Here is a 72,089-nt window from a genome sequence, read left to right as displayed (position 1 = left end):
CCTTTTAATTTAGAGAATTGGGTTAGTTTCTTGTCTGACACAAGCTCTGTTAAACCACGATGAGTAATAAAGCCTTTTTAATACATTCTGGATGAGACGCTCTCTTTCTCGGTAACTGATGGCTTTAAAGCGCAGTGAGAATTATTCTTTAAATTAGGCCCCGAAGCAAAAAATTGTATTCTGCAAGTAAGGGAGACATATTATTCCCACATGTTCATTGGTTCAAATGCATTTAATCTAGAAAGTTAACATAGAATTGTTGATCGTTGAATTGTCCATGTTGAAGATGGACTTTCAAATGATCTAGGTTCTATTAAAGTTCATTTTAAGCATTCAACATACAATCAAGAAATTTACACTGAGTTGTAGATTTAACCCCTTAAGGAACATAATATATAACTTTTTCTTTTCAGGAGATGACAAACCAAATGTCTACAAGAACAAAGGTTAAACGTCAAAATGTTATTGCTCTCTTTCTGAATCATTTAATATCTGTACTTAAGCAAAATGACACATCATTGCTATTTAGCTATTTATATAAAAGAGCTTTGTCTATCCTTTCAGAAGAAGATATGTATAAATGTGATAAATTAATAAACTTTTTTTTTTTTTTCTTTTTTTTTTTTTTACACCGAGTACCAATTAGTGGAATTTTTAGCATAAATGTTCTCACTTTTGCATTTTAAGTAGCTAGTAATTGCTTCAAGCTACAGAATATGGTATGGGGTTTATTAGCGTGTTTTGACATATCTGAACTACAACTGGTGTTGCAATCAGAGAAATAATGGCTCAATTTGAAGTGTAAAAATTCTGACTGAGGACACATCTATAGCTTTGATTGTGTTTATACTGCTTGAGTAGAGACAAGAATAGTTGTTTGTATATCACAGCAGAAAGATTGGACTGAGCAGAGAGCTCTGTGGTTTTTTATTAAATGTTTACACTGTATTATATGTATTATCAGCAAAAATGAACTATCTTTGATGAGGTTGTGTGTTCTGTAGACAGTGAAGTGCTGATACGGAATATTGGCCTGGGAATTCTCACTGTAGACCCAAGTCCCCCGTGTGTTTCTGACTGTGTGTGTGTGTGTGCATGATGGTCTTGGAATTATATAATGGAATAATTTCCAGTCTGAACCTGGAACATTCAATTGATGTATTTGATGGCTTGTCTGGACCTGTTTGTAGATATATGATAGGCAAGATAAAAAGGTTTATGGAGCTACAAAAAAAATGGAAGGTCAGACCACCTGAAATAACTATGTGCGGTCAGAGAAGATGGCCTTTGTGTTTTGTTCATGAATTATATATTATTTTCTCATTTAAAACACTAAACTGCTAATTTAAATATTTCAATAGGGTAAATATGTAGTAATCCTGTGCATGATAAGTTTAGAACCTAGCGCTTCTGTAGCGGAATGGGCTTCGCTACAATACCTTCCTATTGCTAAGAGCTGTCCACCCACCCTATTTGTTACTGTATTTCAGTTACTTGCCCTGTTCGTTACATGAGGAAACAAGTAACAATGTAATATTAACTCTCGTTCGTCTGGTTGTTCGGTAAGAATCCTATTTCAACAATTTTACACCATTTTGTTCAACAAATGAAAAAACTACCTAACAACCAGGCCGCCCATGAGAGTAGTGTGGCATCAATTGACCTCCCTAACTTTATTCACACTGCTTTTATTGCCAACCACACAAACTAACTAGGTGTTCCCTGGGTGGCCGCCGTTCGGCATATGAACACGTGGCGGTGGCCATCTTAACTTACGAATTGCACCAGCAGTGTTAGGTCATAGAGTGTCTGGAACCCAAATCGAACACGCGATAGCACGAGCACCGCAGAGACTTCCATCTTCGCATAAGTTCGTGGAGCGGCTTTCAGTAAAAAGAACCATACGAATGGAGGAAATTAAACAAAAACACAAAACATTCTGTTGTATATTTTCATGTATTTCAACTTCCCGAACAGTAAAACTGAGACATCCATAAAACGTTCGAACCCCTGAACCAATCTGGATGATTTTTCATCCGGGGCTATCAGAGAATGTTGGAATTGTGAATATAGGATATGTTTTTGGGGTGTTTCCAGAAAAGTATTCAAATTGTGATTTTTCTGTTTTGGGATAATTGAGTTGATACAATAATTAACTCAATTATCCCCTGAGCAGAGAGGAGGGATTGTATGCAGTGTATGGGAGTGTCTTGTGACTTAACTCTGTTTTTACTGGTTGATGTATATTTTTATCGGTGCCCCACAAGGTCCACCTGGGTGGTAACCTTTGGGACAAAACCTGCATAAAAGGCCAGCCTGGCCCACATTGCTAGTTAGGATCTGGTAGACTTAGAGTTGTGAATGAAAGGCATATTTCACAGTCTGTTGCTCTACATAATTCATTTTCAGCATTGGTATAAAATGACTGGGACATAGCAATACCAGGGTACTCTTCATATAGAAAAGACAGGGAAGGCAAGAAAGGGGAGGGTGGCACTGTATGTGAAGGGTAGCATAAAATCTAGCCTAATAAAAGTTAGTGAGGCAAACATAGAGTCCGTTTGGGTTACCTTAGAATTTGTTAATCACACAGTAAATCCTGTAGGTGTGATTTATAGGCCCCCAGGACAAATAGAAGAGATAGATAATCTACTAGTTGAGGAAATAGCTAAAATGACAATGAAGGGGGAAGTTATAATCATGGGTGACTTTAATCTTCCTGATGTGAACTGGAAAACCAAAATAGCTGCTTGTGCCAGGAGCACACATATTCTAAACTCCTTACTGGGACTATCTCTAAAACAAGTAGTTTAGGAGCCAACTCGTAAAGAGGCCATACTAGATTCAGTATTAACAAATGGAGATTTGTTATCAGATATTACTGTAGATAAAAGTTTAGGATCCAGTGATCATCAGTCAGTGTGGTTTAATATAAGAACAGAGACTAGATATAAGATAAAGCCAGGGACTAATGAAAGTATTTAGAAAATTCGGCAGACTAGATGGGCCAAATGGTTATTATCTGCCGTCACATTTTGTGTTTCTATGTTTCTAGCCAGCATTTTTATTTATCTTTTTAAACAATTGAACAAAGTTTTGAGAATACACAAAAACAGCCATGTATACTTCTTTAATAAATATCTTTGATCTCAAGACACAAGCACAATTTGTTTTGTCTCGTCATGGACAAGTGCAAATGGGATATCAGTGGAAGTTATGTACTAAACCATCAACATCACCCATTCTCATCTCCACTCTTCACACGCTTGATTTCCATAAATAGGACACATCTGCTCAAGGACAACACTTTTGAAACAGCCCAAACATTAGCTGAAGACAACATATGGCCAATACTATTTAGCAAAAACTAATATTTTGACCTGGAAAGAAAAAATTCAATCTGTCAAATGTTTCAGGTAAGTGAAGTGACCCCATGCCCCAATCAAATAATATTCTATTGTACTGACTTCTATAATCATATTCGGATGTGTGTAGCAGAGTGCACATTTTTCTCTCACTGTTTTGTTCCAAAATGGGTTTTTATTATACATGTATTTTGAATTAGTAACATCTTTTACTATTCAACACGCAGCTTCTGACCAAAAGTAATCTGTCATTTTTCTACATTTTCTATTCACCACCTCTTGTTAATGGATGCATTACTATAAGCCCCATTTTCGTCTACTTTATTTATTTTTTTCTTTTCTATCAAATGAGTGGAAAATGTACTCTAATTTTGTGACTGTAGGCTGTCTAACCTTCAGATGACTTTCTTACTTTTTATACTTTGTCTTTATGGCCTGGGTGGCAGGAGGCCAACTAATAAAGAAAAGCTAAAATCACGAGCCATTCTGTTCCTCAGAGGATTGAGTTTTTGTGGCTATACTGTACTATTCTCAATAACCCATTTTTTTCTGATTCAAATGGTGTATTCTTTTTACCTTTTTGCATGATCAGCTCTTCTCGTCTTTTTTATTTTGCTATAAGCTGCTTGACTTGCTTTGTGTAATTGAATTACACAAGTATTCATACTGTAGATGAGTATGTTTGTAGATATGCTCAGAGAAAATGTGATCAAGCTAACGTCACTAATATCTTTTCATGCTCAGATTATACTGAAGGGCTTTTAGTTTAGTTACATTTTCTAAGTATGCCAAACTCCCGGGACCGTTCCTGATTACACATCCCAAGTCCAAGATACTTAAAGCACACCTAGGGGATCATATACATTTAGATGCTAGACACAGTTACTGTGACATTAATGTGAAAACCATAGCTTTTGGAATTAAGTTAATGAGATTAACCAAATCATTGTAATTCAACTGGAAAATATTTTGCAAGAGAATGCGGTAAAAAAAAAGCACTCAAAAAAATATAGACTGAAAAACGTGAAAATGTTTTATCAGCAATAAACATCGTAAAGGACTGTGAACACACAATGTAATAAAAAATGTATAGCAGTTAGAATTAGAGAATTGCTTTGGCCCAACTGCAGTTCATTCAGAATTGGGCCAATTAGGTGATTAGTCGAATTCCGAAAGTCTGGGCAGATTGTACCCAAGTCATGAAGCGAACAAGCCCTGCAATGGTCGAACATGTCTGTTTTGATTGGTCAGTTTGAATTCTGCCTGTGGCTCCAAAATAAAGGTAATTGATGGGAATATAATTGATGGCTAGGGGACAGTCACTAAATGTTGGTTTTATTCAGAGATCAAGTTAGAAATGAGCAATAGAGGGGATAAAAAGGATGAGCAGTAAACAAATTCTATATTTATATGTTATATATTTGCTAAATATATAAATAATCTTTTTCTCACGTGATCTGTGAACCAAAGGGCAGGAACATGCTTTTGTCAATGTCCTGCAAAATATATGCTTAATATATCACTGAAAAATATATACATAATACTAAAACATGTATAAATTTGCAATACACTGATTGGCCCATTTTTCACCATTTTGGTTCTTCTGAATCATTTTTGGTAACAAAATTTTGCCAAGAAAAACCACTGTATGGTCAAACTTTAGGTTGCCCTGAAAATTTTTCTGTTTTAACAAATACGTGGTTCACCTGAACCAAGTTTTCTCATCACAAACAAGTTAAGTGCCTTTTTTATTTATTATGTCTTTATTATGTCTTCTAATAATTTTTATGATTTATAATGGTTACTTTTGTCATATAGAAAAGTTAAAAACAAAAGTTTTTCTATCAGCCCTTGAATAAAATTATACTGTTTCACAAACATGATTTTGCTAACTGTATAACTAATTTTGTTAAGTTTGATAAGCGTTTTACAAAATTAGCGATAACATGTTTATGTCAAAAAAGACACAGGTCAATCAGGTTAATTCAACAGGAGGAGAAAGGTTTTTTTGTGCCTTGAGTGAACTAGGAATATTTTCTTTCTCCAGAATCATTCATTAATGTATTATTTTTGTCATTGCTGGACTTGATTTCTGCCCTTTAGGTTTATATCATTGACAGTCACCCATGAACCAAGTGCTTTCCATTTTTGCTTCAAAAAAGAAAAACAATTACTTTTAATCTAGAATATGTCAATTATATTTCTCCCTGGATCAGATACTTATTGTGTCTCCAGGACATGCTTGAAAGCACGAGAAATCTCAGTTTATATCCTTTCTGGCTTATTCACGTCATTCCAAACCGTAGTGAATTAAAATCCGACTGGCAAGACTGAGTCTAAAATAGCCAAGCTGTAACTATAGCCAAGTTGGATTTTTTTCCAAAACAGTTACCCTAACCTAGATTTTGCTACTCAGGTGTTAAATTTGTTGCAATTGTACACAGGAGTAAAATTTTGCAATTCTCTCCTTACTGTAACCTCCAATAGCAACAAAAAAAGAAAAACCGTAAAGGAAATCAACCAATCTAAAGGAGAGGCAATAAAGGGCAGGAACTCTCTGGCACCTTCCTCTCTTGTTGATAATGTAACAACAAGTTAAAAATGAACAGAGTTTAAATAACAACGTTATACACCACGGGAACCAGCAGAATAAAACCAAACAAGTTTCGGCAACTAATCCTCTTCACAGTAGGAGAAAAACAGAAAAATATGTGATAGAAAAAGAAGCAAAATCTCAAATGTCAAAACACAAATGAAACAACAGTAATGTAAAACACAACCAAATTAGATAAGCATTCAAACAGAAAAATAAAATTAATCATTGCAATAAAATATTCAAAGCAAAGGGAGCCGCTCTTGAAGAACCAACGGTTGGGGGTTCTCTAAAGGAATGACTTGGATCGAGAACAATAGTAAACCCATCATCCTTGCTAGAGACCTGAGAGGCACTGACTGTTTCTTGAGCAATTGCCTAATTTCCCATCTACTTTTTCCTGTTTTTTTCTCAAAATGATCACAAAACAGGATACCCTGGGCTGCCAGACCAAGTCCCTCATTACCTAAGTACTCGAGCTTGGCATCCAGTCTCAGAAAGGCAGCATTCCTTCATTCTGAGGATAGGGCCACATTTGAATTGCCCAGCAGTCACGCAGACCTCTGAGCCGACTCACTGATACTCTGTGCCTAGCCCTTGACCTGGCAGGTTCAAAGGAATGTTCCTCTGGTTTAACAAAATCAGCTAGAATCATAATCTGGCTGATTATTGTGGCCACAACATATCCAGCATTTTATCCTGCATGGATGTCAGCTACTTCTCTATCCCCTTGAGGGGATCTCAGCCATTTTTGACCATGATATTGACCGAAATCTGGTCAAATTCCACCATTTGGAATGCTTTATACTGAATTATCGTCTGAGGACACTCAGAACACAGCTTGTGATGTATGTTTTTATCCAAAGGTTTCCTTATCCAGAAATGGACAATTCTGTGATATGCAGCAGAGGAGTTCACTCTGCAGAGCGTGGATGACAGGGCATCCTGGGATCAAACATGGGCTGGCCACTATGGTCCAGAATAGATTTTACTGGAGAAAAAACAGGGTCGACCATCACAGAAGCTAGTTTGTCAGACTGGGGCTCACCCAGTACAGATTCATGCACATAATGTGACTTAACAATGGGAGAATACACATCTCAGCCAGAAGTGTCTGCCTGCAACTTATTCATGACCTGCATGTTAGATGTCAGATTGTCACCAATCTCCTCATGAAATTCTGGGCATCGTACCAGCATTAAACCAGTAGAACTGACCCTTGCAGTGCAGTTTCTGTGATTACTGAGTCTTCTCTCTCTGATGCAAAAGACACCTGAGAACCTTCAGAATCATAACTTTGAGGCCAGCAGGGCACTGAGGTCAATGGGAAATGAATGCAATCCAGCGACTGCCGCATTAATTAACACCTGTATATCAGCTGTGGGATGGATTGTTATACAATTTTGCAAACTAAGATACATATAATGTAAACCAGGGAGATAAGCTGGGAAACATGGGGTCACTCTTAATAAATATGGGGCAGAAACCCCAAGAAAACAGCAGAATGAAGGAAATAGAGCAACATAAACTCCAGCAGGGCACAATGAAGGTATAAGACTATAAGGGAACAGGAGCTGGAAATCAACCCTTCTGAGGCCATAAAAAGAGCCAGGCAACACTTGCAACAGGGGCACAGATGGGCTCACCTGACACACACAGATGCTAGGGAAAATGAAACCACAATATGAAACACTACAAGGAATTATAAAACTGACAGACAGGTGATGTAACTTAAAATGGCCACCCGCAACCTCATAATCACGTTTGGGAATGAAATCACTGTCTGCACAAGCCGAAAGGTATACTAAAATGGTCAGCGGAGGTCTATGAGGATCCCCACACAGCCAAACTATCAGCTCAGCTAATGAAACAACAATAGCAACGCAAGAAATAGACAGAATAAATAAATAAATGCAAACCAAAGTAATCACAGTCACCATCAAAGGTTTTCTCCAACCCAAAAAGGTCAATAAAACCCCAGATGGTTGAGAGGCAAATAATCTGACCTTGTCAGAGGTTCAGCAGAAAATAAAGAGGAAGGTGTCAGAGAGGTCCTGTCATTTATTGCCTCTCTTCTGTTTTCTGATTGGTTGATTTCCTTTAGTATTTTATTTGCTGCTACTGGAGGTTGCCTAAAGACTAAAGCAAAAAAGTCTTTAAAAAGTCTTGCCTAAAGGTTGCCTAAAGACTAAAGCAAAAAAGTATTTTGCCTAAAGACTAAAGCAAAATATGAAGCCTCCTAATTTGTCTTAAAATGTTAAGTTTAGAAAATAGGCTGTTTTGTTTGTGGGAGACTATATGTTTTTGTGAATAGTTATTGTTAGAGCTAAGGTAGCATACTCTTGTTCTCTTGTCAAGGGATTTTTTTTTATATTATGACAGCTTATGTAGTTTGCATTTTAGAGAAAAATGTACATAAAATGTTAGTGTAGATTGCCACCAAACAGCAAGCATACTTGAAGAAGAAAAATATTTTTTTTGTTTTGCTTATGGAAAAGTTCAGTAATTTGTTTTTTTTGTCTGAATTTATTCAAGAAGTGAAATCTGTTTATAATTTACATAGCTAGCTTAAGGTTGCCCAGGGTGATTTCCTTGAGCTCTGGGCTCTGTTTCTGTGAGTTGTGTGTTGACTAAGTGTTATGTGTGTGTAGAAGGCTATGTGCTGTATGGGGGGGTTGAGTGTCTCTGTGTGTGTTGGTTAAAAGTTGCATATGTGGATGCTAAATTTGGTTTGTGTTAGCAGGTGACTCTGAGTGAGGCTGATTGTTGTGTGCATGTGCATATTATGCTCCCCCATTTGTTTACCTTTCCTGGTGGTCAAGAGGGGGGTAGATCCCTGGATCCCTCGTGGTCCAGTGTGAAGGAGCTCTTTTGTCTCAATGCCATCATGGTTCCTTTAAGAATGTCATTGCAATACTGGTGCTCAGTCAATGACTGAGATTACCAGCTGTAGTGCTCTGTGTTATCAACAATCTCGAGGGAAGTGGTCTGTACCTGATATGGGTACAGACCACAATGCTCCATCAACAGAGTGAGGGAGTACAGGACTGTACAGGGAGATCATTTGATCTCAAGTAGGACCCGCTCAGAGCCAGAGCTTCAGGCACAGATAAGTGTCCAAGTGTCCATTGGGCCCCTGTCTGAACCCAAGCCTTAGGCGGCTACCTTAGTCACCTAATGGGTAGTCTGTCTCTGTATATACATATATATATAGTCTTGGGAAACTAAAGTATTGTCAGGGTACCTGTAGTCTCTACCTCAGAGGAGGTGAGAGACTTAGACGTTTATCCTCCCAGAGGGGTTGTTTCTTCCGTTCCTCGCGGTTCTCTCGGCCATTTACAAGCCGACCGCGAGGGATCCACTTCCTTATATGACGCGACGCTCAGTAGTCGACGTCATGACGCCAACCCGGGTCGACCTGTCAGTCAAGTCCTGAGCACTAATCAGGACTCGTCGGGGGCGTGATTACCCTCTAGAATCAAGGTATAAAGTAAGGCTTTCGGCATCTGCTCATTGCCCTGTCGTGGTTCTAGCCTGTCTAGTCACTCAGTGCTCTTGTATTCTAGTTGTCTCTTTGGTTCTGACCCGGCTTGTTTGTTCTACCCTGTTTATCTCTGTTACCCTTTGACTCGGCTTGTCTCTCGCTTACCTGTCCTCTCGTTCCCTCGACCTCGGCTTGTTCCTAGACCATTCTCTACTTACTCCTTACGTTAAGTCCGGCCATTCTAAGGTCCGGTATACGTACCTTCCACCTGTTTGTACTCTGCGTGTTGGATCCCTGTCCCGATCCTGACATTACGACAGGGCCAATGGATCCTGCAGGTACAAACACTCAGGTTGGTCCTTCTGACTCTAGGTTCGACGCCATGGATCACAGAATGGACCAGATGGCTCTAGCACTACAGGCGTTACTATCTCGTTCTGGTAATCAACCAGAGGAGATGCGTAATACTTCTATCTCTCCTGTGAGTTCAGGTCTAGAGGTAGCCACTGTAGGTGCTTCTTCCCGTATCACTCCACCTGTACGTTATGGTGGTTCTCCAGAGAAGTGTCGTGGTTTCTTAAACCAAATAGGTATCCATTTCGAATTACAACCCCGCTCCTATCCTACAGATAGGGCGAAGGTTGGATTTATTATCACATTACTTGTTGAGAAAGCTTTGAGATGGGCCAATCCATTGTGGGAAAATGATAATCCGTTAGTATATAATTATAATGCCTTTGTAGCTGCTTTCAGAAGAACTTTTGACCCTCCAGGTAGAAAGGTCAATGCAGCTAGATTACTGTTGCGCCTTAGACAAGAAAACTGAACACTTGTGGATTATGCACTAGAGTTCAGGTCCTTGGCGGCAGAGGTTAAGTGGAATGAACAGGCTTATATAGATGTATTTTGAAACGGGTTATCAGACATAATCCTTGACAAGGTTGCTACTAGAGAGCTTCCTGAAAATTTGGAGGATTTAATTTCTTTTATTTCTCGCATTGACGAACGTTTAAGAGAGAGGCAGAACACTCGAGAGAGAAACCGTAGACCTCCCTTTAAACTAGCTCCTTCATTTCAAAGTTCTGAATCCACAACCTCACTTTTTCCAGAACCTATGCAGATAGGCAATACTCGCCTCTCAGAAGAGGAGAGACAGTACAGGAGAAGGGAGGGGTTGTGTATGTACTGTGGAGTCAGAGGTCATTTACGCCTAAATTGTCCTAATCGCTCGGGAAACGCTCGCACCTAAGTTTCTCTAGAGGACAGGCCTTGGGTGTTTCTATTTTGTCCTCTAATCTTAATTATAAAGATCACAGGTTTCTGCTACCCGTTTCTTTAACTTGGGAGAAGGGAGTACTAGAAACTATGGCATTGATAGATTCCGGAGCTACTGAGAGCTTTATCGACCAAGTTTTTGTTACCAAACACGCTATCCCATCCCAGTTAAGGGAGACACCCTTGGCCGTTGAGGCCATAGATGGTAGACCTTTAGTTGAGCCTGTTATTTTCCGTGAAACCATACCCGTTAAATTAACTGTTGGTATCTTACACGAGGAAGACATATCTTTATTGCTTATTTCTTCTCCTTCTGTTCCCATAGTCCTGGGGTACCCTTGGTTAAAAAAACATAACCCTATTATTGATTGGGAATTAGGGGAGATAATCTCATGGGGTCAGGGTTGTCAGGACAGGTGCTTACGGACAGTGTCACCGCTTTGCGCAGTTAACACACCGATTAATTCTACCTACTCTACAGAGGTACAAATACCGCCCCTGTACCTGGATTTAAAGGCAGTATTTGACAAAAAGAATGCTGATACTTTACCTCCACACAGGTCTTTTGATTGTAAGAGTAATCTACTACCTGGTACTATGCCCCCCAGGGGTGATGTATATCCTTTGTCCACTAAAGAGAACTTAGTCTTAGAGGAGTATATTCGTGAGAACCTTGAAAAAGGATTCATTAGGAGATCCTCCTCTCCTGCCGGGGCTGGGTTTTTTTTTGTTAAAAAGAAGGATGGTACACTAAGACCTTGCATTGATTATCGAGGTTTGAACAAAATAACCATTAGAAATGCCTACCCAATTCCTTTGATTACCGAGCTCTTTGATCGTCTAAAAGGCTCCAAGATTTTCACCAAGTTAGATCTCAGAGGGGCGTATAACTTGGTGAGAATTCAGCAGGGACACGAGTGGATGACGGCGTTCAATACCCGTTATGGGCACTATGAATACACAGTAATGCCTTTTGGCCTCTGTAATGCACCGGCAGTATTTCAGGACCTGATCAATGAAGTTCTTAGGGAATTTCAACATGACTGCGTTATTGTATATCTGGATGATATACTTATACACTCTAGAGAGATTGAGACTCACCACAGACAAGTCAGAAGGGTATTGCGCAAGCTTCTTCAACATGGCCTGTACTGCAAATTGGAGAAATGCAGCTTTGACCAATCCCAGATAAACTTTCTTGGTTATGTGATTTCTGGGGAAGGGTTTAAGATGGACCCGGATAAGCTCCAGTCCATTTTGGATTGGCCTTTACCCAGGGGCCTCAAGGCCATTCAGAGGTTTATTGGATTATAGGCGCTTCATTAAGGGTTACTATTATAGGCGCTTCATTAAGGGTTACTCTTCAATTATAGCTCCTATTACCAATATGACCAGACAGGGGGCTGACACTAAGAACTGGTCTACTGAAGCCCTTCTTGCCTTCAAAACACTCAAGGAACTGTTTGCTTCTGCACCAATTTTAGTTCACCCTGATACGACTCTACCTTTCCTACTCGAGGTAGACGCCTCAGAGACAGGTATAGGTGCTATCCTGTCCCAAAGGTTAGGTGTGGATAAGCCCTTACATCCATGTGTTTTTTTTTCCAAGAAACTATCAGGCCCTGAGAGCAGATATGACATTGGTGACAGGGAACTACTAGCAGTTATCATGGCTTTAAAGGAGTGGAGACATTTATTGGAGGGCACCTTACATCCTGTTACTATTTTGACAGACCACAAGAACCTGTCCTATATTGGGGAGGCCAAGCGCTTGTCCTCCAGGCAAGCTCGTTGGTCTTTATTCCTCACGCATTTCAATTACGTGCTCACTTATAGACCTGGTTCTAAGAATTCTAAAGCCGATGCTTTGTCTCGACAATATGAACCTTCTGCGATATCTGAGCCGGTTTTGTCTTCTATAGTACCCAGGTGCAATATTATCGCCAACACGAGTCTTAAGATTCACTCTCCGTTGCTTGGTCAGATCATGAAGTTGCAGCATCTGGCGCCTAGACAGACTCCTGGGGCAAGGCATTTCGTTCCTCCTGAACTCCAACTGGAACTCTTACAGTGTTTTCACAACAGTAAGGCGGCTGGGCATCCGGGTATTCGCAAGACATGTTCCTTGATCTCTAAAGATTTCTGGTGGCCTTCTTTACGGAAGGATATTAGGGATTTCATCGGAGCATGTGAGGTCTGTATGAAGACTAAGCAACCTCATACGCTTCCATGTGGGTTGTTACATCCCTTGAACATTCCAGAGAGACCATGGTCCTGTTTGGCTATGGACTTCATTGTAGATTTGCCTGTTTCTAAAAAACAGACTGTGATCCTCACGGTGGTTGATAGGTTTACTAAGATGGCTCATTTCGTGCCCTTAACTAAACTCCCGACTTCTCCTGAATTGGCGGAGATATTCGCGAGAGAGATTTTTCGCTTACATGGGATACCTTCCGAAATTGTTTCCGATAGAGGTTCCCAATTTGTTTCACGTTTTTGGAGATCCTTCTGTTCTCAACTAGGCATCAAATTGAATTTTTCTTCTGCCTATCACCCTCAGTCTAACGGAGCTGCTGAACGTACCAATCAAAAGATTGAACAACATTTGCGTTGTTTTGTTTCTGAACACCAGGACGATTGGGTCGGTTTGATTCCTTGGGCGGAGTTTGCACACAATAATCTCGTTTGTGATTCTACTCGTTCCAGTCCCTTCTTCATGAATTATGGCTTTCATCCTTCCATTCTTCCCTCGGTTTCTCCTTCCCAAGGGGTACCGTCGGTTGATGTTCATGTTGCCAATTTGAGGAAGTTGTGGAATCAGACTCGACAAATTCTCCTACATAATTCCATGTTGTTCAAGAAACACGCTGATAAGCACAGAAGGGCGGCTCCGGTTTTTGTTCTAGGTGATAGGGTATGGTTGAGTACTAGAAACATTCGTTTGAAGGTTCCTTCTATGAAATTTGCTCCTCGTTACATTGGCCCTTACAGGGTTCTGACTCGAATTAACCCAGTTGCGTATCGCCTAGCTCTTCCAGCTGCCTTACGCATTCCTAACTCCTTTCATGTTTCTTTACTGAAACCGCTAGTCTGTAACAGATTTTCGTCCACTATATCCTCTCCTCGCTCTGTTCAGGTTGAGGGTCAGGAGGAGTATGAAATCAACTCCATCATCGATTCTCGAATCTCCCGGGGGAAGTTACAATATCTTATTGACTGGAAGGGATATGGTCCTGAGGAGAGGACTTGGGTACCTCAGGAGGATGTACATGCTCCTCGCCTCCGCAGGGCTTTTCACTCCCGTTTTCCATCTCGTCCCGGTTCCTTCCGCCCGGTGGGCGTTTCTGAGAGGGGGGGTACTGTCAGGGTACCTGTAGTCTCTACCTCAGAGGAGGTGAGAGACTTAGACGTTTATCCTCCCAGAGGGGTTGTTTCTTCCGTTCCTCGCGGTTCTCTCGGCCATTTACAAGCCGACCGCGAGGGATCCACTTCCTTATATGACGCGACGCTCATTAGTTGACGTCATGACGCCAACCCGGGTCGACCTGTCAGTCAAGTCCCGAGCACTAATCAGGACTCGTCGGGGGCGTGATTACCCTCTAGAATCAAGGTATAAAGTAAGGCTTTCGGCATCTGCTCATTGCCCTATCGTGGTTCTAGCCTGTCTAGTCACTCAGTGCTCTTGTATTCTAGTTGTCTCTTTGGTTCTGACCCGGCTTGTTTGTTCTACCCTGTTTATCTCTGTTACCCTTTGACTCGGCTTGTCTCTCGCTTACCTGTCCTCTCGTTCCCTCGACCTCGGCTTGTTCCTAGACCATTCTCTACTTACTCCTTACGTTAAGTCCGGCCATTCTAAGGTCCGGTATACGTACCTACCACCTGTTTGTACTCTGCGTGTTGGATCCCTGTCCCGATCCTGACAAGTATACCCTCTTTGAATTTAAATTTTTGGTTTTACATATCAGGACATAATAACAATAACCTGTTCCTTAGCAGGTCTTAAAATTAGGTAAATACAACATCAGATGAACAACAATAAGTGACATATTACACCATGTCATAATTTATTTAACAAAAATAAAGCCAAAATGAATAATCCATGTATGAAAAACTGCACATCCTTACCTCTTCAATAGAAATCAAAAGGCTAAGTAGAAGACAGGTGCTGCCAATCAAATCCTTTAGAATGTTAAATGCTACAGTTCATGATAGTACAATTTTAAAATGACCGAACAAATATGGTTTATTTGGAAGGGTTTCCAGGAGAAAGCCTCTTCTCTCTAAAAAGAACATGGCATGACGGCTTGGGTTTTCAAAGGTGCATCAAACCAAACCACAAGATGTCTAGAACAATGTGCTTTGGGCAGATGAGACCAAAGTGGACATGTTTGTCCATAATGCACAATGCCACGTTCTAGAGTCAAATCTAAAGGACATCTGTCCGCCATTCATAACTTGGCTGAAATGGGTCACACAACAGTACAATGATCCCAAGCACACTAAGAAATATACAACAGAATGGCTGAAAAGTAAAGTCCAAACCTCAACCCGATTGAAATGCTGTGGCGGGACCTTAAGTGAGCTGTGCATAACCAAATGCCAGCAAAAATCAATGAACTGAAGCAACATTGAAAAGAAGAGTGGGCCAAAATTCCTCCACAACGATATGAGAGACTGATAAAGTCAAACAGAAAACGATTATTTCAAGTTATTGCTGCTAAAGGTAGTTCTACAAGCTATTGAATCATAAGGTGTACTTAGTTTTTCACACATAGCTTCTCTATGTTGGCTTGATTTGTGTTAAATAAATCATGACACGGTGTAATATGTCATGTGTTATTGTTTATCTGAAGTTGTATTTACTTAATTTTAAGAAATGCTAAGTAACAGATGATTGTTTTATGTCCTGATATGTAAAACCATAGAATTCAAAGAGGGTGTACTTTCTTTTTCCCATGACTGTATAAATATATATCATAATCTGTCCAATTCTTTCAAAGAACATATAATGTTTTTGATTTTTTTTTTATCTGTGATGCACCTTGTGCCTGATACTGTGCAATGTGCAGCTTATAATGTCAAATCATCATCGAATTGCCCAATATTAGTAGGATGTCACAATTAATCCAGTTCATTTCCAGCTTTAATTGCTGATACGTAACCACTGACAATAGATCAGCTAGGTTAAATCTCAGCTTATGTTTTCAACTGAGAGAACCCTTTGGACTCAGTTGCCTTGATTAGATTATAATACAAGGTTAACTCTATTGCGAAACACACTGCTAAAACTAACAGCCTGTTACAGAAGAGAATGGCAGTAAATGGGTTAATGTGATGGCACCAATTATCCTGAGATGCATCGTTTAACAAGAATTTAAACTTATTCACCCACGCTAACTGAAGCTGTTCTCTCTGGATGTAGTATATTAAAGAACTATTTCTGATTGGTCTTCAGTCGACCATCCAGTTAACAGCATCATGGGCTCAATTAGGGTTTGAGGAAAGAGAAAAGGAATGACATAAAACTAGAAAAATATTACATACAATAACTACAGAGGTCAAGCTCAAAATGACATATCTGACATGATGCTGAACAAAAAAAAACCAAACCAGCCCACCATGACCATGAAGGAGGTCACCATGACCATGAAGAAGGTCACCATGACCATGAAGGAGGTCACCATGACGATGAAGGAGGTCACCATGACCATGAAGGAGGTCAAAAACACAAAAAAAATGCAGTCCCCTCTAAAAAATGACTATAGATTCTAAAACAAAATGAAAAGTGAAGGGCACAAAGAAAAAAATAAAAGAAAGTTGTGTATAGTGATGTCGCGAACATAACATTTTCGGTTCGGTTCGCAAATGTTCGCGAACCGGCGAATCGGGCGAACCGCCATAGACTTCAATGGGCAGGCGGAATTTAAAACCCACAGGGACTCTTTCTGGCCACAATAGTGATGGAAAAGTTGTTTCAAGGGGACTAACACCTGGACTGTGGCATGCCGGAGGGGGATCCATGGCAAAACTCCCATGGAAAATTACACAGTTTATGCAGAGTCTGGTTTTAATCCACAAAGTGCATAAATCACCTAACATTCCTAAATCACAATGGATATGGATTGACACCTGACATATAACATATTGACACCTTGACATATGGATTGACACCTGTCCTCAGAGACCCTGATACACACTGACACAGAGCAGAATAGTGACTGTTCCCCCTACATAGGGTCACTTTGCAGTTATGGATTGACACCTGTCCTCAGGGACCATGATACACACTGACACAGAGCAGAATAGGGACTGTTCCCCCTACATAGGGTCACTTGGCAGATATGGATTGACACCTGTCCTCAGGGACCCTGATACACACTGACACAGAGCAGACTAGGGACTGTTCCCCCTACATAGGGTCACTTGGCAGATATGGATTGACACCTGTCCTCAAAACCCCTGATACACACTGACACAGAGCAGAATAGGGACTGTTCCCCCTACATAGGGTCACTTAGCAGATATGGATTGACACCTGTCCTCAGAGACCCTGATACACACTGACACAGAGCAGAATAGGGAATATTCACTAAATGCCAAACATTGTTATACAGGGTAATATTCAGTAAATAAAGATAAGGGGGGGGGGACCTACTGACCTCCCCCCGGCCCCCACCCCTGCGCGGTGGGTGGGGGCCATAAATCACAATGGGGGACCTACTGTCCTCCCGCCCACCCCCACCCGTGAGCAGTGGGTTCGGGGCCAATAAAATTAATGAAGGGGGGACCTACTGTATGATGTTGTATCGATCAGGTAGTGTAAGGGTTACGCCCGCTTCACAGTGACAGTCCAAACTCCCCGTTTAACGCACCGCAAACAATCGCAAACAGTCCATTTGCACAACCGCAAACTCCCCATTTGCACAAGGTTGGATACCAAGCTAGCCATGTCCCGTTCCTTGTCCTCACTGATGCCATTGAAGGTCTCTTCCTCCACCCAGCCACGTACCACACCAAGGGTCCCCGAAAGGTGACAACAAGCCCCCTGGGACGCCTGCTGTGTTTGGTCTTCCACCTCCTCAAAGCCACCTTCCTCCTCTGACTCCTCTTCTTCAGACTCCTCTCTCTGCGTTGCCTCTTTCTGCGTTATTATAAGGTGTGTTAAGTAGTACTATTCTTATCAGTTTAATCCCTGTTACGAGTAGAGGACTATTTCCTTGTTTCGCCAAACCCCTTCAAAGATGGAAAAAGCGGTATGAGTGGAAGAAACGAGGAAATGTGGTCAGGTGGTGGTGCCAGCCCCACCGAGGGCTTGTACCCAGGTATGCTAATAAACTGAAAAAAGAAAAAATCTCCTAAGAAGGAGATCTAAAACTGGCATAGGAAAAGGTTAGACAACTATAATAAAGTGATACCTACAAATCCTAGTGAGCATAGGTGTATAATAGAGGGAGAAAGGGAAAGCAGAGTAATGCTTCCTAATACCGTGGTTAGTACCCTTTGTTAAAGTAAATTGAGTAATGGACTAAAGTCTTTATTGTATCATTTATAAATAACAAAGGGATACTATACTCATTCCCCTATAGTGGCTAATTGTGTAATAATGGTAATACTATTACCTATTATATAATATTGCCAGGGGCAAGGAAATTCCCTCTAAATAGATGGGTATAGGCAGAGAGTATGGAGACCGGAGTGATGCTGTCATAAAAAGTGTCAATAAGGTGATATAAAGTTAAATGTATCACAGACACACAGCCACCCTTTCTCTTAGCTTGTTTCCAGAAATGCTGGATAGGTAGAAGGGCTATAAAGACTAACACCTGGACTAAGAAGAGGTCTAAGAAGAATCCTCTAAACCAGCCCTAATCTCCTTAAACACCTTCAAGGGTGTTCTAAGCTAAAGCTCAATCAAAACGTTTAGATGACTGCCTTATTTCCCATCACAGATGCTGGCTAGGAATAACACTGTGCAAGACAAAGAGTGGGTCTAAGTGCCCATAGTGCAGTAAAGTGTCCCTAGTGAAGTGAAAAAGAGAATAACGAGCTGGCGCCCAAGAGAATAACGAGCTGGCGCCCTATCAGGGGACGTGTATATGGCATCGATTTTAGGAACCGGGAGATGGAAAAACATGCTTGGTCTGTCCGCCTACTTCAAATTTGGGGCACTGCGCGTGCAATGTAATGTGCTACAAGATAGGAGTTGTGTGTTAAGTAGTACTATTCCTATCAGTTTAATCCCTGTTATGTGCCTTTTTTTGGTTTGTTTTTTGAAGCCACAGTGCAGCACCAGAGGCCCGAAAAATTAGGCATGTACACATGCCTGAAAAATTAGGTATTGTTGCAGCCGCTGCTGTAGAAGCGGCCAGAAAAATTGATGTTTGTTTCCCAGGCAGAAAGTGCCCTAAAACATTGCGGCTTGAACCCTAGTTGGTGGTGGATAAGTCACGCAAGTCAACCGGCATTCAGAGCTAAAATACAGCAGCGTGTGGACCATTTTTAGCCCAAGGCAGCTCATCTCATCAGGCCTTTTTTAGTGGAATGTATCGCCCACTGTCAGTCCCTTTGGGATCCATCCCTCATTCATCTTAATAAAGGTGAGGTAATCTAGACTTTTTTGACCTAGGCGACTTCTCTTCTCAGTGACAATACCTCCTGCTGCACTGAAGGTCCTTTCTGACAGGACACTTGAAGCGGGGCAGGCCAGAAGTTCTATTGCAAATTGGGATAGCTCAGGCCACAGGTCAAACCTGCACACCCATTAGTGAAGGGGTTCATCGCTCCTCAGAGTGTCGATATCTGCAGTTAAGGCGAGGTAGTCTGCTACCTGTCGGTCGAGTCGTTCTCTGAGGGTGGATCCCGAAGGGCTGTGGCGATGCGTAGGACTTAAAAAGCTCTGCATGTCCTCCATCAACAACACGTCTGTAAAGCGTCCTGTCCTTGCCGGCGTGGTCGTGGGAGGAGGAAGATTACTTTCACCTCTTCCCCTGTTAGATTCCCGTTGTGCTGTGACATCACCCTTTTGCGCTGTGTAAAGCATACTTTTTAATTTATTTTGCAAATGCTGCATCCTTTCCGAATTGTTGTAATTTGGTAACATTTCAACCACTTTCTGCTTATACCGGGGATCTGGTAGCGTGGACACCCAGTACAGGTCGTTCTCCTTCAGCCTTTTAATACGAGGGTCCCTCAACAGGCACGACAGCATGAAATACCCCATTTGCACAAGGTTGGATGCCGAGCTACTCATTTCCCGTTCCTCCTCCTCAGTGATTTCTCTGAAGGTATGTTCTTCCCCCCAGCCACGTACAACACCATGGGTACCAGATAGGTGACAACGAGCACCCTGGGATGCCTGTTGTGGTTGGTCTTCCTCCTCCTCCTCAAAGCCACATTCCTCCTCTGACTCCTCTTCCTCACAATCCTCTTCTAGTGTTGCCGCAGGTCCAGCAAGCGATGCTGATAAGGCTGTTTCTGGTGGTGATGGTGACCACAACTCTTCCTCTTCCTCTTCATGCTCATCTACGGCCTGATCCAGCACTCTTCGCAGGGCACGCTCCAGGAAGAAAACAAATGGTATGATGTCGCTGATGGTGCCTTCGGTGCGACTGACTAGGTTTGTCACCTCCTCAAAAGGACACATGAGCCTACAGGCATTGCGCATGAGCGTCCAGTAATACTCTTGCGACACGTTTTTTTCTCTCCATAAGTTTAAAGGGTAATCCAGACGTAGACCCCTTGCTCACGGTGCCTAGAGAGATATCAGCTATGCCTCACTGATGATGCCTAACAAGGTTGAAACGATCGTCTGGGGTTGCTGTATCTCTCGTGCAGAGAGAACTTGCTGGCATTTCGGATCTGGACTGCCCGTATGGGTGGGACCAGTCTGATATGCTTCAGATATGTTCTCTTTGTAATGGCACAAGATGAGCTAAAACCAGCTTGAGTTCTGAGCGGGGACCCACCGAACGGCAGGCTATTTCAGCTGCTGTCCGTTCTCAGAATACTCTTGCGACACGTTTTTTTCTCTCCATAAGTTTAAAGGGTAATCCAGACGTGGACCCCTTGCTCACGGTGCCTAGAGAGATATCAGCTATGCCTCACTGATGATGTCTAACAAGGTTGAAACGATCGTCTGGGGTTGCTGTATCTCTCGTGCAGAGAGAACTTGCTGGCATTTCGGATCTGGACTGCCCGTATTGGTGGGACCAGTCTGATATGCTTCAGATATGTTCTTTTTGTAATGGCACAAGATGAGCTAAAACCAGCTTGAGTTCTGAGCGGGGACCCACCGAAGGGCAGGCTATTTCAGCTGCTTTCCGTTCTCAGAATACTCGTGCGACACGTTTTTTTCTCTCCATAAGTTTAAAGGGTAATCCAGACGTAGACCCCTTACTCACGGTGCCTAGAGAGATATCAGCTATGCCTCACTGATGATGCCTAACAAGGTTGAAACGATCGTCTGGGGTTTCTGTATCTCTCGTGCAGAGAGAACTTGCTGGCATGTCGGATCTGGACTGCCCGTATGGGTGGGACCAGTCTGATATGCTTCAGATATGTTCTCTATGTAATGGCACAAGATGAGCTAAAACCAGCTTGAGTTCTGAGCGGGGACCCACCGAACGGCAGGCTATTTCAGCTGCTGTCCGTTCTCAGAATACTCTTGCGACACGTTTTTTTCTCTCCATAAGTTTAAAGGGTAATCCAGACGTGGACCCCTTGCTCACGGTGCCTAGAGAGATATCAGCTATGCCTCACTGATGATGCCTAACAAGGTTGAAACGATTGTCTGGGGTTGCTGTATCTCTCGTGCAGAGAAAACTTGCTGGCATTTCGGATCTGGACTGCCCGTATGGGTGGGACCAGTCTGATATGCTTCAGATATGTTCTCTTTGTAATGGCACAAGATGAGCTAAAACCAGCTTGAGTTCTGAGCGGGGACCCACCGAAGGGCAGGTTATTTCAGCTGCTGTCCGTTCTCAGAATACTCTTGCAACACGTTTTTTTCTCTCCATAAGTTTAAAGGGTAATCCAGACGTGGACCCCTTGCTCACGGTGCCTAGAGAGATATCAGCTATGCCTCACTGATGATGCCTAACAAGGTTGAAACGATCGTCTGGGGTTGCTGTATCTCTCGTGCAGAGAGAACTTGCTGGCATTTCGGATCTGGATTGCCCGTATGGGTGGGACCAGTCTGATATGCTTCAGATATGTTCTCTTTGTAATGGCACAAGATGAGCTAAAACCAGCTTGAGTTCTGAGTGGGGACCCACCGAAGGGCAGGCTATTTCAGCTGCTGTCCGTTCTCAGAATACTCTTGCGACACGTTTTTTTCTCTTCAGTAACGTGACAAAAAAATCCCCAGCTCCCCAGAGGCTAGCCTAGCACCCCGGTCATACAAATATTCATTAACGGCTTTTTCTTGTTGGAGCAGGCGGTCGAACATTAGGAGTGTTGAATTCCAACGTGTCGGGCTGTCGCAAATCAAGCACCTCAATGGCATGTTGTTTTGCCGCTGGATATCTGCAAAGTGCGCCATGGCCGTGTAGGAACGCCTGAAATGGCCACACACCTTCCTGGCCTGCTTCAGGACGTCCTGTAAGCCTGTGTACTTATTCACAAAGCGTTGTACGATCAGATTACACACATGTGCCATGCACGGCACATGTGTCAACTTGCCCAACTTCAATGCCGCCAACAAATTTGTTCCGTTGTCACAAACCACTTTGCCGATCTCCAGTTGCTGCGGAGTCAACCACTTTTCCACCTGTGCGTTCAGGGCGGACAGGAGTGCTTGTCCGGTGTGACTCTCTGCTTTCAAGCAAGTCAAACCCAAGACGGCGTGACACTGCTGTATCCGGGATGTGAAATAGTACCTGGGGAGCTAGGGGGGTGCCGTTGATGTGGAGCAAGACACAGCAGCAGCACAGGACTCAGCCGAGGAGGTTATGGAAGAGGATGGAGTAGGAGGAGTAGAGGAGGTGGCAGCAGGCCTGCCTGCAAGTCATGGCGGTGTCACCAACTCCTCTGCAGAGCCACGCATTCCATGCTTGGCAGCCGTCAGCAGGTTTACCCAATGCGCAGTGTAGGTGATATACCTGCCCTGACCATGCTTTGCAGACCAGGTATCAGTGGTCAGATGGACCCTTGCCCCAACACTGTGCCATTACTTCCTTTTGCACAATCGAGTACAGGTTGGGGATTGCCGTTTGTGAAAAGAAATTTCGTCCGGGTACCTTCCACTGCGGTGTAACAATAGCTACAAATTTTTTGAACGCCTCAGACTCCACCAGCTTGTATGGTAAAAACTGGCAGGCTAATAGTTCAGAGAAGCCAGCTGTCAGACGCCGGGCAAGGGGGTGACTTTCTGACATTGGCTTCTTATGCTCAAACATGTCCTTGACAGACACCTGACTATGGGCAGATGAGCGGGAACTGCTCAAGGCCAGAGACGGAGTGGCGGATGGTTGAGAGGGGGCAAGGAGGACAACAGTGGTTGATGTGGCTAAAGATGCTGGAGCAGGAGGAGGATGGCAGCTTTGAGCTTGTGTGCTGCTTGTACTCATGTGTTGATCCCATAGGTGTTTGGGATGTGCGATCATGTGCCTACGCAAAGCAGTTGTACCTAGGTGGATGTTGGACTTCCCACGACTCAGTTTCTTTTGGCACAGGTTGCAAATGGCATCGCTGTTGTCAGAGGCAGACACACAAAAAAAAGCCACACTGCTGAGCTCTGCAATGACGGCATTCTGGTGGTGGACACTGCATGCGTTGATTGGCGTGCTGTTGGGCTGACCCCGAGTGCCGATGCATGCTGTCTGACTGTGCCACTAGCTCCTTGCGACGACCTCCCCCTGCTTCCAACTCGTCTCCTCCTCCTCTCTGTCTCCCCATCTCAACTTTCGCCCTGTTCTTCTTCTTGCCGAGCGGGCACCCACGTGACATACATGGACGCATCGTCATCATCAACCGCTTCACTTGTATCTGACAACTCAGCAAAGGAAGCAGCAGCGGGTACAACATCATCATCATCACACCGTACGTCCATGTGTGTAATGCTGCCTGACTGAGACATATCCCAGTTATCTACATCCTCTGGCAATAATGGTTGCGCATCACTCATTTCTTCAAACGGATGTGTAAATAACTCCTCTGACAGATAAAGTGAAGTGGCTGTGGTGCTAGTGTTGGTGGTGGCGGCAGGCGGGTGAGTGGTATTTTGAGAGGTGCCCGAAGCTAAGCTGGAGGAGGATGGTGCGTCAAGGTTCCGAGCGGAAGCTGTAGAAGATTGGGTGTCCTGTGTTAGCCAGTCAACTATGTCCTCAGAACTTTTCAAGTTCAGGGTACGTGTCCTCGGAAAACTGGGCATTATTCTAGGGCAAAAGGGAATCACAGCACCACAACCACGACGGCCCCTGCGGGGTGGCCTGCCTCTGCCTGTCATTTTTTTTTTGGATTAGTGGTACTATGCATGCAAGCTACTGTGAGACCAGATATGAGTGGCAATGTGCACTGGCAGAGGTTGGCAGAGTACACGCTGTAGGCCGGACACACCCGCTTGAAGACAACTAACTGCTATTCAATCTATAACAGTGAAAAAAGTGTTTGGGTTTTTAAATGCACGCTATTGTGACACCAGATATGAGTGGCACTGTGCACTGGCAGAGGTTGGCAGAAAACACGCTGTAGGCCTGACACACCCGCTTTAAGACAACTAACTGCTATTCAATCTATAACAGTGAAAAAAGTTTTGGGGTTTTTAAATGCACGCTATTGTGAGACCAGATATGAGTGGCACTGTGCAGTGGCAGAGGTTGGCAGAGTACACGCTGTAGGCCTGACACACACGCTTGAAGACAGCTAACTGCTATTCAATTTATAACAATGAAAAAAGTTTTTGGGTTTTTAAATGCACGCTATTGTGACACCAGATAGGAGTGGCACTGTGCACTGGCAGAGGTTGGCAGAGTACACGCTGTAGGCCTGACACCCGCTTGCAGACAACTAACTGCTATTCAATCTATAACAGTGAAAAAAGTTTTTGGGTTTTTAAATGCAATCTATTGCGACACCAGATAAGAGTGGCACTGTGCACTGGCAGAGGTTGGCAGAATACACGCTGTAGGCCTGACACACACTTATGAAGGACACTGCTATTATATTACAGTCAAAAACTTTTTTTGTTTTTAAATGCAAGCTATTGTGACACCAGATATGAGTGGCACTGTGCACTGGCAGAGGTTGGCAAATTACATGCTGTAGGCCTGACACACACGCTTGCAGACAACTAACTGCTATTCAATCTATAACAGTGAAAAAAGTTTTTGGGTTCTTAAATGCAATCTATTGCGACACCAGATAAGAGTGGCACTGTGCACTGGCAGAGGTTGGCAGAGTACACGCTGTAGGCCTGACACACACTTATGAAGGACACTGACTGCTATTATATTACAGTCAAAAACTTTTTTTGTTTTTAAATGCAAGCTATATTGACACCAGATATGAGTGGCACTGTGCACTGGCAGAGGTTGGCAGAGTACACGCTGTAGGCTTGACACCCGCTTGAAGGACACTGACTGCTATTATATTACAGTCAAAAAGTTTTTTTTTTATTTTTAAATGCAAGCTATTGTGACACCAGATATGAGTGGCACTGTGCACTGGCAGAGGTTGGCAGAGTACATGCTGTAGGCCTGACACCCGCTTGAAGGACACTGACTGCTATTAGAATACAGTCAAAAACTTTTTTTTAAATGCACGCTATTGTGACACCAGATATGAGTGGCACTGTGCACTGGCAGAGGTTGGCAGAGTACACGCTGTAGGCCTGACACCCGCTTGAAGGACACTGACTGCTATTAGATTACAGTCAAAAACTTTTTTTGTTTTTAAATGCACACTATTGTGACACCAGATATGAGTGGCACTGTGCACTGGCAGAGGTTGGCAGAGTACACGCTGTAGGCCTGACACACCCGCTTGAAGACAACTAACTGCTATTCAATCTATAACAGTGAAAACATTTTTTGTTTTTAAATGCACGCTATTGTGACACCAGATATGAGTGGCACTGTGCACTGGCAGAGGTTGGCAGAGTACACACTGTTGGCCTGACACACAGACGCTTGCAGACAACTAACTGCTATTCAATCTATTACAGTGAAAAAAATTTTTTTTTTAAATGCACGCTATTGTGACACCAGATATGAGTGGCACTGTGCACTGGCAGAGGTTGGCAGAGTAGACGCTGTAGGCCTGACACACACGCTTGAAGACAACTAACTGCTATTCAATCTATAACAGTGAAAAAAAGTTTTTTGTTTTTAAATGCAGGCTATTGTGACACCCGATATGAGTGGCACTGTGCACTGGCAGAGGTTGGCAGAGTACACGCTGTAGGCCTGACACACAGACGCTTGCAGACAACTAACTGCTATTCAATCTATTACAGTGAAAAAACATTTTTTGTTTTTAAATGCAAGCTATTGTGACACCAGATATGAGTGGTGGCACTAGGCAAGTGGGCACAGTATCCACTGTGAGCCTGACACAGAAGCTGGCAGGCAGGCAACTGCAATTAGATTACACAGGAAAAAAAGCAGACTGATGTTCTAGCCCTAAAAAGGGCTTTTTGGGGTGCTGTCCTTACAGCAGAGATCAGATGAGTCCTTCAGGACTGTAGTGGACACTGAAAACACTAGCCTAGCTATCCATTTCCCTATCAAATCAGCAGCAGCTACACTTTCCCTCCTCTCACTAAGAATGCAGCTTCAGAATGAATCTAAAATGGATGCTGTACAGGAGGTAGGAGGGTCTGGAAGGGAGGGTCTGCTGCTGATTGGCTGGAATGTATCTGCTGACTGTGAGGCACAGGGTCAAAGTTTACTCAATGATGACGAATAGGGGGCGGAACAAACCGCGCATGTGATCGCCCGCCGTGGCAAACGCGAACATGCTATGTTCGCCGGGAACAATTCGCCAGCGAACCGTTCGGTACATCACTAGTTGTGTAGTACAGAATAGAAAGCACTTTTACACGTCGTAATACTCGCACTTATAAAATAATTGTTAGATTTGGAAGGTATATTATGTTTGGAAGTGCTGTTTGCATAATTTTTCTTGTGTATTTCTATATTTATTTGGAGTACACCCATTTATTTGTCTTTGTTTGATACAGGTGCAAAGTTTTGCACAAAACATGATATCCCCAAATATTGCTTTCTTCTCTTTCAAATGACTTGCATTTTCAATGACAGGGCAAAAGTAATAAGGAGGCATTTGAATAGAAATATGTGTAGCGCAAAGTATAGCCAGAACTATAAAAAAAAGTACCTTTTAGATATTATGCTTGTGCACGGCAGAAAAATTTGGTTCAAACCGTATTTTCTGAAAATAAAATTGCATTCGCGCCTTTGAAACTCACTCACCTCATCTGAACATTGTCCATGAAAAATTTTCAGAAAGAGATTTGGACAAACCAAAAAAGGCACTAAAATGAGCCAATCAGTGTACTGGTATGGTGCATTTTCCCTCCAATTTATATTCATGTACCACATGTTATATGCTTATCAAATATACAATATATAAATATAGATCTATTTTTTTTTTTTACTGTTCCTTTTTTCCCCTTGACTGGTCGCTACTCACTGAAACGTGAATAAAATCAACATTTAGTACCTGTCTAACAATCAATTACTTTTTCCCATCATTCATCTCTTTTTTTTTTTTGCACCATGGACATGGTGCAAACATGTTTGCTCAGTTATATATCCATATGGTGCTTTGGAGACATGAAATTCAGCCGACATCTGATTAGTCAAAATTTATATGAATTTCTAATTCAGCAGGAACCAAATACATAATCGATCAAATACAAGTGGTGGTGAAATAACAAAAAAAGAAAATATGAGGCCTCTGAGAATGGACAAAAGCTTAGCGTAGTGGTTCTCAACTCAGTCCCCAAGTACCCCTGTACCAGTCCAGGATTTAAGGATTACCCAGTTGTATCAAAAGTGTTTAGAAAAGAAAAAAACACACACCTTAGACAATCCCTAAATCCTGGACTGATAGGGGGTACTTGAGGACTGGGTTGGGAACCCCTGGCTTAGAGGAACTCAGTAGCTTGCACTTCTGTAAGTTCCCACTTAGCTCTCAAAATAGTTTTCTAGTACCTTTACAGAAAAAAGCAGCTCAGACTGATCCCACCCAAAAGGGCAGTCAAGAACCGAAATGCCAGCAAGTTCTCTCTACACAAAATGTACAGCAACTTCAGGCGAAAATGTCAACCTTCTTTGGGCCTTGTAAGGGAGATGGAGCTGATAACCCTCTAGACCCAGTGAGCACGAGGTCCATGTCTGGATTGAACTTGGGGAGAGCCAAATCAATACAATGCAACAAAAACAGAGAATCTGAGAACGGACAAAAACTCAGTAACTTGCCCTTCTTTAAATCCCTGCACAGGTCGCAAAATAGTTTTAGCTCACTTGTACCATTAAAGAGAGAAGCATATCACACTAATCCCACCCATAAAGGTTTGCCAAAATCAAAATGCCGGCAAGTTGTCAATGCACGACAGATACAGCAACCACTTTAAAAAAGACTATGCTAGTTTTTTTTTTTTTTTTGTCTTATTTGCAGACAAAAGATTTTTTTTTTTGCAGTGCATAGAATTGGTACATGGCATTCCTCAAGCATTTCCCTTGCGTAACATGTGGGGCGTTGTATTATCAGGCACAATTTTATAATAACAAAGCAGGTTAAACATTGTAGCTTTGACTATAGGTATTCAATTATGCTATAAACAAGCTTGGTTTGAGCGTAGGTTAAAGTAGTAGTTCACGTTTGATATACGCATACATTGCTAGGCAGGTAGATCATGCACAGTTGTTATGGTTAATGTGCTAGGCTAGTGTCATGTGGTGATGCTCGTGTTTGGCATTGAAGTGTAGTGTCTATGTGTGACAAGCTGAGTAAGCAACAGCATATATGACAAACATAACATAGCTTTGGAAGAGAGGGTTATTTTGCTGGCTATTGTGAGGCTAAGTTGAGTTACTGTTATCAGTGTCCAAGTGGTGTGGTCGGGGCTCAGGCCGGTGTCATGCTTCAGGAGGTGAGCTTATGAATGTGTTGCCCGCCGTCCTAAGCCTATGCCTCTTGCTTGCCTCAGTGTAGAGTCCACGTCAAGGTCTGCTTTATCTGTGACTTTTCCCGATGAGTGTGAGCATGGATTGCCCTGTTCGCTGTGCGAGAGCTGTGTGCAGCATGACAGGTCCCTGTCTCTTTGGCTCCGGGCTTTGTAGGGAGCTAGTGCCCTTTGTCCGTGGATCCTCCTCCATCATGAGGTCAGATCGTGGGTCCCCGGGGTTCCCGGCTTGCGGTTGTCCCCGTGGGTGATCGGACTGCGGCCTGGAGTCTCCTCTAGTTGGGCCCCCAACCCGGAAGGGAGGCAGGTGTCTGCTGCTGTGTGGCAGGTAGGTGCTATGTCAGGGGTTGCTGGCAGGGCCCCACATTTGGCTATGCAGTCCCAGAATGCTTGGCAAACAGCCTCAAAGCGGGTTTCAAAAGCCTCTCTCCAGCTCTGGTGCGGTAAGCTTGGTGGACTGTGCTGGGATTGCACTGCGGCGGCCATCTTGAGGGTGCCTCATGGCTCACCCAGGTTTCCCGATCAGGTGCAGACAAAAGATTTGACTTCTCCTGGAAATGATAACTGGAACAACGTTGGCATGAACCTTTGTTTAGATTATACACCTGTTGTGGACTCTTTTATAATATACTTCTTTTTCGTCAAAGTATATATAGTTATGATTTTAATTTTTCACCAGTATCGAACAAGTGCAAACAGAGAATTCCTCACCATTAATCCAGGATCGGAAGAAGACTAAACTGTCTGCAAATGTCTCCAGAGCATTTATTAACACACCGAAAAAGTAATTGCTTTAGGATAATGAATATAAAATATGTCAAGTTCTCTCTGTCTACAGTATTAATCAAACTGAAAAGCATATCACAAATACAGATTATTTAAAAAAAAATTAGAGAGGTGGAAAGAATGTTACTTTCATTAGAGATAAGCAAATCTGTTCTTGCACATTCAGAATGCTGATTGTTTCTCTCAGGAATACTAAAATTAGTTTTTTTGAAAAGATAATTTTTGGGGAGAGTATATTTATTACACCTTGAATTGGGATGAATTAATGAGGGGGATGAAAGACAATCCTTCCATCTTGACAACAGCATTCATTTTAGTTTTACACTGTTAATAATAAAATCTAAATTTTAATGTGCATATGCAATTTTTTAAAATTGCAAAATCATAATTGTGTGAGCTTGGGGATTGATTAACATCTGTCTTTAGTAACATAAACCTTTTTTACCACTGATTTCCTAGCAACAAAATGTTCTGGATACATTTTGAAAACTTTTTTTATTTTTTTTTTGTCTTTATGGTATTGTTTGAAAGTATAAGTATAAATCTATGCATACACGATTCGATTTACTAAAGTCTGCCTAATGGGCGCCATGGCAAAGTTAAACCAAAAATGGTTACCCCTAACTGATGTAACTTTGCAGCGAAGCCAATTAGTAAAGAGGTTTGAATGGGGCACAAGCCTTCGATAGCAAAACATAAAGACTGTGATGCCATGTATTATTCATTAAATCGCTTTGCAGTTTCATGTTCTTTTTTGGGGCATTAAAGCTTTGCATAGTGAGACCAGGTGTAACATATCACGAGTCTACCAATGTCAGGACAATTCAACTTTTCAGTTCTGCAATGGAGAGCACTAGGGATGGCATGCTTTAAAAAATATATATTAAATTAATAATAAAAAATAATGTTATCATTTAAAATTGAATTATTAATGCCCCTATACCACCATCAATGTACATACACATACACTATACTCCCGTATATACACTACACCACCTATATACACACACTCTATGCCTCCTATGCATGTACTCCAAGCTGCCTATACATGCACTGCACTTTCACACACACACACACACACACACACACACACACACACACACACACACACACCACCTACACACACAGTGTATACCCCTTATATACAGACTACATCCACAACACACACTGCATCTCCTACACAAACTCTACATCACCTTATACACACACATCCACCTGTACACACACGTTACATCCCTATTCACACACTATACCACCAATACACAAATACTTCAGCCCCTAAAAACAAACACACACACTACAGCCCCTATACGCACACACACATAGATGAGGGCACTTGAGAAGGTCGCAGTACATGGGTTGCCCTGCAGTAGCATCAAGCAAACAATACTCATTTTGGGAAGCAATATGCCCCTCAGCCCTTATGTTGGGCTGCCCTCTAATTACATTCCTAGCCTGAATTTGTATCCCAATCTGTCTCTGATTGGCTATTTCTTTTTAAATAAATACATAATCAGACAAATAGAAAAGTTTGGTTTATTTGACCCCAATGTCAGGAATCAAGCCCCCTGAACAAAATTAAATCCATGATGCAGCATACCCAAGCTGTCACTAAAAGGGCATGTCTATGTTTTGTACTCTATGTCTCTATGATAAAAAAAAAATCAATAAAGATAAAAAACATTTTTTTGAATGGACGAATTGCCCTCTCAGCATGGTGCAGTGCAACTGTTATCATCGTGGAATGCCGTTCTATTAACATTTTGTAATGAGTGGAACTGCTGCCAAGTGCTAGCTTAAAGAAAGACTCTCACTTTCTAAGTGTTTTCATATTATGTTCACTTCTTAACAAATATGTAATTGCGAGTCGAAAAAATATTAATTAAAGGTAGAAATCCACAATAAATAAATAAATAAATAAATAAATAAAATAAAGGGGTATGTCTCCTACTTTCTACTGCTGTCAACAAACACACAATGCCACTGCCACTGAGTAATGTAATGCTACTTAGTAGTTACTTGCTGGGATTACATTAATGACGTTCATCTGATGCACCTCCAAGGATCAGAACCCATCATGTGTTAAACCTCTCTATGTAAATGTGGAACTCTGTGTACCAGACCTGTACCAGACCCTTGGACAGCTCTTACAAGAAAAACTCATCTGCTATCTTTCCCTTTCTTGACCTATTCCTAGCTCTTATTATCATTATTATTTATAAAGCACCAATAAATTCCACAACACTGTAAAATTGGTGGACTAAGAGACAAGTATTTGCAACAAGACGAGATGCATACACAGGAACAGTGGTTTTTTAGAGCTTACATTCTCACTTTGCTTAGCTGGATACCATTTACTGGATAATCACCTTATCTGTTTGCCATTTCTGATTCTTGGGTTTTTGCTTGCCTGGATTCTAATTTAACTTAACTACTTTCTATCTGTTTCTATCTTTGTCAGAAAAGAGTCTGATATCAACATGGCCTCATTAATTCCAAACACAGAGGCTCTTACCTGACAGGACAACCCCCTTATCAATTGTGCATGTAAATGCCCAATCTTCTGGCCAATTGCCTTAGACTCCAAAGTCTCCTGGACTGACACACTAGACCCCAAGGGGATTGCCCCAAGGGGATTGCCCACATGACCCCAAGCCACTCCCCCAATAATTAAAGGGACACTATAGGCACCTAGACCACTTTAGCTAATGGAAGTGGTTGGGGTGCAGTGCCCGGTCAGTTTAGCCCTGCAATAGTGATTATTGCAGTTATTGAGAAACTTTTGGTCGTCTAACTGATGCTGGACATCCTCACACTATGCATAAGGACATCCAGCATCACCCAAAACCCTGTCATAATGCGTATAAGATCCCTGAAGTCGGGGAAGGAGGATTCAAGGCGGAGACTCACCGAGTACCGAGGGTGGATTCAGGTAAGTGACAGGAGGGTTCTGTGGGGTGGGGGGGAGGTATTGTGTGAGCGAAGGGGGCACTATAGGGAGCTATAGTGGTAGGAATACAATTTTGTATTCCTAACCTATAGTTTCCCTTTAACCCTACATGACCTCCTCAAGTCAACAATTGATAGTAAAGGGACAATCTGTTAAATAAAGTTTAAATATAAAGTATCCTGTTTAAAATAAAAGTGTTTTATACCTACGTGACACAGTTTTGATTTCTTAAAGTCTTTAATGTCTTATGTCATGAGTCTTCTTTCTTTTTCCACAAGTATGGATAAACAAAATATCATCACAACTAAATAAAAAAATGTAAAAAGACCTAAGTCACAAAAATCTGTTGAAAAAATAAAATTGCAAAAGAAGAAAAAAAATAGTAAATATTGACTGTGCAGCCCAATAGGCTAGAGGTTTTGTGCAGATTAGGCATCATTCAAGTTGGAAGGACCTGTAAGAAGGCCTCTCCTTATCGGTAATGTTCATTATCTCAAATACAGTATATATGGTTGGTTTGGATTTAAACCCTGGTTAGGTAAATCTAACTTCACATGAGAATTGCATGTGTAGCTTATACTTCTACTGAGAAAATAGATCCATTGGCCGAGTTCACTTACACTCAGAAGCCATTCTGTTCCTCATATTATGGACAGTTTAACTGACTTTAGATTGTGTTAATTCAGCAGCAATGTAGAATATTTAGAGTATGAGATAACTTATATTACATTTTCTATCTGTTCTAATAAGCCACTGAAAAATATATCTTTTGCTAAGTTATACTGATTAAACTATACTTATTCTAGTACTTGCTTTATGTGTATGTATCTTTATTGCTAAATAATAATTTGAATTATGGCTAATACATTTTCCTTCTCGATAACATAGATAACATAACTTAACTTAAACAGATCTTTCAGTCATTCCTACATTCATCCAGAAATAGGTATTGTAACAAATTCCATATTAATACAATTCATGTATCTTAATTCCTACGTGAGGTTTATGGTGGACTGATTGTTTTATGATTTATTTCCACCATTGAATATGTTTAATACTGTCTCCTGTCTAGATGACCCACGTATGATCCTTTTAAGCATTGAATACTTCTTGGCATAACATTTTTCCTCCTTATGTTTTTGATATTTAATTAGCCTAATAATTTGTAAACTCATTGAGACCATATTTTTTTTTACATTTTCTAATTTAAGAATCTATTTTCAATTTTCTTTTTTTAAACTGTCTGGTGGCCCCTTACGGAGACATGACAACCCAATATAGGTACAGGATTTCACAATGGATGGACTTTGAAAGCATTCAATCGGTCTCGTTAAAACATTTCTGATATGCTGCTTGACATCTACAACAGGGGTCATCTGCAATCCATGGCCTCTCAAATTCTTTGTGGACAACAATATACCATTGTTTTTTAAAGTTGTAGATCCATATCAGTTGGTGGAGCCACAATTTTCCAGCAATGCTCCATAATTCTTTTACACTCTAATCATTGGGTAAAACCATCTGAATGTTAATGAGTAAAACACAAAAAGAAAACAGATATTAAATGCTAAAGTATCTGTGCTTGTTTAAGAAAAAGAGAACATTTCCCTATGCTTTTTTGTTTTTTTCTGTTACGGGAACTATCATTACTCCCTAGTGTCAAAATTCTGTAAAAATGAAATTCACCAAAGCAACATTTTGTCATGTTAAATTGTTATTTCTGTACATGTTGATCGGTAGCTGAGATACTGTAAAATGCATTCTTTCCATATTAAGAATTTGATCTGTAATTAAAAAATAATACTATCTATCTACTAGTGAGCTGGAAGCTACAGCAGTAATGGGAGAACAATAAAGTACATAATTAGCACATGATAATGAAACCATATCTGTCATTTCTGGTGTGACACATAAAAATATTTTATAATGATAATTATTTGCATGTGAGTAAGCATGACATATTTATTAATAGAATCAATTGGATCTTTAATGAAATGTATTCATACGATGTGTTAATCATTTTCCATCTCTCGCTCTAAATCCAGGAGAATGATTAAAAAAAAGATACAGAGTCCCATTTCGCTTCTGCTTCTCTGGGAGAATGTTACACACATATCATCGGAATGATTGTTTCAAATGGAACCATTTCAGAAACCTTGAAACAAACAACACTAATGAAAATTAATGTACAGGAAAGCTAATTCAAGAGCAAACTAAACAATGTTTTTTTCATTTGTTGTTTTATTATATGGTGTGAGTAAGACAGAATAGGATAATGTGCTCTAAGTAGATTTTTTTTTTTTAAAGGGCCACTTTAAGCACCAAAAAAACTCTAGCTTAATGAAGAATTGTTGGTGTATAGATCATGCCCCTGCAGTCTCACTGCTCAATTCTGTGCCACTTTGGAGTTAAATCAAAGTGTGACTTGCACAGCCTTCCTAAACACGTCCTCCAAACAGAGAACTAATGTTTAAACTTCCTTTATTGCACATTTGTTTCACTTTAGAATTTCTTATCTTCTGCTCAGTTAATAGCATTCTAGACCCTGCATGAACCTTCTGTGTGTGATAAAATGTTTAATTTACAGATCAGGAGATAAAAACTTCTAATGCGAGTTAACATATTGAAAAAACATTTTTTTTTAAAGCAGGCTGTGTGACTCACAGGCAAGGGAGGTGTGACTAAAGCTGCATAAAAATAAAAAAAAAAGTGATTTAAAACCTAAATGGCAGAGAATTGGGCAGTGAGACTGCAGGGGTATGTTCTACCCAAACTGCTTCATTAAGCTGAAGTTGTTTTTATTTCTTTAGTATCCCTTTAAGGGTTTATCTTGATATTCTGGTTAGTATTTACAGAATTTTGCTAGTTATTGGCCATAAATACCTGTGCTACGGTATACTATTTAATGTATACAATTGTCTGTACACAACACATTAACCTTAATTTTGCCCCATTTTTTCTTATATCACACTATCAAATAGTAAACTAATTGTTATTGTTATCGCTACAGCTTGTCTTCCATAGGTAGAATATCCATGGAGTTATTTACTGCAGTGAGAATTATCAGGAATTAAAAGTAAATTGTAAGTTTTAGACCAAAAAAGCTGAACTACATGCATAGGTGACTTGCAGATTTCTTTTGCAATTAATTTATTTTGACATTAAATTTGGAATTTGCTTTGAATTCCCAACTTGTTTCACTTTAGTATATTTCTTTTCCAATGTTAATATGAGCCATGCCATGCTACATTTTACAAAATTCCCCTACCCACAGAGAAAGACTCCTTGGCTCTGTAATTGACTATATAGTACTCAAATGCAACTTTTCACACTGAAATGTTCGTTCATGATTAATATATGGACTAGAACATATTTTATTTATTTATTTACTAATTTATAAAGTGTTTAACCAGGAAGCTTACAGTAAAACTTCTGTAGTTTTCACTCAGATCCTGGAGAGCACAAGCTGATCAATAATTCAGCTAGTTGCATTCAAAACTCCGTATTGTATAATATATATCATTGCCAGCTATTACTTACAAATTTTCAATTGTAGGTACAGATATGCAGTAGTTGTTTTGAGAAATCAGATGGTTTGATATTATCGGGAAGATTATTTGCCAAGAATGTAGATTCGTAAAGGACCACTTTCTTTTAATTATATAACCTAGTAAGTAAAGTGTTGGCATTTTTGATGAGTTATATTGTTCTGCCCCAGGGCAAACAGTCCATATTTCCACTCTATATATTATTAGATTAGAACATATATATATATATATATATATATATTTCACAGCTCTAAAATCCACTTCTTAAGTGAATCATGGTAAACAGTATGCCACCCATTCACCTTGCATACATTTCTGTAGCATAAATTCTTGATTATTAAAATAGGTATCCCTCCGTTCTAAGACGTCTTCTAGAACAACAATAATGACTCTTGTTTGGAATGTCCATATGCTCTAGAAGAATTGTCCATCTTGCACTGAATCAAAATCCCTTCCCTCTTCTCTGAACAACAAAAGTCAAAGATACTCTGTAGAGATGAGCCTGCCCACAGCTTATTAAGGCTGACTGTTTAACATCATATATTAAAAAAGATTAGCCAATTGAACTAGTAGGAAGGAAACAGAATGGGTTTACATTCATAATAAAAGGCTATTAGAACAATAATTGTAATATGTTACATTATCAGTGAAATAAATAAATGTCATGACGAGTAAAAATACATGTTTTTTCCTGCATTAAACTGTTCTATGGCTTAACGCGGAAGCATTTAAAAAACTGCTAATACTTATTTTGTTTGTCATGTGACCTGCATCCGTTTCTCTCTACTGAAAACAATACCTGGATCCAATTTTGTATTTTTGCCAGATCATCATGAAGAGTGGATACAGATAGGTTTGAGAATGGAGCTATCATCAACCACCTATTTTACATGGACAACTGTGACAAAAAGGGACTTTTAGTCACATGGCACAAAAGGCAGAGCCGACCCCCATGCTGAGATATCAGCCTGGCTAATCGATAGGTATGCTTGTGTTGTCAAAATGGACTTGCAGATGGGGAAAGGAAAGTGTAGATTGTATATCCTGATGTAAAGTGAAAATAAAGTTCAGTTGCTGTTTGCATCTCTTTCCTTGCAGTAACAATCCAAGATCTGTTATAATGTGAATGATGGTGGATAAAGCGACTCCAAGACCAGGTCATAGCACTTAGTATAGCGATCAGCTGGTCAAGTTAATGGAAGTACCCATGGACAATATTAGGCCTTCGGTAACAGAGACGCCAGGGCTGTATCGTCACAATGACATCAAGTTGTATGCCAAGAGTAAGTGGGACATTGAGTCACTGATCCACCTAACTAGGATATACAGCAAGGACATCAGAATGTCATTCAGATTAGATAAGTATGAGTGGATCATAGGAAAAGAGCCAACATGATCAGGACAGAGGGAGCTCAAGTACCAGAAGGTCAAATAGGAGATCTAAAGAACAACTACAAATATCAAGAGGCACCACAAACACATGGCAACCACGAGGAAGAGGCAAGGAGGATAGCAACCTTCAACTACCTCCAGAGAGTCAGACAAGTCTTGAAGCCACAGCTCAATGGCAAAAACAAGATATAAGCTATCAACACATATGCCATACCAGTCATTATGAACCCAGCTGGAATAATAAGCTGCTGAAGAGAAGAGTTGGTCACCATGGATCTCAAGACCCAGAAACTACTTATTATTTTTGGAAGATTCCACCTGAAATTCAGCACCCAGTGATTGTACATCAGTCAGAATGAAGGATGTACGGCCTGTGGGACTTTCAGATCTAGGCAGACAAGCAATTAGTGGTCAACCAACCTGGCATTATGATGGTAGACAAGGAATGGAAAATTGCAGAAGTGGTGGATGTGGCAATACCCAGTGACTCTGACATCAGGAAGTAGGAACATGAGAAGGTGGACAAATATCATAGGATTGAAAGGGGAACAAGAAAAGAAGTGGAAAGAGAAGTCAGTATTAATTCCAGTTGTGTTAGCAGCACTCAGGGCTGTGACTCCCGAGTTGGCTGAGTGGCTTTAGCAGATTCCAAGTGGGACATCTGAGATCACTGTCCATAAGAGTGCTGCTCTAAGAACAGTTAAGAAACTGCTCAGAACCCTCAGACACCCAGGCCTCTGGTATAGATCTGAATGAGGAATAAAAAAAAATAAATGATGCCACCCTGAGGGGTGAGAATGTACGTTTTAGATAGATAGATAGATAGATAGATGGATAAATCTGAACTTACCCTACAATATGAAGACTAGCTTTAAGATGATAGGTATTTAGATAAGTTTATGACTATACTTTGGAGAATTTGGATATTTATTTACAGTCTATAACTAAGCCTGTCATGCATTTCTTGTCTGATACACACACACACACACACACACACACACACATTGGGTTTCGTCTAAGGCAAAGGAAAGGTTTTTTTACTGTAAGAACAATCAGGATGTGGAATTCTCTGCCTGAAGAAGTGGTTTTATCAGAGTCCATACAGATGTTCAAACAGCTACTAGATGCATACTTGCAAAAACAGAATATTCAAGGATATAATCTTTCAATGTAGGGTAATAACTGCTTGATCCAAGGATACATCTGACTGCCATTCTGGGGTCAAGAAGAAATTTTTTTCCTAGCTTGTTGCAAAATTGTGCTTCAAACTGGGTTTCTTTGCCTTCTTTTGGATCAACAGCAAAAAACAAATGTGAGGAAGGCTGAACTTGATGGACGCAAGTCTCTTTTCAGCTATGTAACTATGTATCTATGTAACACTAACACACACACACACACACACACACACACGAATAGGTTATGGTGGGGAAAAATTGTGATTGAAAACCCCTTCCAACTGAAGTCTGTGGATAGTTAATGCAATGTTAAACTAAAATCTGCACACCAGCCAAGCCATAAGGCTTGATTTTCCCACAGAAATCACACATCTGCAGTGTTGTTACTACCACAAAAGGATTCTGGGTGGGCATATGCAAATTAGATTAACAAAGAATCACATTTTGCCACATTCCATTTTAAACATGGATTCCTTTTAATCTGTCTTTGCTGTATACAACAGCTTGGAACACAATTTAGGAATTTAGGTAATTTGTACTTTTTTTATTGGACTAACAGAATTTTTTAATGGCAAGCTTTCGGGAGAACCTCCCTTTCTCAAGTCTGAAACATTTCTGAGCAAGACGACACATAGAATTCAAAGTTGAGTTGTGATACAGTAGTGATACAATCTCTACTTATTCGTATAAAGTAATGCCAAGTCTGATTGGACCTTTTACTGTTTTATTGTTTTCAATATACTTAGCGATAATATAGTAAAAATGCGAGTGATAATTACTTTAGACAACTTTTAGTATGAATGCATGTTTCATGTAAGCCGTTTGATAAAATGGACCCTGAAAAATGTAAGAACAATTAATTCTCTCAAGTCATGTCTAGACTGTGCATTAAGAACACCAGAGAAAACTACATTTGGTGTTTAAAGGAGCAGACTAAGTAAATCTCTGTGGCCATTTCAATTTATGTCTGAACAGCTTCCCCCTTTTGTATTGATGTTGTATTCCCTTGTCAAATCAAGAACAAAGTCCAGTACAACACTAGCGTTGTATTAAAATAAATATAACTATATCGAAACGATAGCACACGGAATTCGTACAATCCTTGATATGTTTCTATATTTAATTGGTCCTAAGACATTACTCCGGAAAGGTCTTCAAAGGTTTAGATGCAAATTAAGCCAGTAATATAAGGAACTTGAGTCTTAGGGTACCATTCTTATTCATCCACTGGGAAGCATTTCTAAAAAAAAACAAACAAAAAAGCAAACAGTTCAATTTAAAATTTAAAGAAACCCTATAAATGACTTTTTTTGTGAAATGTAATAGTTATAGATTTATTTGATATGCTTTGATTTAAAGATATGCTTTGGGAAAAATAAAACAATTAAATGGTTAATATACATTTAGAAAGTAGAATTCTATTTTAGTCAATGCATCAGATTGCTAATGTTGTAGCTATATCTGGAGAACAGATTGTTCTGTTTTGAAATATGTTTACATGTTCTTATGAACTTTTATACAATTTAACGTGGAAATACATTGAGAAATCAACTGAATTCTTTAGGGAATCATCCGGTGACCAAAATATCAACCATCTTCTTCCTAATGAACTACATGCACAATTCTTTTATCTATTTGAAATGAAAGATAAAACACACTTTAGAACATTAGCCAACATGATCAGTCGGGGTTGCTGAATCTCTTGTGCAGAGAGAACTTGCTGGACTGCCCTCATAGGTGATATAAGTCCAATATGCATATGGTATAGGTTATCTCTGTAATGGCAGGGCAAGTGCAAGGATTTTAGGCTACACAGGCAAAGATGCATTTTGCGCCCCCCCCTTAAAAAAATGTGTCTTTACCTGTGTGTCTTGTAACCCCCCTTTTGATTTTCTTACCTTCGTTAGTGTATTTTATCCCCTCTATGTCTTACACCCTCTTGTGTGTGTCTTATAACCCCACTTGTGTATTTCCCATGCTCCTTTGTGTGTCTACCCCTCCTCATTCTTTTTGCATGTCTCTTTCTTCCCCCTCCAGCCCCTTTCTGTGGCTCTCTCCCCTCAGCACATTTTGTGTCTTTTTCCATGCGATATAGACTTAGATATATAGCAACACACAATCATACAGGCACAATCAAACAAATACAGGCACACAGCCATACAATCTACACATGCAGGTACAATGTCATACAAACACTTTCTTATATGAATCAAGAAGCTGTCCTTTACCTTGTGTATATATGAATAATTTGACTGATTTTATTGATATTTAGGAATAAACTGATATTTATTTAGGAACTGACACGTATTTATTAATCTATGGGTACTTTATTTCAATCTCATTGCTCTTTGCAACCAGAAGATTTGGAGTTTCACCTTATATACATTATTTTAAACTCAAGCTTGGAATGTGTAACGTTTTTATACTGGTTTCATCTCAGTTCTTTACTTCATCATTCAATGGCAAATCAATTTCTAGGAAAACTTTAAATAAATCCAATTCAATTCATGAAAAACGAGATCTTCAGCACAACAGGGGTTAATACAATAGGTATTGCTGGTGTAAAAAATGTATAATCTAGAAGAGATTGGTTAAAATTCATTTTCAGACGAGATGGTTATTTTGCATTCATATCAAGGAGCAGTGCGGGATTAGTGTTTAGCAATGTAATCTTGCACATTTCTGTCTCTTTCAATCAGCGAACCTTAGCTTCAGTACTGAGTCTATTCCACTATAAAAAAGATAGTCCAATTGGAATTATCATCACTTTTAAAAAGAATTGGAATTGGTTTTTACATAGAAATGAGAGAGCACAGAGGAGATTTGCAGTCTGCTCATAGAACACATTTTATAGAAATAAAGATAAATATTACAGAATAACCGTTCGTTCTTTAAAAAGCAGCAGGTACTTTGACCATTATTCTAGGCCCCACGCAGCGTTCGCAGGTAACTAATCCACGATATACAAGTTATTAACCCCATTCATTTGAAAGCATATAGCTCGTCTGTAGAAGTGAGAAAAAGATGATCACTGCTTTTAATAGGCAAATAGGAGCTGTGAATGGAAAATAAAAAATGTCGAACTATCTTAATTTTGATCACACAGCTTAACTGTAGAGAGAGTGAGCTGTTGCGCTCTAGAGAAGGTTATTAGTGGAATTACTCAGTAAAACAACCCCTTAAAGCATTGTAAATAATTAATTTAATCTTTTGTTTATAGTGTAAGCTTCATAAGGGTTTATTTTGGCCTGGGTAAGCTCCGAGTTGCAGGGCTTGTCATCCTTGATAAGTGGCCCTGGGCAAGTCATTTTGTATTAAATAAATAGAGAAAAGAGGAAAACACAAGTGGATAGAGTCAATGTAGATAAATTGAAAAAAGTCTAAAAGGACAGGCAAATATATTACTGTAGGGATTCTGAATAGTATTAAATGCACAACAAAAAAAATCAACATTTGCAGACAATTGCACAGCTTAATTTCTGATCAGAGCAGGGGTTTCTGGGACTTTTGGAATTAATGCTTTTATCTGAACTAAAACTCCAAGAGTCCTTTGAAATGTCTCTTCATGATAAGTATAACTTGTGCTCTTGGAGATACATGTTTCCATTTCCATAACAGTGTAACAACACATAGATATATACATAAATAACCGCCTCCTGGTAGGGTTATACCGGGATACCCGTACACCTCCAAGGTTCTGAGCCACCGACGGGTTTGAAACCCACCAACATTATACCAACATTGTAACCAACCGATTTGTAACCAATCAACCAACTTTCTTAACTCTTCTTAATTTGACCATAGACCATATTTCGCCCATGTTTTACGCTCATAAACCCCGCCATAAGCTCAGATCTTGACCCCTTGAGCCGTCTGAGCTACGCCACCCCGAGAAAAAAGAAATAGGGCCTTTGCTAACCCCTCCTGTAACCCCAGGTTGGAAAGATCCCACCCCACATTCGACAGGTGGACACTGTCCTGCCGGTTATACCCTGGCAACATGGCTTCAAGGTCCCCATGCTGGATTACCAACCCCCAACTTCCTCACAAAACTGGCCATTAACCCATTAACCTTACCCCAGAAGTGCGCTATTGCGGAGAGGTCACGCACCTGAAGCCCCGGTACCAATGCCCTGAACCTATTGATGTCTTGCTTCATCCATTTAACTAATTGCCTCTGCAGGACTAAACCCACATCCTTGCCCACTGCATGAAACACAAGAATATCAGGTTGCCGATCGCCATCCAGTAGATCCAGAGACACCACATTCAAGTATCCCGGAACGTGACGTGCGCAGAACACCACATTGAGCAACATACACAGCAAGACAAATTTACAAAACAAGAGCACCCTCGGAGCCGAGGCAGCTGACAAGTTGGTCACTGCGTGACCTTATCTGAGTAAAAGACCACCTTTCTGTCCCAAAACAAGGGACAACACCCCACAGAGAAAGAGTCACTACCAGCGGAAAAAGTTCTAAGAACACCAGATTGCGGATAAGAGGGCTACCGAGCAGCCAGGCCTCAGGCCAAGGCTCCGCACACCACCTACCCCACCTACCCCCAAAAAATGTCCCAAAGCCCACGCTGTCCAACTCGTTAGTGTACAACTCCAGCTCCTCTGCCGACACTGACTGTAGCGGAGTAGAGGTACGATCCAAGGTAGCTCCGCTGGTAGACAGGAACAGCAATCCAATACAGGTATCAAACGGGTAGCGTGGTTACAATCCCTTCCCTCCAAGAACTAGACGACACATAGCTTGGAGGTCAACTGTCAGCTTTATTCACACAATTTCTTTTATGGCTTTTTCCCATGCAAGGGAGGTAACTCAAAACAACCAATCACCTCACAATCACCTCCCCTCCCTCTCCTCCCCTTAGATTAGCAGGTAAATTAATTAGAGGGAACCGAGTTTTCCCCAGTTTCTGAATGACCCCTAAATACGGGGGGTACGAGGATAAATGAGGGGTCCCCTGGTAGGTCTGCTCTGGGTGAGTAACATATTCAAATTTCACCCAGATCAGACCAGGGGTTCGGGAGTTACAGGTATTTAAAGATTTGACCGACTGCAGGGACACAGTAGCCGAAAACGGCTCCATAGATTCTGGCCCTGTAGTCGGTCTACTTCACTGCCTAGAAAGTGCCGAATAGCTCAGCCATCCGACCCCAATCTTTGGTTCGGATGAATCCCCTAAACTGGAGAATACAAACTACCGAACGGCGGGCCGTTCGGCAGTTTGGATCATACGATTTGGGGATCCTGGAGGTCTGAGCGGTGTCTGGGTAGTCGAGCGTCCGATTTTAGTTCCAGACGCTCGACGACCAAACACCGCTGTTCGGCAGTTAAGATGGCCGCCGCCACGTGGAGATTAGGCGAACGGCGGCCACCCACGGACCCAATAACGGTAGGTGCACATTTATTCTTCCTTAACATGCTGGTACCATATATAAGATGCATGGACATATAGGTTTAGGGACAAATAACAATGTAAATATGAGTTTCTGGTGGCTGCTTCTGCCACAATGCTCCCCCAGAACCAAGCCAGCATACACAGTCTGATCCCAACGGATCGGCTTGGGGATGTCTGGAGGAGTACCCACAGATCACTTGTCTAGTTCCGTTTGTCGGGATAACCCGTCAGCATTTCCATTGAGCTTCCCCGGGCGATATTGAATATTGAAATCAAAGGGCTGAAGCGCTAAGCTCCAGCGCAGCAGTCTGGCATTGTCTCCTGACACCCGGTTCAGCCAGACTAACGGGTTGTGATCTGTGAGCAGGGAAAAGGTTTGTCCATACAAATAGGGCTGTAGTTTCTTGAGGGCCCACACCACGGCAAGGCATTCCTTTTCGATGGCGGCGTAGCTTACTTCTCTGGGTAAAAGCTTTCGGCTGAGGTAAGCTACGGGGTGTTCACCGCCATCGGCTCCGATCTGGCTCAGTACTGCTCCCAATCCGAACATTGAAGCGTCTGTATGGACGAGAAAGCGTTTAGTCGGATCGGGAGCAGCCAACACAGGGGCATTAACAAGGGCATTTTTTAGGAGTTGGAAGGCCTGTTCACACTCTGGGGCCCATACTACTAATTTGGGAAGGTTCTTGCGGGTCAAGTCGGTAAGGGGCTTGGCTAGGGCGCTGTAGTTAGGTACAAACTTTCGGTAATATCCTGCCGTCCCTAAAAAGGCTAGTACCTGGGTTTTAGTGCGGGGGGTTGGCCATTTAGCTACGGCCTCTATTTTGGCTGGTTCGGGTTTTTGGTGGCCGCTGCCTACTCGGTGTCCGAGGTATTGGACCTCGGCCATCCCTATATGGCATTTACTGGGCTTGAGGGTCAGTCCGGCTTCCCGGATGCGGTCTAGTACTGCTCCGATATGGTCTAGATGATCGGCCCAGGAATAACTGAAGATGGCTATGTCGTCTAGATAGGCGCAAGCGTACTCCTGAAACCCGTCCAATAGTCGGTCCACCATCCTCTGGAAGGTGGCCGGGGCGTTCTTCATCCCAAATGGCATGACCCGGAATTGGTACAGGCCAAATGGGGTGACGAAGGCCGACTTGGGAATGGCGTCCTCGGCTAGAGGAATTTGCCAATACCCTTTACACAGATCAATGGTGGTTAAGTATTTCCCCCTAGCCATTTTGTCTAATAGCTCGTCTATCCGGGGCATGGGATAGGCATCGGATATGGTTTTATCATTGAGCCTCCGGTAATCTACACAGAAGCGGGTAGTTCCATCCCGCTTCGGCACGAGTACTACGGGGGATGCCCAGGGGCTATCGGAATGCTCAATTACCCCTAACTGCAACATTTCCTTCAATTCCTTGTACATGTTCCCCCTCACTGCTTCGGGAATGCGGTAGGGCGGTTGACGGAGTGGGATCGGGTCTAGGGTTTCTACCCGATGGGTAGCTAACGGGGTATACCCCGGGAGGTTGGAAAAAGTGGCTCCTTTTTCCCTAATTAAACTTTGGGCCTGAGCTTTTTCTTGGGGATTCAAGCGGTCTCCTAGCTGTACGGCTGCGAGGTCCTCTTGTAGCGTTCCTCGGGCCAGCATGTCAGGGAGGGGTAGGTTATCTGTGTCCTCTGCAGCCGAGGCGCAGATGGCGGATACTTCCTCTGTGCGCTCGTGGTAGGGCTTCAGCATGTTCACATGGAACATGCGTCTGTCCCCGGTCCCGGCGCAGGGGCCGATTATATAGGTGGTATCGCAGACCTGCTCTACCACCTTGAATGGGCCCCGCCAGGAAGCCTGCAGCTTGTCAGTAGGGACGGGGCGCAGGACTAGTACTTTCTGGCCGACCTGAAAGCTGCGGTCCCTGGCTCCCTTATCATACCATTGGCGCTGGCGCGTCTGGGCCGCCTGGAGGTTGTTGCGCACAGCCCGGGTCAATTCCTCCAGGCGGTTCCGAAACTCCAACACATAGGGTACGATAGGGGTGCCGTCAATGGTCGTTCCCCCCTCCCAGTGTTCCCTTATTAGGTCTAGGGGTCCCCTTACCCTCCTTCCGAACAACAGTTCGAAGGGAGAGAACCCAGTGGACTCTTGGGGCACCTCTCGGTAGGCGAACAGGAGATGGGGTAAGAACCGCTCCCAGTTCTTCTGAGTGGCTACGAACGTGCGGATCATTTGTTTTAAGGTCCCGTTAAACCGTTCGCAGAAGCCATTGGACTGGGGGTGGTATGGGGAATTAAGGATAGCTCGGACTCCGCATACTTTCCACAGCTGTTGCGTGACCTCAGCCGTGAATTGGGTACCCTGATCTGAAATGATCTCCCGGGGGATCCCCATACGGGTAAATATACGCATGAGGGCGTCTACTATGGTCTCTGCGTGTACATTCGTCAGGGCTACTGCTTCGGGGTATCTAGTGGCATAGTCTACCACGGTCAATATGTATTTCTTACCGGACGGGCTTTTTTGTCTCAGTGGTCCGATAATGTCTACCGCTACCCGGCTAAAGGGTTCTTCAATAATGGGCAGGGTGTGTAGTTTGGCCTTGTATCGGTCCCCCCGCTTTCCTACTCTCTGACAGGTATCACAGGTATTACAGTACTGCTTAATATCCTGTGATATCCCTGGCCAGAAGAAGTTCTGTAACAGCCGATGTTTGGTTCGGCTGATCCCTAGGTGTCCGGACATGGGAATGTCGTGGGCGATTCGCATTAACTCTCGTCGATACTTTCGAGGCACAATTAACTGTTTAATGGGTACAGGAATGGATCCGGCTACTACCTTTTCGGCATACCGGTATAGTAACCCCTTATCCCAAGCATATCTCTCCCCCTCTCTGCCAGTCTGGTCTTTATCTATCCTGTCCTTGTAAACCTGTAGGGACGGGTCCAGGGCGACCTCGCTACCAAATTCTAATGGGGCAGCCCAGGGTAATACAGTGTGATCAGGGGGGTTTGTGCTTACCTGAGCCTCAGAGTCAAGGTGGGGTGCCGTGGTGCGAGCCTGTTGGCGGGTGACGACCGGGTAAGCTTCCTGTGGAGGAGGCCGGGTAACAAAAGCGGAAGTTAGCTCCCCCAAATCGTTCCCCAAAATCACATCGGCAGGTAGATCCTGCATCATCCCCACTTCAATTTGTCCTGCCCCCGCTCCCCAGTCCAAATGTAGTTTAGCAGTGGGTACCTTGTAGATAGCTCCCCCTGCCACTCGAACTGCAATGCAATCCCCAGTGAGATGGTTCGGAGCCACTAAATGGTTCCGTACCAGAGTGATGGTGGCCCCGGAATCTCTTAACCCCTCCAGCCGCTTGCCCTCCACATGGACCACTTGTCGATGGCCCTGGCGGTTGTCTGAGGCCGCCTGGACCGGGTTTACCTCATGGAGGGTGCCCAAGGGTTCTTCTATTTGGGTAGAGGTGGAAGGTTGAGCCCAGGGCCTGCCCTGATAGCAGTGTACCGCGGCTCGGGGGGTGGTTGGTGGTCGTTGAGGGTTCCAGGCTGGTCTGGCCCGGTTTTGGGGACAGTCTCGTTGCATGTGACCCAGCTGGTTACATGCATGGCACCGGACCGATGCCCGGTTGTTGTACCGGGGGGTTTGGGACTGGTAGGTCCCCCCTGGTCGGGGCGGATTTACTGGGGTAAGCTGGGGAACAGCTGGCGTAGATTGCACTCTACTGGAGAAATGCTGTTCCCGCCGGGAGTCCAGATGCTCATCGGCTAGTTGAGCGGCCTCATGCAGAGTACGGGGCTTACGTTCTCTTACCCAGATCTGTAACTGTGGAGACAAACGTCGGTAAAACTGCTCCAGCATCATCAATTGCTTGATCTCTTGGGCCGTGACGGCTTTGGCTGCCTCAAGCCACCCGTCAGCGGCCCGTTGTAGGCGGTGCGCAAATTCTGTATGTGAGTCTTTTTCTGATTTGGGTAATTGCCGGAACTGTGTTCGGTATGCTTCAGGTGTAAGGGCATACCGTGCGAGCAAGGTTTGTTTTACCTTTTGATAGTCCCTGATATCCTCTGCCGGCATAGCTCGGTAGGCATCTGCTGCGCGGCCGGATAGGTTACCCGCTAGCACTCGTACTTGTTCTTCAGTGCTAATGGCATGTAGCTGGCACAAAAGTTCAAAGTTCTGTAAATAGCCATCAATGTCCCCCTCGGTATCATTAAATGCTTTGAATACCTGGTACGGTATTTTAGCTTTCGCTGGCGGGGTGGGGGCCGCTGTTGCGCTCCCCTGCGCTGATCGCTGCATAAAGAGAGCCTGTACATCGTTGTACACCTGGTCTGCTTTCTGTGCTGCCATGGCTGGTGAGAATAGAGCCATCCTGGCCCGATATTCTCTGGTAAACTCAGTTTCTTCCCCCTCCCTTGGAGGTGCTGCAGCAGCTGCGACTCTGTCTCCTTCCATGAGTTCTGCGATTAGGATAGCCTTTGTTTTGTTGCTTGCTATCCTCCCTCTCGCTTCCAGTAACTCTTTTAGCGTGTCCCGTTTCAAGAGGGTATAATCTGTTTCCATTCAGTCCTTTTTAATTCCTGCTGAATGCCTCTTGCTGTGTAGTACGATCCCGTCGCTTGCCACCAATTGTAGCGGAGTAGAGGTACGATCCAAGGTAGCTCCGCTGGTAGACAGGAACAGCAATCCAATACAGGTATCAAACGGGTAGCGTGGTTACAATCCCTTCCCTCCAAGAACTAGACGACACATAGCTTGGAGGTCAACTGTCAGCTTTATTCACACAATTTCTTTTATGGCTTTTTCCCATGCAAGGGAGGTAACTCAAAACAACCAATCACCTCACAATCACCTCCCCTCCCTCTCCTCCCCTTAGATTAGCAGGTAAATTAATTAGAGGGAACCGAGTTTTCCCCAGTTTCTGAATGACCCCTAAATACGGGGGGTACGAGGATAAATGAGGGGTCCCCTGGTAGGTCTGCTCTGGGTGAGTAACATATTCAAATTTCACCCAGATCAGACCAGGGGTTCGGGAGTTACAGGTATTTAAAGATTTGACCGACTGCAGGGACACAGTAGCCGAAAACGGCTCCATAGATTCTGGCCCTGTAGTCGGTCTACTTCACTGCCTAGAAAGTGCCGAATAGCTCAGCCATCCGACCCCAATCTTTGGTTCGGATGAATCCCCTAAACTGGAGAATACAAACTACCGAACGGCGGGCCGTTCGGCAGTTTGGATCATACGATTTGGGGATCCTGGAGGTCTGAGCGGTGTCTGGGTAGTCGAGCGTCCGATTTTAGTTCCAGACGCTCGACGACCAAACACCGCTGTTCGGCAGTTAAGATGGCCGCCGCCACGTGGAGATTAGGCGAACGGCGGCCACCCACGGACCCAATAACGGTAGGTGCACATTTATTCTTCCTTAACATGCTGGTACCATATATAAGATGCATGGACATATAGGTTTAGGGACAAATAACAATGTAAATATGAGTTTCTGGTGGCTGCTTCTGCCACACTGACGCTTTTTGAAAGATCACTGTGCTATTTAAATGAGCCAGGAACACGTCCCAGACCCGAAGGTCCGCTTTCATAGATAATCGAAGAAAATATTGCTGACCGTCACCCGGGACAGACTATGGCTGAAAACCCTACCTACGGGGATGACCTGACATGCAAAGTTAAGCTTCCTAACCAACGACTGCAACTGTTTCAAAGTAACCTTCCGAGACTGACACCCCCCCCCCCCCTCCCCCACGCCATGCGCAGCCCCAGCACTTTGTCCCTCGGGAGCCGACACTCACCCTTAACTGAGTCAATCTCCAAACCCAAGAAGCTCAGACAATCCATTGGCCCCTCCATCTTGCCCTCCGCCAAAGGCACCCCAAACACCCCAGCTTCCCATTCCAGCATCCAAAGCAAATAGAGGCATTCCAGGTAGTGCACCACTGAACGATTCCACGCCTCCGTGCGAACCACCCATTCCAGGAACATGCTAAACTTCTCAAAATAGGAGCAAGAGATGGAGCAGCCCTGCCATTCTCCCCAGTTAAACCTCTTTAAGTTGTCCTGCACAACCTGAGGAAAATCCCCCACCTAATGCAAATTCCGAAAACTCAAGGGAAACTCCAGCTCCCAAAATGAAATGACAAAACCCACTGAAAACCCAGCCCTCAACAAGTCAGCGTCAGCCTTGTTACCATTACGGTTAAGCAATAGCAGCACACATCTAACTTCACCAGGGTTATGCCCTGGGGCAGCCGGTATGGAACCGGACGCCGTGGATGACCTCCTTTTCCTTTCTTAAAGCATCAGTGGAGGACATGAGTCCCTCTACACCCCGAGCACTCATGCCTCAACCTGCACATCGATCCCCACTAACACTGACCAGCAAATGTCTTTCTTGAATGTGGCCGACGAGACGGACTGGCCCCCTGCGCCAGCCCAGGACTGAAAGGGGGATGCCTTCTGCACCGTCATCAGCTTTAGTCATAAGGGGAGGTCCAACTGGTCCCACCGCATTCTGGGGTTGGCAAACAGCTGCTGCCGAAATTGCTCATCATACCGCCGCCATGCCAGGCCGCCGTACATGCGGTACGCTTTCCAATTGCTGTTTAGATAAGAGAACAGGGAAGAACAAGTACCCGGCAATTATTCACTGATCACGCTGGCCAGAATACAAAATGCCCACAGCCAGTTGCCTAATGACTTTGGAATTTTCCGATAGCTCTTCTTTTTCTCATCCTCCTCTTTTTCAGGTACTTTTTATCCTCCTCCTTGAGGTCGATATACTCCTCCAAAGGCAGAAGCGAAAACACCTTCACAAACTCACCCATTCAGATCCTCTCCTTTATGTCCATCTTGAGGTACACCCCTAATGGCCCCGCAAAAGTCATACGCATTATATTGTGCCGTATCCGGAATTCTCCCCGCCAGCTTCTCCCGCTCCCTGTCACCTTCCACCGCCACGGCCGCCCCTTTGTCAGACGCATCCCTTCACACCGAAACCTGGAACGTCCCTGCCTGGTGCCCAGACCTGACCCACATCATCTCCCACTGCCCCCTTGCATTCCCAAGTGTCAATGAGGTGTTGCAGTGTGTCAATGAAACCCTGTGTAGGTGCTGCAGATCCAGACTCACTGACCAAGCCCTCCACCGCCAAAGGCATGCTGGCTGCTCCTCCAGTACCAGCAGACCCAGCATCGGCATGTTGATCTCTGCCCGCCAACCGGCATGACCACCCGGTGCACCAAACTCACAGAAACGATCTGGAAGAATAAGAAGAACTCCTGGGCAGTTTATCACAGTCTGCCAACCTACCATCCTGTTCTGAGTCATTCTGCCCGGTAACCTGAAGCACCGTTGTCCCTGGACCTGGGGCCACGATTCCTGCTGCGAACCCTAGATGGCCTGCCATACGCAAAATGCCTGGAACTCCCCTCTGGACCTTACGAAAAACTACTAGAACATGACAGCTTGTGTGAACATGAACGACCCTCCCTGGGATCACTGCGTTCGAGCTCTGAGACTCTGCGTTGTTTCTCTATATGGGTGCTGTCTCCCCTGCTTCTCCTGGTACCCAGTGAACGCCTTCTCCGTGACCTGCTACGCGCCTCCCTGGAGCTCCACCTCCTGTGCCTCTCATGAGGTCTTCATGACCTCCATGACCTCCTCCAAACGCGACTCCTAACGTCTGCTTGCCTGTGAAGCCAACTGCCAGCTACCCCGTCCGAGGTGCAGCCCGCTCGACCCACCTGCTCACCAGAATCCTCCTGTCACTGATCCTCAGGGGGCAGTGTGTGCTCATTGCTAACATCCCCCCTCCTGTCCATATGACCCCCAACCACACTATGCACAACCCCTTGGGCCGCACCCCTACTCCCTGAGGGCCCGGCTTACCACTGGACCTAACTTCCTGTGAAGCCGGGATAGCGGTCTGGACTTCACTCACACCCCCAGAAGCACCCCCCACACTACTGGGGCCTACTGCGTGCGCATCTTCCCAACCCCCCCAGCAGCCAGTGGTGGCACCCTGGGGGGCCCACGCCTAACTGAACCCCCCGGCAGAGGGGCGCACTGCACCATGGAAATGAGAGGTACTTACCTGATGTGTGTCCTGCCGGCCAGGAACCCAGCTCCGCCCCCGTCTGGGCCCGGTAACCGATCCATCTATCCTGTTCCCGCTGGGGGCCGCACGTCCATCCGGCAGTCCTGTCACTGGCCTCAAACTCACACCACTGGCAGCGGTGGTCTGCCCTCCGAGTGCCGAGTTGGCACCCTTCGGTCTGGGTATCACTCTGCTGCTTGACTTCAGGCCTCCTGGCCCGCGCTGCCTCCGACTCCTCTTTCCTATGCCATCGGGCCACGGCAAAGCCAGTAGCGGGCCCACCAAGTGCACATCCTCAAGGCCTCGGCCTCCCATGGCCCGATTTGCCACAATCTCGCCTCCTGTAATCCCTCCTACATCTCCTGGGCCGGGGCTCATTCGCGCTGGGGGCCTTCTCCTCCGAGCAGGCTGCATGGTTCATCTGGCCTCCAAATCCACCAGCGCAACCACACCTGTGAGCCGCTCTTGCACCCATGCTGCTCCCTTCCATGCAGTCTGGATCAGGGCCTCCAATCCGTCTGTCCTGTTCCCGCCGAGGGCCGCACCTTCGTCTGGCAGTCCCGTCACTGGCACTGGCCCCAAACTCACATCACTGGCAGCAGTGGTCCGCCCTCCGAGCGTGGCACCCTTTGGTCTCCAAATCCACCAGCGCAACCACACCTGTGAGCCGCTCTTGCACCCATGCTGCTCCCTTCCACGCTGTCTGGATCAGGGCCTCCAGTTCCAAGTCCATTCAGAAAGAAAAACACAGACTTACAAGGCTGAATCTACCAACCCAGATTGGTGAGTAGATTAGTTGTGGCAAAATCAAGATGGCTGCCCTATATATACTGGGCCTGCCCACCTCCTAACCAGCCAATCTCTCCATCCCCACTTAAGCCTGCCTCCAAGCCCTGTCAAGGCCTCCATTCCTGTGGCGAAACCAACCTCGCCACTATGAGCTGGAGAAGCCTGGTTGCTCGCCTGCTTCCTTTGGACTATGGACCAGACTTTAAAAAGCTTTATTTTACCTGCAGAAAGGCATATTCGTGCCTTTCAGCCGGGGTGTTCAGTAGATTCCAGCTACCGAACAAACTACCGTATGAGGGACCACCTAGGAGATGGAGTGTGCCGTCAATTAACCGCCCAGAAGCTGCGGTTAACCGCAGCTTAATTGATGAACGCTGGGTGGCCTTTGTTCGTTTGCCGACCACGAGGTAGCGGCCATTTTAATCGTGCGAAAGACCAGCGGTGTTCGGCGAGGATTCTATGGAACTATAAACGGACACTTAATTGCACGAACACCGCTGAGCCGTCTGTCGCCTGGGTCCTATCGTACAAGGTTAACCGAACACTGGAATTCGGTATTTCTATGGGAATGGTAGTAACCCAGATAGCTATACCATGGAGCCTATTTGTGTGATTAAAGACTTTGGCTCCATGGCGATTAAACTGTATTCGTGTAGTCTGGGTGCCAGTCACTTAATAATGTGCACCCAGACCTGAGCTATCTGGGGATATGTAACATGTCTGTGTTGGGTGGAATAAAAGTGACTTTATATATTTTAAAGCATAATACTGTATTTAGATCCCCACATGTGTAATGGAGTCTTGTCTTTGTCCTGGGAGGTAATTGGATTACCTCTACAATTATCTCCAGGGCAGAAGAGAGGAAACCAGGATGCATTGTGGGAATGTTTACTGCTGTGTGTCTGTAATTGGTTTATGTCTGTCCTTTGTTACAGTCTTCCATTTGGTCCCCTAGGGGAGTGTCCACCAGGTGGGAGACCTGCATAAATACTGGGCAGGTAGCCCTGAGTAAAAGGAGTTGCTGTTTAACCCTGAAGCTGGAGTGTGTCTCTTTCTTGGGGGGAAGGGGACTGTATGCCGACTGCCAGGAGTGTAAGCTGTCCATATTGCTTTTCCTGTTCGGCTGCTTCCAGGGTTCGTGTGTCTGCTGTTCGAGAGTTGGTGAATTCGTGCAATTTGGGAGTTCGGGAAGTTGGTGATTATGGTAGCTGCTGGTCTATGGAAAAGGGGATTATCGCCTAAACGCATTTTTCCCCTTTTTGGCTGAAACGGTCCGTTACAATTGGTGGCAAGCGGTGGGATCGTTCCTACAACCAGAGGGACAGCTACAGACAACACCATTCCTGGATTACAAAGTGAGGGCAACGCCAGTACCCGTACAGCGCCCCTATCTAAAAGGAACCAACTGCAGCAGAGCAAGCATGGCACCCAGCTACACTCAAGAGGCGTATGACAGAGAGGTCACCAAGATACTGGCTTTATGCGGACCCAACCCCTCAGAATATAGAGTGCAGCGTGTGAAGCAAGCAGTGCGAGAGTACTTGCCGTGGGAATCAGAGCGGGCCAGGGGGTTTGCAGACCTCCCTCCCCAGCGGCAATGTGTGGCCCAGGGAGCTGATGGTGTCGTCCATCCTCCCCAGCAGCCGTGTGTGTCCAAGGGAGCCGAAGGTGCAGTCCTTCCTCCCCAGCGGCAGGCTGAGTTACAGGGGGCAGAGGTTGTTGTTCCTGCCCCCCAGCAGCAAAGTGAGATGCCAAGAAGGCAGTGTGAAGTGAAGGGAGAGGAGAGCAGCGTCCTCCCTCCCCAGCGGCCGTGTGTGCCCCAGGGAGCTGATGGTGTCGTCCATCCTCCCCAGCAGCCGTGTGTGTCCCAGGGAGCCGAAGGTGCAGTCCTTCCTCCCCAGCGGCAGGCTGAGTTACAGGGGGCAGAGGTTGTTGTTCCTGCCCCCCAGCAGCAAAGTGATATGCCAAGAAGGCAGTGTGAAGCGAAGGGAGAGGAGAGCAGCGTCCTCCCTCCCCAGCGGCAGTGTGTGCCCCAGGGAGCTGATGGTGTCGTCCATCCTCCCCAGCGGCAGTGTCTGTCCCAGGGAGCAGAAGGTGCAGTCCTTCCCCCCCAGCGGCAGTGTGTGTCCCAGGGAGCAGAAGGTGTCGCCCTTCCTCCCCAGCGGCAGTGTGTACCCCAGGGAGCTGATGGTGTCGTCCATCCTCCCCAGCGGCAGTGTGTCCTGCCGGGAGCAGAGACAGTCAGTCTCGCACCCCAGCAGCCGGACAAGAGAATGAAAGGGGAGACAGCTGGTCCCCCTTTCCACCAGCAGAGAGAGTGGCAGGGAGAGGAGCCTGCTACCCCCTCTCCCCAGCGGCAGTTTACCGTCCAGAGGGAGGAGCTTGTTACACCCTCTCTCCAGCGGCAGCCTAACCCACCAAGGGGAGATGTTAAGCCCCACGACTGTGCAGATGGGACCGTAGTCTCTGTACTTACAGCCCAAGGGGTAGGGACGGTCGGTCCTGTCCCCCAGCCACAGAGCGATGTATCCAAAGGGGAGACAGTCGGTCTCCCCCTCCGGCAGCCGAGCTATGCACCTAAAGGGGAGACAGTCAGTCTCCAGCAACCAGGCTCCAACCAGACTACTTCCGTGGTAGTGCTGGCACCAGGGCAGAATACCGCTGGTCTCTGCCCCCTCAGCAACCCACCAAGGCAGCCTAACTGTTCCCCACACAGTCATGGTGAGACACCTGGACCTGGACAAGTTTGTAATTTTTTCAGGTGTAGTACCCAGTTATTGTGGGGGGGCTGTACTAATAGTTGTGTTTTGTGGGTGGGTTGCTGGACTAACCAGGGCACTGACCGGCAGGAGGTCAGGTACCCTGTTAGTCTAGTTGGTAAAGGGGAGAAGTGTGGCGAAACCAACCTCGCCACTATGAGCTGGAGAAGCCTGGTTGCTCGCCTGCTTCCTTTGGACTATGGACCAGACTTTAAAAAGCTTTATTTTACCTGCAGAAAGGCATATTCGTGCCTTTCAGCCGGGGTGTTCAGTAGATTCCAGCTACCGAACAAACTACCGTATGAGGGACCACCTAGGAGATGGAGTGTGCCGTCAATTAACCGCCCAGAAGCTGCGGTTAACCGCAGCTTAATTGATGAACGCTGGGTGGCCTTTGTTCGTTTGCCGACCACGAGGTAGCGGCCATTTTAATCGTGCGAAAGACCAGCGGTGTTCGGCGAGGATTCTATGGAACTATAAACGGACACTTAATTGCACGAACACCGCTGAGCCGTCTGTCGCCTGGGTCCTATCGTACAAGGTTAACCGAACACTGGAATTCGGTATTTCTATGGGAATGGTAGTAACCCAGATAGCTATACCATGGAGCCTATTTGTGTGATTAAAGACTTTGGCTCCATGGCGATTAAACTGTATTCGTGTAGTCTGGGTGCCAGTCACTTAATAATGTGCACCCAGACCTGAGCTATCTGGGGATATGTAACATGTCTGTGTTGGGTGGAATAAAAGTGACTTTATATATTTTAAAGCATAATACTGTATTTAGATCCCCACATGTGTAATGGAGTCTTGTCTTTGTCCTGGGAGGTAATTGGATTACCTCTACAATTATCTCCAGGGCAGAAGAGAGGAAACCAGGATGCATTGTGGGAATGTTTACTGCTGTGTGTCTGTAATTGGTTTATGTCTGTCCTTTGTTACAGTCTTCCATTTGGTCCCCTAGGGGAGTGTCCACCAGGTGGGAGACCTGCATAAATACTGGGCAGGTAGCCCTGAGTAAAAGGAGTTGCTGTTTAACCCTGAAGCTGGAGTGTGTCTCTTTCTTGGGGGGAAGGGGACTGTATGCCGACTGCCAGGAGTGTAAGCTGTCCATATTGCTTTTCCTGTTCGGCTGCTTCCAGGGTTCGTGTGTCTGCTGTTCGAGAGTTGGTGAATTCGTGCAATTTGGGAGTTCGGGAAGTTGGTGCTTATGGTAGCTGCTGGTCTATGGAAAAGGGGATTATCGCCTAAACGCATTTTTCCCCTTTTTGGCTGAAACGGTCCGTTACAATTCCACATTAGCTACGCTTGCTTTATGGGGCTACTGAACAAGAGCTGGGTAACAAAGAGCTGTTGCAGGTGGAGTTACATATTCTGCCACAACATGAAATATCTGTCTGTGTGTCTTTATTTAGAGAAATGCTGAACTCTGGTTCTGGGGACTGACCACTTAAAAACACTAAAGTAAACCCTTAAACTAAGGAGAGTGTTTATTAAAACTGATGTCCTGGCAACAATATTGACATTACTATTTCAGCACCAATGCATCTTATTGTAAACATAGTAATGTATGATTGTCATTGAGGTGTATGGACCCTATAATTAGATATAAATTAGATATATTTAGAGAGACCCCTTAAACTGTAGGGATTCATTTCCTAAACAGTGAATTTAAAATTACTTGAAAATGAAAGGGACACTATAGTCACCAGAACAACTACAGCTTATTGAATTTGTTCTGGTGAGTAGAATCATTACCTTCAGGCTTTTTGCTGTAAACACTATATTTTCAGAGAAAATGCAGTGTTTACATTACAGCCTAGTGATAACTTCACTGGCACTCCTCGGATGGCTGTTAGAGATCCTTCCTGGGTCATGGCTGCCTAAAATGTAGCCAAACATTCAGTATCTCCTCCCTCTGCATGAAGACACTGAAATTTCCTCATAGAGATTCATTGATTCAATTCATCTCTATGAGGAGATGCTGATTGGCCAGGGCTGTGTTTGAATCACGCTGGCTTTGCCTCTGATCTGCCTCCTTGTCAGTCTCAGCCAATCCTATGGGGAAGCATTGTGATTGGATCAGGCCACCACTTCTGATGATGTCAGCAGACTGCTTGTTTTTCTGAGGCAGACAGGGCAGAGCCAGCAGCTTCTGGCTTAAATACAGTAAGATTTTTACTATATTTATGGAGGCATGAGGGGCCCAGGGGGGCTAGATGGTGGTTTTAGAAACATAGAAACATAGAAACATAGAATGTGACGGCAGATAAGAACCATTCGGCCCATCTAGTCTGCCCAGTTTTCTAAATACTTTCATTAGTCCCTGGCATTATCTTATAGTTAGGATAGCCTTATGCCTATCCCACGCATGCTTAAACTCCTTTACTGTGTTAACCTCTACCACTTCAGCTGGAAGGCTATTCCATGCATCCACTACCCTCTCAGTAAAGTAATACTTCCTGATATTATTTTTAAACCTTTGTCCCTCTAATTTAAGACTATGTCCTCTGGTTGTGGTAGCTTTTCTTCTTTTAAATATAGTCTCCTCCTTTACTGTGTTGATTCCCTTTATGTATTTAAATGTTTCTATCATATCCCCCCTGTCTCGTCTTTCCTCCAAGCTATACAGTTTTAACACTATAGGGTCAGGAATATATGTTTGTGTTCCTGACCCTATACTGATCCTTTAATTTATAATATGTTGGACTCGGTACAATTAGACAAGCTGGAAAAAAAAGCCTTACATTGAGCTCCTTTTGCATATGTTTCGCAATTATTATTTTTTTTTTATTTAGTTCTCCACATGTTCTTGTTTATTGAATAGAAGAAGAAACTCATAGTGACATTGGAATTGTTTACAACATTCTATTTATTGCAATACCAGTAGGTTCGTAGATTTGCTTGTTGTTTGTGCATTGTTTATGTTTATCTGAAAATCAGCTAAAGTCTGCAGGTGGTCTACAATTACGAAATCACACAGAGGAAAAATATTGTGTCTATAGCCAAACTCATTTTTGTGCATTATCCAGAGAATATTTCCTTTCAAGAAATAAGCTGTCAGAATAGAAGGAAAAACTGTCCGTAGACCATGGTTAGAATTATTTTATCAATAATAGTTATTTGATTTTATTTTTCTCTCATTTGCTATTTTTCATTACTTCCTGTGCTCCTGGATTCTGAAATTGCATCTCTGATGAATATAATAATAACATAATCTTAAAAATGCCATGGGATAGAACATAAAACAATCTTGCAGTTGTTGTATTCACAATGCATATTATCTAGATACTCATTTTCTGTCTTGTTTGACTTGAGCATGGATTTAAATGATATTATCCTAAGCACCACACAAATCTAAGATATGCACATTAACAAACAGAAAGAGATTAATGTTCTATAGTTTTATCAAACATACAAGTAAATAAAAATATCATGTGCTGATTATCTTTGCAGAAAATATGTATTGTGAGGGATGAATTTCCTTTTTTTAAGGATGCTCGTGGGCTGGACCTATTCTTGCCCCGCCTATTTTCACGTACATTCCTCCTGTTCCATCCCCCATGCCTCAGATCTAAACAGATCGGACTATTTATTTAAGCATGAAGTATTGCAAATGCTAAATTAAATTGAACAATTACACTAAAATAGCCAAATCGAAAAAGCCATACTTCTGGTTTTTTTTGTTTGTTTTTTTTCAATATTTTGAATATGTTTACATTTTTGTTACAACAATGTGCATGTTTTTGTAGCTATTAAACTTATTTAGCCTTTGTATTACTGGAACACCAAGACATTAAATAAATTGTTTTAATTATTTTATTGTCTGATTTACTTTCTTTATTTTTGTCATGTATTGCTTTCATAAAAAAGGAAAAGCTATGATGAGCTCAAATAACAACAGAACTTACCTTTTCCTTTATGTATTCTATTTCTGTACAATAGATGGTGGGGTACTTATTTAGGTAACAGTTACAGCTAATGTAGCAGGAAATGAGACACTCGTTAGAATGGGTTTTAAAGTATGATTGCAGGTCAATCTTACCTTTTGCATATACTACTTTTGTGTATAAGTTGCCTTCTTTCTGTTTGAGTATAACTCTATTAGCTCCCGCAAGACAGAGCCGCACTATGTGTCTTTTTCAACATTCTCTGCCTATTGCATTGTTAGGAAAATAGATAAATGAAGTGGCAATAAAAGTAGACATAGATTAAGGTTAACTTTGTGAGTGGTGAATACTAAAGGAGAATCAGGTAATGGTATAAAAGTTATCTAAATCATACAATAAACAAACTACTGTCCCTGGAATAATTCATACATCTGATCATGGGGAGTGAAATTTACAATGATGATTTATCATTTGTACTTAGCTCACTAGATGACTCCATTGGCCATTATCCAGTGTAATATCCTATTTCTAAGATAAAACCTTGGGCAGAACTTTATTTTTTTATATATTTTTTTGCAACACGCAAAGCAGATTCTGAGATGCTTTGCCATTATGTACCCATCGCTGATTTATCATTTTATTTGTAGTAATTACCTTGGGTCATAAAAATATCTCTTTGTATGGTATGACGAAGAACGAACAAGATTTAGAGATGGATAAAAGTAATATGTACATTTATTACTTTCAATATAAAATGTAATGCAATTAGACAAAGCATTTTGTTTTTCATCCTTCTCTCTCGTAATGGATCTCATCACCTGCAAAGAGATGAACAGTCATTTTAGACATTATTACTGATACTTAAACAACTTTACAAAAATAAAGAGGTTGGAGGTGTCAATCAATCAGGATTTGAGAGGATCTGCAATCACATAAAAATAGGAACAAGCGAACAATGCTTTATAAGTACGGATGAACAGCTTCTCAGTCTATGGTTTTTTTAGACTGACTGCAATCATCCGTATTCATAATTGATCAAGTATATTTGAATTCACAATGAAAGCCACAGACATAATGAAATAACAAGCTTCTATATTTGTTCAACAGCAGGAACTGCGGTTGATAATAAACAGATTTTTATTTCAGATTAGGTAAATCATTTATAACAGGATATTGATCTCGCTATTTGTTTCTTACATTTTTCTTTTTAATTCCAGAGGAGATTGCAAAAGTATATAGCAAGAAAGAAAATCAGAGAATCAGGGTAAATCTAATGCTACATACACTGATCAGCCACAACATTGAAACCACTGACAGGTGAAGTAAGGAAAATTGATTATACCGTTACAATTGCACTTGTCAATGGGATATATTAGGAAACATGTGAACAGTCAGTTTTTGAATTTTATGTGTTGGAAGCAGGAAAAATGGTCAAGTGAAAATATCTGAGTGTCTTTGACAAGGGCCAAAAGGTGATGGCTAGATGGTCAGAAAATCTCCAAAAGTTTTGTGTGTTCCTGGAATGCAGTTTTTAGTACCTACCAAAATATAGTGCAAGGAAGCTCAACCTGAGAACTGGTGTTAGGGTCATGGGTACCAAAAGCTCATTGATGCACATAGGGAACAAAGGCTATCCTGCCTGGTCGGATCACACAGAAGAGCTCAAATTGCGGTCAGAGTGCCTATGATGAGTCCTGTCCATAGATAAAAAGCTCTTTCATTGGGGGACATGAGCATCAGAACTGGACTATAGAGCAATGGAGGACGTTTGCCTGGTCTGATGGACAATGTTTCCTTTTATATCAGGTGAATGGCAAGGTGCGTTATTTACCACCTGGGGAAGAGATGGCAGCAAGATGCACCCTGGAAAAAAGGCAGGCTGGCAGAGGCAGTGTTATGCTCTGGGCAATGTACTACTGATAAACCTTGGGTCCTGGCATTCATGTGGATGTTAATTTGTCACATTTCACCACCTACCTAGAGATTGTTGCAGACCACGTACACATCTTAATGGCATTGGTGTTCTCTGATGGCATTGACCTCTTTCAGCAAGATAATGCACCTTGCCCTACTGCAAAGATTGTTTAAGAATGGTTTAAGGAACATGACAAAGATTTCAAGGTGTTGCCTTGGCTTTCCAAACTTCCCAGTTCTCAATATGATTGAGCATCTGTGGGATGTGCTGGAACAACAAATCCGATCAATGAAGGCCCTACCTCTCAACTTGCAGGACTTAAAGTATCTGCTGCTAATGGTGCCAGATACCACAAGACATATTTAGTGGTCTTGTGGAGTCCATGCGTCGACACATCAGAGCTGTTTTGGCAGCACGAGTGGGACCTATATGATATTAGGCAGATGGATTTAATGTTGTGGCTGATCATTGTAAGTCTGGTTATGAAGAAGCAAAGAAAAAAAATAATAATTGTTCAAGCATTTCTGTCACAATATCAGCATCACTAACACCAATACACCTGAATTGACGTCATTAAATTCTTATTAGTAGCAAACCAAAAATTGATATTGTAAACTATAAAGTCATGTTTAAACCTAACTATCTTCCTGTGATATTATCAATAATTCCCTGGACAGTAATCTTCATTTGGAATTTGTGTTCTAATTTACATCCCCCACTTTTTATCATGTAACCATAAGATGCCATTGTATATTACTATAAATATCCTCATGAGTTAGACCACCATGCCTTTACATTGCATCAGGTGCCTTGGATAATCCGCCTTGTTTGACCTTGGTACTTTGTGGTTCCTGATGTCTGTTGTCACGGACTTGGCTAGTATTTCAACTTTGTCGTTTTGCGATATCTTTACCTCAATTATATTTTTGAAATTCACTTTGCCAATGTTTTTATTTAGCTTTATTGGAGGTGATTTGTTAATCTCCAAGGACTGGTAATACATTTTACTGTTCCTTGGTCTCTAAATCAATTTCTGATTCAAAAAGAATTGAGTAGAAAAGAGAGATAATCATCTGCTAGACAAAGAAAGGCAACCTATGTCACAGTGTCAAGGTGCCTTTGCATGGCACATGAGGCCATATAGGGAAAGCAGAGGATCTCCTCAGCTGCCCAAGAGTTCTCCAGTGCCCAGAGCACTAGGAAGGCTGTGGTCTGCACTGCCAAAGTGCGCAGATACCACAGGAAACTCTCCATCACAACTGAGCACCTAACCGTGGTCATCATGGCTATACTTCCACTCCCTGGTAAAGCTCCAGGCTGGAATGAAAGCCAAAAGATGCAGACTGCAAGGCTCACCACTGAACTACCAGGCATTAATGAAACACCACTGCAAACGTCACCACACACAATATGCACAATACGCACACAACTCCACAAACACCCCCACACACAACACCATAGACAGCCCACATAGACCAATACAAGAACACAGACAGTCCCTACCACACACCGTTATATTACAAGCAACCCACACACACACACTAAACATCATAGACATCCCACATATACACACAATATCTTAAATTGCCTACATACACAACACCACAGATAGCTCTTTACCTCACACAAATACTATAAGAAACCTCATACCCGCAGTACATACACACAAAACCCCTCACAGTCAACACGCATACATACAAGAAAAGGCATGCCACATACACACACACACACACACACAATACCAAAGACACTCTGCACCACACATAGAAACATAGAAACATAGAATGTGACGGCAGATCTAGTTTGCCCAATGTTCTAAATACTTTCTTTAGTCCCTGGCCTTATCTAATAGTTAGGATAGCCTTATGCCTATACCACACATGCTTAAACTCCTTTAGTATGTTAACCTCTACCACTTCAGCTGGAAGGCTATTCCATGCATCCACTACCCTCTCAGTAAAGTAATACTTCCTGATATTATTTTTAAAACTTTGCCCCTCTAATTTAAGACTATGTCCTCTTGTTATGGTATGGTATTTAATTATAGTCCCCTCCTCTACTGTGTTGATTCCCTTTATGTATTTAAATGTTTTTATCCCCCCTCTCTCGTCTTTCCTCCAAGCTATACATGTTAAGATCCTTTAACCTTTTCTGGTAAGTTTTATCCTGCAATCCATGGACCAGTTTAGTAGCCCTTCTCTGAACTCTTTCTAAAGTATCAATATCCTTCTGGAGATATGGTCTCCATTACTGCGTACAATATTCCAAGTGAGGTCTCACCAGTGTTCTATAAAATGGCATGAGTACTTCCCTCTTTCTACTGCTGATACCTCTCCCTATACAACCAAGCATTCTGTTAGCATTTTCTGCTGCTCTATTACATTGTCTGCCTACCTTTAAGTCATCAGAAATAATCACCCCTAAATCCCTTTACTCAGATGTTCTGTACTCTGCCCTTGGGTTTTTACGTCCAAGATGCAGTATCCTGCACTTATCCACATTAAATGTCAGTTGCCACAACACTGACCATTTTTCTAGTTTACCTAAAACATTTGCCATTTGGCTAATGATTTAGGTAAAGTAGAAAAATGGTCAGAGTTGTGGCAACTGACATTTAATGTGGATAAGTGCAAGATAATGCATCTTGGACATAAATATAACAAGCGACCCACATACACACACTTAACATTACAGACAATTTAATGTATTACTCTGGCACAAAGCTACCAAAAGGTTGCCTATCCCTGCACTAGACTATCAGGAAAAAAAAATGTGATCCTTTCCAAAACATTTTTAAGCTGTTTGACAAAAACTTGGCCAGGGTGCTTGTGGCTAGCCACTTCGCTTGCAAAGACAGAACTCATTAGTAATAGCAATTTTATTCATTTTTGGATTGCACTGATTGGCTGAGCATGTCAGTCGATGCTTTCAGTCATGTTCTCCAGCCACTACAATGGACTGTAATGCTCATGGTGGTAAGAGTGCCTCTTTAATAGGCACTGGTTACTCCTCTACAATTTTGCAATCCTCTGCAATACAAAGAAACACTAGTAACTATAAAGCTTTGGCTTCATCATGCAGCTTTCTTGATTGGTTAAGGCAAAACAGAAATATCGCCCTAAGCAGAATATAAGCTAGACTGCAAAAAGACAGTTTGTAAAAAAGGACAATCATTTTGCTTTACATGCACACACAGGATGTCATGCAAATCATTGAATATCTGTGCTCATTACATCCATATTAGCCATTCACACCACATGATGCTTGGTTGAAGGCAATTTAGAAAAAAGGTCACCTTTTCAATCTCTTAAGGGAGTCCACAGCTAATGATTACGCGTGTAGGATGACTTCAGACTGTGCCAATAAGGTCCAGCTCATGTATGAGATAATCCTACAAAGCCCCAGGGCATTGTTCTTGGTTAGATTTTGACACAAGGATAATCATGGCTCTTGGGAATGGCAATTAGATAAAGCAGTCTAGGGGCTAAAGGAGACTAAAAATGGTAGAGTTCCCTATTTAAAAGCATATTAGCTCATACAATATTCAAGCACAATTTAATAGTTGTGTATTGTGCAAAAAGTGGAACACCTTAAAACGGATGTCTGTTCATTAACCCCATTATGACAAGGCAGGGCACTTTTCATGTTGACAGTAGCACAGGGGTAAATACATGTTTTTCTCTTTAGTTAATAATTCAGTATTTTCGTATTGTCAGGGTACAAATACAATAATATCAATCACACAGGTTTAACAAAGTAACTTTTTATATAAAATAAAATAGCAGATGGAATGAATGCATGGATTAGAAGAATCACAGGTAGAAACACACAGGGCTTTGCCAGTTCTGTAGGTGTTGTATGTTAGACATGTTAAACTATATCACTCTCTGTGTGAGTTTATTTGCTTAATCTGCTGTCAGTTTCTACCCTTCCTTTGTAACTGCTGTGAGATTTGACTTTACAGAATCATTTCTTTAAATCCTGAGATAAAAATAGATTGACGAATTGTTACAAATAAGGTAAAACCTATCTAAAGAAGAGAAAAAAAAATAAAAACAGAAGATGCTATTTACAATAGAGAAAAATAATAATAATGATATAGCGCTTTTCTCCGTGGTAGACTCAAAGTGCTTTCGATTGTATACAACCACGTATTTAGAAGTTACGTATTTCTGACAGGCTTTTGTAAACAGGTAGGTATTAAGTCTTTGTATAAATGCGGCATGGCAAAAGGTTGTAAACCACGTTTTTATTGCAAAGTTAGCTGTCGGGCATGTGTTGAACAAAAAGTTTGAGTTGAGACATAGAGTACCAATAATTCTTTTAGATAGCTTGGTCCATGATCACGTCGATTTTTGTAGGATAGAAGGTCTATTTTGAACAATATGCACCATTTTATTATTAGCTAGTGCAAGGTATGGAGGATGGGTGTCACATGGTAAAACATTTACTGACCAGCTACTAGTCTCACTGCAATATTTTGTACCAGCTGAAGGCAATTAAGTATTTTTTTTCTCAGAGACCTTAATTGAGCGCGTTGCAGTAGTCTAAACATGATGTCACCAAAGCATGGGTGATCATGGGACGATCTTCTGCAGGTATCAGGTGCTTGATCCTGGCTATATTACGTATTTAGATGGAAGAATGAAACTTGAGATGTAGCTGATATATGATGTTTCAGGGAGAGTACACTGGCAAGATTTTTTTGCTAGATTTGAGTTTCACAGTCTAGACTGATTTGATGACCTTTTTGCAGCTTGCTTATCAAACTATCTTTACCCATCACTAGTACTTATGTTTTGTCTGAGTTGAGCTTCAGCCAACTGCTATTCATTCACTCCAGGAGATTAGCAAGACACTTATTAATGGTTTTAGCAGGAATCTTCGAGTTTGGTTTGAAGAAGATGTATATTTTTGTGTCATCAGCATAGCAGTGGAAGTTGAGGACATGATGTCTCAGGATATTCCCCACTGGAAGCATAATCATTTCAAATAACATGGGAGATAAGATGGAACTCAATGGAATTCCATATGTAAGGGGGGTCTGTGTAGAGGTGTGTACTCCAGATGATATGCTCTGGGTTCTTTTAGATATCATTGATTTGAACCATCTTAGAACTGTACTACGCAGCCCACAGATGTTGTGCAGATGGTGTAATAAAATTCTGTGGTACACAGTGTCAAATGCAGCAGAGAGGTCAAGGCGAATTAATATTAAGTACGCACCTCTGTCTTATGCCATTAATAGATCATTTAGGACCCATACTAGTGCAGTTTTAGTACACTATGTCATGTCCTAAAACCTGACTGGAATGAGTTATATACATTGTTTGTTGACAACCATGTTTCCAGCTGGTTTGCAACAACTTTCTCTATGACTTTCCTTGGAAAGGTAGGTTTGAGATAAGCCCGTAATTTCCAATGCTGTCCGGATCCAGTGAGGGCTTGTTTTAAAAAGACTATTTACAGAGGAATCTCTCAGACTACTCTTTATGTTTATTGACTTTGTCCCTTCATGAGTTGTAGTTTTTCATATGTATATATATATTTTATTATTTATTTTTGCCCACGCAGGAATATCACTTCATAGGAACTCTGTCCCATTGCAATGCACATTAATAGGAGGCTCAACAGCAGTTACCTTATGTAATCCAAGTGACATTCTTTCAACAATGTTTAAATTTGCTTTGACTGAATGACTTAACCCATCATTTTTGCTGTTCAACATGAACTTGTGGCTTGTATTTTTAAATTAAAGCATTGTGAGTGTTTTAGTCTTTTCCTCACAAAGTATTACTATATATTTATAAATGAACGTACTGAAAAACCAAAAGCAAAGTAACCCTTTGAGAATCATATATATTAGTACCACTGATGCTCAAAGAATTAAAGGAAGTCTACAAGTATAATAGTTTAAATCCCCCCCCGGATATTGCTTGTGGAGTCCTGATCAAATATCTGGTTGGGTATATTTTATTTAGAGCACTACATGTTTGCAAACTTTGCTTTTCTTCATTAATTTGCATAGTTTACACTTTACAGGACTTTTGTAAAACAACTCAACAAATGTTATCTTTTTTTGTGTTTGGTTCATGTAGCGGCAATTTTTGGGTGTAGACATGTTATCTCTCTACTTTGTGATGGTGCCATCACATACAAGGGTAAGTTGGCTGATGAGGTATTGATTATAAGAATGGTGTGAAGTTGACGTTAAGCTATCAATAGTTCATCAGGGAAATATGACCACAGAACAGTTTTTTATCTGCACGCCTACTCTTCTACAGTTGAACCTCGAGTTGGTGGGACCTGGATAGGAATGATCAAATGAGAACACCCAAAATCCTCACCAGGAGGGCAGATTGTGATGCAGAAATAAAGCAGAGGCTGGATACAAGTGGTAGTCGTAGAAGAGCATCAAACGGACCATCAAGGGTAAATTAGGCTAACATATAGAAAAGGAGATGAGTATGGAACATGCTGGCATGAGGATTGCACTTAGCCTAAGTTAATGTGTGCATTAATTTTGCATCAAAGGAGTGTGAATGGATGGAGTGAGGCTATTTGTCCATCTTGCTAGTGGGAACGCAGGATGGGCAGAGATGACACATGAACACCTACATCAAGCTCATACTGGTGCAGAGCTGTGTAAGCAGAGTGTTAACTCATTCATGTTTACTACTTGGCGGTGATCGTAGAATCAGTTATCGAGCTGGCGTGTTGACCTTTTTTATGTCCTCCTGCTTATTAAAAGTTTCAGTTTTGTAAACACATTGATTAAATGCTCCATAAAATTTGGAGGTTGAACAAACAGAGACATTTCTACTACACAATACTCATATTCACAAAAGATAACTCTCTCACTTCTATGATTAAAATGTCCACATCTGTATTTAAAAGAAGGCATTGCCAATCCGGTTTGCTTTGAAAGTCCTCCTGGGTTTGTGTTCCCAATGCCATGTACAACAATTATAATATCTATTTGAGAGAATCTGAGCTGTCATTTTTATACCAACAAAAGATCTTCTATAGCAGTCATAAAACCACAACTAGCCTATGGGGGGAATGTAGCTTTCTTAAAACTTTCCAAGTTAATTTATCTGCCACTTATCTCTGGCAGATGCCCATTCTCAATAAAAGACCTTTTACCCCTCCCCCACCCTGTTTCAGGCAGAAAGCTGTTCTTTTTTCTGTCAAACTGGTCAATCTATTGCCTTGGCTTTGTGGTGAACCCAATTTATTGTGTTTGGAGTAATTTCCCAAAGCAGCAATCAAATGTATGATCATACTTCTTGTAGAATGTGAACATAACACCTTGCCAGACGTGCTAGCCTATGATAACCGGAGTCTTTGAAAGACACAAAAAAAGAAAAAATAATAATACTATATAGACTTCAAAGCAGGCACAAGAAATGTGTGTTGCTGAGAACCATCTCTTATGAATCTACAAATCATTCTTTATTAGATCCCTCATCGGTGAGACTATTGTGATTAAATCATATGATCCTAATGTTTGGCAATATTTTTTTTGAACTATCTTTACATGTGCAACGAACGCATCTACTGTGAGTACTTTATCTCTTAGCATAGATAATTGCATTAAGTCGTATTATCTTTTGACCCTATATCTCTCAACCCCTTATGTCTGTCAGCCTCTAAATATGTTTACATGTCTTTCAGACTGTGCCGCACATGTGTCTTCATTGTCTCTCACCTTCTGTAAATATTCATGCCCTCATCTTTGCCTAGGTCTAAAGGACCCATGCACCATCCTTAACCCACACGTTTGATTAAAACAGGGAGCATGATGAATACTTAGGCAAAGAATAGAATAATCCTGGGCACTTCTGAACATATGACCACCTTATATCTTCTTCTGCCAGATGTTGATATCTCTGCTGGCATGTGGCGTGTCTTCATTGGTTTAAAGGGACACTCCATTGCCCAAATAAAATGGAAACAACACTGTTTAGTAGATATACACCTCATAAAAGCATGCATGCATTCAATTATGTATTTTTCACTGGGGCATATCATATAACTACTTGGTAAAACTGTAGATCTCTTGTCTGCAGTCTTTTCAAGACCCACCCGTTCTAACGCAGCCCACACTTTCTGTGTCTGTCCAATCACAAACTGCTGCTCAAAGATAAGTCCTTGCAAGGAAGGTGATCTAAACCAGTGGTCCCCAACCCAGTCCTCATGAACCACCAAAAGTCTAGGGTTTTTTTTTTGATTGCCAGCCAAAGGAATATAATAGGGTTTATTTATAAAAGTTCTAATTTCTATTGAAATCTGCAGTAAAGATAGGGTGCTTTAGAGGTCTGGATAGGGTGATCCATTTAAGGTAGGAACATCCAGCAATTGGTGCTATGTACATACCGGTATATAGAAAACCACACAATGAAGTGTGTATAATGGGAAAAAAAATTAAATCTCTGGCTTCTGGAAATATCACAATAATTGCTTATGAATGTCTCTAAAACCCCAAGATTGCATTATGCCCCTTACTTGAGAGTTATGATCTTTTTATATTACGGTACCTTGTCTGTATCACCGTTTTCTGTACTTTATTAACAAATGTTTATCATTAATTATTAGCATAATTAATTAGTTAAGCATCAACATACTTATCAACACGATAACATTTTAATATAATTTTAATATTACGGAAAATGTAGTCTAGTTTATCTGGAGTTCTAAAGTTTTAGCATCTCTTTGTTATAAATTTCAAAGTAGCTCTTTAGATAAGCCCAACTTTATTACTTGGGACAGAAGAATCTGAATGACTATTTGAGTTACCAAAGTCAATCACAATTTTCTTTCTTTATTGTTTCACGAGCCTTTTAACAAAGTATTGATCTTTCATATATTCTTGTGACATACACTAGACGCAGCTCACCAGAACACCAATTCATAAAGCTCATTCATTTTACAGATATCTTGTTCTATTAATGAAATAAAGGCTTTGTTTTTCCAACAGCAAAATAAAATAGACCGAGCTATAAATGTCTGCAATTTGAGATGTATACATGTAACACAGACCATTCCTAAAATGAACTTTTGAAGTATATTTTTTGGAAAATAGGAAGAATTACCCCTCCAAGGTGAGATACAGTCAAGCACTGAAAGAAAAATATTAAAATAAAAAAATAATAATAAAAAGATAGACAGACAGACAGACAGACACTAGGTGGCTTGCATTGCAGGGAAGGAAAGATGATGTCCAGTGCAGGTCCAGCAAAAATAAACAGCAAACAGGAGGTAGGCCACACTCCAAGGACTTCACATACCACTTGAATAAAACTGAACTTTTATTAATACATCATGCTAAAATATATTGACATTTTAGGTCAGGACAGCTGGGAGGTTGGGAAGGGCAACTTGGGGAGGAAGCACAGCAGATGGAAGACAGCAGAGGAAGGTTATGGGGGATGAAGAGCTAAGGGATTAGAGTTGTGGGACCTACGGTAGATGAGTCCAGGAGAGACAATTATTATGGACTGTAGAGGGGCAATCTGGGCACTTTTCATGCCAATAAGAGGGTTACAATATTCAAGGTGGGAAATAATACGAGCATGGACAAGCATTTTGGTCTCGTTCTGAGTGATAAAGGGGGAAACGCCAAAATATTTTTAAGGTGAATGAGACAGGATTTGGTGATAAAGTTTATGTAGAGGGTGAAGGAAAGGTCAGAGTCAAAGTGAATGCCAAGGCAATGTGCGTGAAGCAGTAGAGTTTATTTGAAATCGAGCACTTAAATTTCCCTCAGTTAGACTTAAGGCTCCTGGCTTATTTTTTTATTTATTTTTTTGTACCATTCACACATAATCTATATCCCATTAGCACTATTCACCGTTGAAGAATATACCAATTTAATGTGCAAATACATATTAAATATTCATTAGTTGTTAAAAATATGCAATTCACTATTCCAGTTGCAATTAATTAACAAGAAGCCTACCATATAAAAATAATGAAGAACTAAAGAAGACATCTTGTCATATTCATTTCATCTGGACATCCTTTTGTAAAGCGTGAGGATGTCCAGTGTCATTTGACCGAGTTAAACTGCAGGAAGCACCTCTAGTGGCTGTCTGGTATAATGAGAAGCCTTTGCAAGACAGGCGATACACGAGATCCAGCACACTCGCAAATCCACTAAAAACAACTTCAAAGCTCACAGATTCATTTATTTATTATTTTTTTTTTAAACACCTAATTGAGGCAAAAATTATTGGGTTTAGTTACATACATCTTTGGCAGGTCCTACTCAAACAGCCAATGCCTGCTCTTATGAGATCTACCCACTTACTTGGGGAAAAGATCCCTTTGGGGCTTTCTGCAGTACAAAGTTAAAAAAGGCCCTGGAATGAGGCACCTGGGACAGGGTGGGCTGCAAAACCAAGGAGTTGGCCTGACTCCCAAATGAATGGAACCAGGGGGTTGAACTCACTTGAACATGTATAAATGGGGAGTTACTGGGGCCAATTCATTTTACACAAGATCTCAGCAAT

The sequence above is a fragment of the Pelobates fuscus genome, chromosome 12, assembly GCF_036172605.1.
Source record: "Pelobates fuscus isolate aPelFus1 chromosome 12, aPelFus1.pri, whole genome shotgun sequence".
NCBI classification, from domain to species: Eukaryota; Metazoa; Chordata; class Amphibia; order Anura; family Pelobatidae; genus Pelobates; species Pelobates fuscus.
This window is presented reverse-complemented; position numbering follows the sequence as displayed.